This window comes from Pelodiscus sinensis, chromosome 11 (genome assembly GCF_049634645.1).
Source record: "Pelodiscus sinensis isolate JC-2024 chromosome 11, ASM4963464v1, whole genome shotgun sequence".
Lineage (NCBI taxonomy): Eukaryota > Metazoa > Chordata > Testudines > Trionychidae > Pelodiscus > Pelodiscus sinensis.
In genome coordinates, this window is record NC_134721.1 from 25,491,880 (window position 1) to 25,552,827 (window position 60,948).

Genomic DNA, 60,948 nt, shown 5'->3' on the forward strand with positions numbered 1-60,948 from the left:
GAGTAGTGAAGTGATACAGTAACTCAGTTGAAGAGCTGGAATCAAAGCCCTAGAGTCCTGTCCCCCAGCTCCTTGCACAGCCAGCTGCTATTCATAATCACTCCCCACTAAGTACTGTAAGCGAAGTAGAAGATAGGAAGTGGATGAAAGATGTAGGCAGCTGACAGTTGCCCATTCAGGCTCAGGGCTCGCCTCCCAAACTTCAAGCCACACAAAAAGACGAACCCAAACAACTGCAATGATATAAATGTTACCTGTCAAATCACTCCCCAACCGCATAACAAAACCTCTCTGCCCACGCCAAACACGAACATTTAAATCCACCCTAGAAGAGCAGGCAGGGTCCCGACTAGAAAAGGCATCGGGAAATTGCCGAGGAATGAGCCGGTGTGAGAAGCTGGACGGATCTCACGCAAGTGGCCGGCGGCGAGCATGCAGCACGCCTGCCGTAGGGGACAAACACCCAGGGCAGGTTTGTGCAGAGCCGCCTCTCGGATTTCTCCATTTCCCCCGCGGCGCGGTTAGTGGTTGCATTGCAGCGGCGGCCGAGGCCCTTATGCTTACGTGTCAGTCCCCGCCAGGAGGGAAGCGGCTGTCACTGGCCCCATCCGCTCAGTGCCACAGGCAGGAGAAGGGACAGCGGCCGGCCGGGGGAAGGGGCCGGCGCTGCCCTGCAAGACGGAGCTGCCCAGGCGATGCTCCAGCTGGGCAGGCCGGGCCGCTCGCACGCCGCGGAGGTTTCCACCCTGCAGCGAGGGGCGCGCTGTGCTCCCCAGCGCCTCGCCGCCCGCACCGGGGAAATGGGTCCGTGGCGGGGGCGCAGCCTACGGGAGCCGGGGGCTCTGGGCAGCGCCGGCGGGGGGAGGGGGCGCCACGCGCCCGAACGGGCCAGGCCGAGGGTCACGAGGGCAGGGGGGGGGGCCTGGACACTGGCGCGCGGGCCGGGGAGCGCACTCACCTGCACCCCCAGGTAGGCCAGGCGGCTGTCCAGGCCGGGGTCCAGCGCCAGCAGGAAGGAGCTGGCGGCCCCCGAGCCCCCCGCCGGGTTGGCCAGGCTCAGCTCGGCCGTCACCTTGGCCAGATGCGTGCTGAGATCCACCGTCCGCTTCACCTCCTCATTGAGCAGCTCCGGGGCCGCCAGGGCACAGCCCAGGCAGAGAAGCAGGCGGCAGGCGAGGCCCTCCATGGCCGCTCAGGCAGCGGATGAAACCGGATGGACTCCGCGGCGGGGGCCCTCAGACATCGGGGAGGGCACAAGATGGCAGCGCCCAGGACGAGGGAGGGACAAGATGGCGGCGCCCACTGGCGGACCAGGGCACAAGATGGCGGCGCGCGTAACAGCAAGGACCCCGTTAGACTCTGAGACGAAGGGGGGGCTACGCGGGTGCCTAATCAAAAATGCTCCTGCCAAGGGCTGTGTGGTGACTGCCCGTTCTGTAGGGTCAAGACTCCTGAGTTCCAGCAGTGAGAGCTCAGGCGGCAGAACTCGGAGATTGTCCATGTGCAGCAGGTGGATAGTGAGTTCTTCACAGCTCCCAGCTTCTCCTGGATCAATGTGGGCAGAGCCTGACCATGAGACTAGTCAGTGCGGCCAACTCTGAGTGCTCAGAAACCCCGGAAGACTCCCAAGTCCCAGGAGAGTTCATTAAAACAATATGGCTATGTCTACGCTGGCAGCTTCTTGCGCAAGAACATTGTGTGCAAGGGTTCTTGTGCAAGAAGTCTTGCACAAGAAAACGTCCACACTGCCATGTGCGAGCTGTGCTTTTGCGCAAGAGCATCCATGGCAGTGTGGACGCTCTCTTGCTCAAGAAAGCTCCAATGGCCATTTTAGCCATAGGGCTTTCTTGCACAAGAAATCCCTGCCAAGTGTCCACACTGCCCTCTTGCGCAAGAGCTCCTGCACAAGAGGGCTTACACCTGTTAGAAAAGAGCGTAGTTCTTGCGCAAGAAGCCCTCTCTTACCACGCCGTACTGTAAATCTTCTTGCGCAAGAGCCAGTGGGCAGTGTGGATGCTCTGTGGATTCTTGCACAAGAATGGGCATACTTGCGCAAGAAGCCGCGAGTGTAGACATAGCCTATATGTGCGTATTTTCTCCTTTACTGCCTAGTTTCTGAGCTGCCTTTAGGTTGCACTGCAATGTTCCCTCTATTTTTCCATCCAGAATAAATATTGTTATATGCACCAATGCATATGTGGATATGCACCACTAGTAGAAACACATACTGCCCCAGGTGGTATTTGGGTTTACAGGGAACACTGGTGCACTTGGGTCATGTTTTCAAACTTGTTAACTATGAGGGCTAGAGACTTTTTTTAAAGTTGAAAGACAAACTTTGACTCCAAGAGCTGGGGCTTTCAGAAAATCACCAAATCTCTTAAGAAACATGACAAAATCATGAGAACTGGCAACACTGCTACCAAATATTGCTAACTCTTAGCTTCAAATTAATTAGTTGGGCCTCAAAATAATAAGATTAGTTTACAAATAATGAGATTTTTAATAATTGGGAGGGAGGTTATATTTGTCTTCTGATTTCTGAGCTTTTTTGGAGGCAGCTGGGTCACATTTTCAAGCATTTTTTTTCTCTGTGATCATGGATGCTAGAAACTTTGGAAGAACAAGAAGAAAAAGAAAGTGGAGATTCTCATGTAATTACAGGGTTCCAGGAACTGAGCCTTTAAGAAAAAAAACCAAATAATGCAGGTCTTGTAATAATATTGTGAAGGCTAGCAACACTTGGATAAACACTAGAAGATGCCAAAAGAGAGAGAGAGCTGAGATAATTGAAGGGCCTTTACCAGGTTTTAGCAAGAAACCATCCATAGACATTTGACACTAAACCAGCCATCAGGGAAGCAGTAAGCATTGTATTTTGGGACTGAAGAAGGAAATGGGTGGTTATGTTTTCCAGAAATTAGAGAAGATGTTTGGGGCTGGTGCAAGAAACAAAGTGTTGTGTTCTGTGCCTGCTCTGCCCCAGGCGTCCCCAAGTCAGCCACTGCTGAAACTGACCAGCGGCTGACTACAGGAAGCCCGAGGCAGACTTGCTCTGCCCCGGGCTTCCTGGAATCAGCCGCTGATCAGTTTCAGCAGCAGCTGACTTGGGGACGCCTGGCGTTCTTAAGTTGAATCTGTATGTAAGTCGGAACTGTATGTATATAAGAGCAACTCTGCCTCGGGCTTCCTGTAGTCAGCGGCTGGTCAGTTTCAGCAGCGGCTGAATCTGGACGCCAGTTCCGATTTACATACAGATTCAACTTAAGAACAAACCTACAGTCCCTATCTTGTACGTACCCCGGGGACTGCCTGTAATATTGCAAATGGGAACATTCTCCGTAGTTTGGGAAAGAGAGAACAGAGCAAGCAGATCAGGTGATGCAGAAATGTGATGTATGGGATCCCAAACAAAGTTGCTGGGTTTAATTTTAGGCCTGTCAGACTTGCTGATGTTCTTGGGCGATGTAGCTGATTTATGGTGATAGTGTATGCTGGCAGTATATTTTCCTCAGAAAGTTAATCTGCTCAGGATTCTTATTTCATCTTTCTGCCTGAATCTCTGTTTTTGTCTCCATTTTAATTGATATAAATCAGTTCCTGACTTTGCACAGACACTCCAGACACTATCCCACCTGGCTTCCCAGGAACAATTCATCCTTCCACTACATGACCTTCACTACTACCAAAGTAAGTGAACATTTGTCTGTATATAAGGGATGGATGGGCCCACACAAAACCCCATTGGGTTTTTGATCATTGAATCCAGAGCCAAACTCCAGTTCTGCTCTACTGATTTTGGAGATACAACTAATAACTGCCCCAATGTCAGATTGTGATGTACCAGAGCTGTAATGTACAACTTAGATGTGACTCCATTGTTTAGGTCCAGGTCTTTGGCTCATCTCTAATTTAAATTACCAATTAATTATTTAATATTAGTGTGAATGCTCCCTCTGATACAAGTTAAAAAGATTTAAATCCTGCCATATGTTCCTCATTCATTCTTAATGTGACTATGTTGTTTTCAGGAATCTTGCATCAAGCATCAGTTTGGCCTTATAGTCCCAATTCACCATTGTCCTGAACTTTGCATAGTCATTTGCACCTGTGCAGAGTGGACTTAAAATGCCACCATTCTGGCTTTGCAACGGAATATTGTAAGGTGCAGGGCATCGAAGAAGAGGGCCCTCCATGTTTACTCACTGTGTCTGTGAGTAATGTACATGTTGTGCTTGTACAGGAAGGGAGAGGCTGATTTTTAAAAATGAAATATATTACAGGTCACTTGTCAGTGCATTAGATAACTCTTCCTTGCTCTAATACATTTGCATAGTTGCAGATTTCTTACTCTCAGTATCTCTGACCAGATGCTGTCCTGCATCTCCCTTTTCCTTTCTTTCTTTTACTGTGGGAATCACCTTAAAATAATCATCTTAATAATGAAATAATACCAAGGAGCAAAGAAAGGTGTATCAGCAGCTGTGCTGAGTGGGAAGTTAGTTGTTTGTTAAAAGTTGCTTTGAAAATCAGATGTCTGGTTACAAAGCATTACAAAAAGGCCAGGTGCAGGGCTGCCCTCTCTCTGACTGAAGTTAGATTAATAAGGGGTTTTTGGTTGTACTTCTGAATGGTCCTAGGACTCAAGTCTCCTGCCAAGGGACTTGAATGGAAGCAGAATTAATTCCTGAGAATACATCTACATGTTACCATAGTAAAAATTCCAATTTTATTCATGGACTAGGGACAGCAGCTGTACCCGGCTGTCATGAGGGAGCCTTTCAGAGGCCTGTGTGTAGTATGCTACATGTGGCCTGTGGCTAGAATTACAAACCCTATATACAACGTGAAGAGTGCCAGAGTTTAGTAGATGACTTCGGAGTCCACAAATCAGAATCAGGGAACAAGACACTACATTGTTGTTGTGGGTGTCACATCCTAATCCCCTTTGAACTCCTAACAGAACTCTCCTTTGCTAGACAAATGCCCAATGGTAAGGTACCATTACATTTTAAATGCTGAATATTGAGCACTATGTCCCTTTCACCTCCTCAGGTGTGTGCCTGGATTACTCTGTTTTTCCCACCTGTCTGGGAATGATGTTAGTTAATTGTTATTAAGCTCTTGTTTTATTAAAAATAAGAGCTGGATTTTGTAAAAGATAACACAGAACATAAAAAGCGTCTTATCCAAAAACCCCAATGCTGATGGCAACATAATATTCTGGCCTTTTCTGACACCTTTTAGCCAAGACACTCAAACTGCTTTGCAGTAACTGTACTTGACACCGCCACAGAAGATCCAGGTGCACATGCCATTGCAATGAACACAACCTTAGGGTGGAACATGGTGCTAGTTTAACAGCCTCACAAGAGTTCTACAGAAGTATCAAATAACAAATGGGAACTGAAAAACAATCATGTATCTTAGATGAAACTTCTGAGAGAACTTTGACCAGCCAATAGTAAATACCTGCAGCAGAATATTATTAGGGTGCATAAGAATACAGCTTCTTCTTAACACTCCTAGATCAGTAATGTTTTATAGCTGCATAAACAAATTCTCACAATGTTCTTCTTCGGTAGGTAGGATCCCTTATTTTACAAAATCTAGTTCAAGGCTGGGCAAGATGCAGCCCGGGGCCAGATCTGGCCCACCTAACACTTTGATCTGGCGTGTGGACTGCATCTTGCTGCTTTCTATTTATATCCTGCTGCCCGTGTCACCAAATTTCCAGGTGCTGGCTCAGGCAGCAGGGTCCTATTTAAATGGTTCACAGCTCCTGGGTGCGGCAGGGGCCGGAGCCACAAGCCATTTAATTAGCCACCACAACCCCAGGCGACTGCCAGGCAATGCAGTAGTGGTGGGGCTGGGAGTTGCGAGCCCTTTGCTGTGTATTTAATTCAAAGCATCTAGCCCCAGACAACTCTGGGGGCAGACTAGTCCCCTACCGCAGCCTTCTGCCTCAGGCCTACCCATTCTGTCCCAGGTCCTGCCCCTTTTGGGGGTGGAGCCAACCCCTGACTACCTACCAAAATTCATTAAGTGGCCCCCCCTATGAAAATTATTACCCACCCCAATCTAGTTTGTAGAGATGTGACCCAAGGTCACATGGGAAAAGCGTGACAGCCAGGATTAGACCCTTAGATATCCAGAGTTACAACAGTTAATGCTAACAAAGTAGCAGCAGGCAGATAAAACCTCCTGTTCCAGGACTTCAGTCAGATGATTAGGGATTAGGATGAGCCCTTGTGAGGGTCAGGAACCCCTCCTCTGCCTATAGTGGGCTTTTTGTAACTTCCTCTAATCTAAAGACTCTGATTGAGATAGGTTACTGGATTAGATGGGCTGTGGGTGTGATTGAGATAGCAGTTCCTGTATTCATGTAGTTTCTCTATAGTGAACATCCATATTTTGGTGCAATATGGTAGTAGAGCTTTAGTGACTGTCACAGGACTTGGCATTTTTTATCTTCAAAAGTCAGTACAAGCATTAGCTCATTAATCTTTCCAGCACCTCTGTGTGTGAACAAGGTTTAAAGAATAAATCACCAGGCTTCTCTTTCATATCATATCATAATAGGCGGCCAATCTAGCTACACAGCAGCCCCTCATACCAAGCTGGGGCATCAGCTCCTTACAGGGAGGGAAGAACACCATATACTATGTTATCCATACTTCACAATGCCCCTTGGCTATCCTTGAAAATCTCCCATCTAAGTGATAACAAATTCTTAGATTGCAGCATGTGATTAATAATCCTGGGTTCTGGGACACCGATGCTATCACACATGGAGGAAAAAATGAATGGATGGAGTTAGCACCATCATGGGTCTAATCTTTTTCCATTTGAGACAAATAATTTTGCTGGTGATGAAATTGGATTAAGCACTACTGCATCCAGAATATGAAAGCACCAAAATCTTCATAACTCTGCAAATCTGTGGATATCCACTTTATATCTGTGGATGTGGATGCAGATATCCACAGCACATTTTTGAGGATACAAATGTTTTAGCTGCGAAGGGCTCTAAAAATCTTACTGCACCTCCAGAGCAACTGTGTCTCTCTTAGAAGAAATGACTCTCAAAGTGGAGGACTGTGTGAAAGTCTGCAAATAGAGACATACAGGGCCAGATTTCTCCCTGGTGTAAACCTACTGAGTGCAGGGAAGTTACACCAGAAATACCTATGGCTTATTGCATACTATTTTATTCTTTGAAGAGTTTAGGTAAGGAGGACACACTAAATAGTAGCATGGTATACTGGATCAGTGATGATAAACATTTTAAAATAAGGCCCAATTATATCCCTTATAAGTCATTGGGAATGTTGCCATTGGTTTACTACTTGTGCATTTTAAAATATTCTTTACTCTGTGATGTTGGTATTTCCAGGAGGTATTTTGCTTTGAGGTAATAATGTAGTCAGCTTTACACTTTATAATAGTTTACATAGTATGTACAGTGTTCTATTGCAATAATCTAAGCAACCTTTGGGAGCTGTCAGTAGCAGTTAGCAATAAACACCTCTGTTCTTCTAGTCTATATTAAGGCTTTCTGAGGTTTTGAAATATCCACCAATGAGAATGTAGGTAAGACTTGATCAACCAATGGCAAAGTTTGTTTGATAAGTCACTGAAAATCAACAGGAAGACAAGGACCTTGAAAAGCTGCTGAAAACACCACTTTCTGAGTTTCACTGATTTCACAGTTCTTAACCTGTCAGCAAATCCTGTTGTTCAGCTTTAGCCCATGAAAACATCACAAAGCTTTTTGGTTTGGCTTAGTCACTGATTTTCATGAGAAATGCACAGGAATGGCAAGTTTGGAGTGTGATTGTTCAGGATTCCATACACAGTGCTTTCTTCTGAATGCTGACATTACAGAGGCTATTGCTAAAAGAATATAATCAACTTGAGATCTAGCCAGTGTCACAACAAAACAAAGTGAAGTTGATTCAGGTATCCGCTCCCTAAGTCTCCCTGGCAATTTTTGTAGTTTTGAAAGCACATTTTCTTGGAATGTTTAAAAATTTTCCCTGTTGCTAGGTGAAAAATCTAAACTGGGGAAAAAAATATTTTTCTTTCTCTTTTTTCAGTCACGGTACTAGGCATAAACAATATTTTACAGGGATTATAACAATGGTAGATTTAAAAACTCCAGCAAGAAGTGTGGGTTTTATGTTTACAGTATCCTTCTAACTCACCGTTTAGGCTAAACCACAGGAAACTGCCGTTTATGCCTTGGAGAGAGTGCTAGACTGACATGGCCTGGGATGCTGCTGTTGGAAGCAGCCTTATATATACATTACAGTTAAAACACTGGCCTCGGTCCTGCAATTTGATCTGCCTGGCATTGTGCGTGCAAGGAGCCCCACTTAAATTTAAAGCTCAGAGGAATCCAATTGTAGAATACGTTTATTTTTGCTGGGTAGAAAGGACTGAATAGAGTTCTGATTGTGTCAGGGGATTACAACAGGCTGCAGAGCTGGGGGATGAGGATGGAAGCATGGAGGGGACACTTTTTGGACAGACCAAACCAGAGTAGTGCAGTGACTCTGTGCACTCTGTGCACTAGGTTGCAATACCGCTTGCTCACATTTGGAGGGGATAGGGGTATGGGCTCTTGGGCTGTGTGTGTGTCAGATTGCTACTGCGTGTGTGTTAGGGGCTGCCTGAGTGAGGAAGAGAAAGGTCAGGTGTGTGAGGATCAAATTTGTGGCTGGTGTGAGTAGTGTGGATGCAGTAAGGAGGCTGTGGTGATTACTGGCACTTTCACACCTGAAAATATTCTGCAAACAATAACTGTCACATCACAGGTCCTATTTTACAGAAGAGGAAGCAAGCAGAGAGCGATACAGAGCAGGGCTGTAGCCACCCAAATCTCAGCCATGTCAGAGAGAGACTTGTGCTACTTGCTAATAGCCAGTATGTGGCCATCACAATGCCAGCACTGGGAGAGGCTAGCTACCCTGAGCACATGTCAATAGGGATGCTAAGTGCATATTCAGGGTGGCTTGTCTTTCCTGCTGCTTGAGCTACTGCAGCTACACGTCTGATTTTGAAAGACACCAGCTTGAGCAGAACTATCGTGGGTACATTTACACAAGCTGGGAATCACACCCTTGTAGCTCAGATATGAACATAGAACCCGAGTACTAGAAGGAACATTGAGAGGTCTCCAAGTCCAGTCCCCTGCACTCATGGCAGGACCAAGCATCATCTAGACCAGTGTTCCTCAAGCTTTTTTTTATAAAGTACCCCTTTAAAAAAAAAAAAGAAGTAGCACCAGCCCCCACCCCCGCTCTAACCCAGTGCCCTCCCCCTCCCGCAAAGCCAGACCCCTCAGCCTCCCCACTCTAACCCAATGTCCCCCCTCCCCCAGAGCCAGGCACTGGACGTATGGTAACCCTGCCTTTGAAGTGCCCGCTCCCACGCCCAACCCTGCTTTGGTGGCTTGTCTGCACAGAGCAAGTGGCCCACCAGCAACAGGCTCGTCGCCTGGGGCTGTGCGCTCCCACCCTAGCCAGGCGCCCCCCCCAGTGTGGCACCCAGGGGCACATGCCCCCACCACTCCACTCCTCGCTACGCCACTGATGGGGGGGGGTGTCCTTTGGAGCAAAGCTAATTGTGCCACTTCATCGCCTTTTAGCTCCTCTCTGCAGCACCACGGGGACGGGGCGATGGGGATGTGTTGTACTGAGCTGCTGGCAGGGGTGGGGGTAATGCACTTCTCCAGGTTCAGATGCCCTCTCTGCTGGAGCACCCCAGGGAGGCTGCCGGAGAGGAAACAAACTAGGAGAGGTGGCTGTGGAACTGGGTTTTTTTTCCTCCCCACCCAAACCTGCCCCCCAGCTTGAAACTGCCCTGGGTCTCACCGGAGCCACCGCAGCCATAGCCACGTGCTTTGCCCACCAGCACCGGGGCATGTGTGCAGAGCAGCTGTTAACGTCTGGGAGTGCGGTTCCGAACATTCAATTTGACAGGCGCGTGCTGCCGCCCCTTCCCCAATCCCCTTTGCAGGGCAAAATCCTGGACATTTTTTGCCAGATTTCACTTGTGTTGATGTACCCCCCAGACTTCTCTTGTGCACCCCTAAGGGTACATTTATATTTTCTGATTTATATTTTCTCAATCTGTTTCCTGAACAAAAAGCTCAAATACTGGACTGTCCGGTTCAAAACCAGACACCGGGCAACCCTATTCTCCGGTTTGTTTAAATCTTTCCAGAAATGGGCACCAACAACTGGACACAATACTCCAGTTGAAACAAAATCAGTGCAGAGTACAGCCAAAGAATTACCTCATGTCTTGCTTACAACACACCTGTTAGTACGTTCAGAAACACGTTTGCTTTTTTTGCAACAGAATCACACTGTTGACTCATATTTAGTCTGTGATCAACTGTGGCTCCGAGATCCTTCCTCCAATAATCCTTCCTAGACAGTCATTTCCCATTTTATTTGTGTGCAACTAATTGTTCCTTCCGAAGTGGAGTACTTTGCAGTTGTCCTTATTGGATTTCATTCTGTTTACTTCAGAACATTTCTCTTTATCCATATTATTTATCCTCCAAAACACTTGCAACTCCTCCCAACTTTGTAAGTGTACTCTCTATGCCGTTTCTAAATCACTGATGAATATATTGAACAGAAAGCTGGGCCCAGAACAGATCGCTGTGGGATGCCACTTGATATGCCCTTCCAGCTTGACTGTGAACTACTGAAAACTATTCTCTGAGAATGACTTTCTAACCAATTAGTACTCACCTTATAGTAGCTGCAACTAAGTTGTTTTTTCCTAGTTTGTTTATGGGCAACGCCCTTATACCACTGCCACATTGATGACAGATGTATTTTGTGAAGTTTGTGTTCTTCTTTTCAGAAGCATTTGGTATTGGTCAATGGACTGATCCAAGATAGCGGAAGGACTGTTAAAATAATCCTGCTGTTTGCAGCAGTGTGACAGAAGGCAGGACTCCAGAATAAGGATGTTAGATATTGGGCTGGACTGCGAGGTGTCCGGTTTTCACCCAGACAGTTCAGTATTTTGGCCTTCCGTCTGGTAAAAAAAGAGAGAATACCGGACATATAAAATGTTCGGTATTTTCTGTTTTCCTCAGCTGGTGGCATCTGTGAGGATGAAGGGAGTGAGGTAATTTAAAGGCACAGCGGCCTTTCTTTTCTCAAAAAGGTGGCTGGTGGCATCTGTGAGGGTGGGGAGAGCAAGGAGTGCAGTAATTTAAAGTAGCAGCAACCTCTTTTTTTTTTGCTTAACCAATTTTTCCCTGCCTGTTCGGGATTTTTTGTGAACGTATCTGGTAACCCTATGGGTAACTGAATAGTCAATTCAATTCGCATGAATTCTTATGGTTACTCGACTATTCCATAGTCCCCGGGGCGGGGCTGGCAGCCTGTGTGCTTCAGCCCCACTCCTGGGAGCTGGTATGTAATGGGAGCAAGTTTAAAAACCAGCTTCCCGCACAAACCAGCTGCCTGCCACCCTACGTTGCTGCCTCTGATACAGAGGTAGCAGCATGGGGTGGTAACAGTCCCCATCCACGAAAGGTCTGAGCTCCCCACAGACAGAAGCTGCTGCGGTAGGTGGGGAGGCTGCTGCAAAGCAGCCTCTGTCCGTGGTGAGCCTGGGCTTGCCATGGGCAGATGCTGCTTTGTGGTAGCCTCTCCTGTCCCGCTCCTGCCACTGGCTCTTGCTTCCCACCCTTGCTGTTTCTGATACAGAGGCAGCAAAGAGGGAGAATGCAAGTAGTCAACAAAATTACTTGATAAGCCTAGGTTTATCGGTTAATTGTATAGTCGACTATTCGTTTACATCCCTACTCCAGAACAGATGGTGTCATGTGATGTGTTCCCTATATTCTGCATTCTGAGCCCCTATGTCTGTCCTTTGGGCTAATGTGGGCTGGATGAGGCCCTTTCCAGAGTCTAAATGTTCTTGGATTGATGAAAGGGAAGGGAAGGGAATCCCATCCCATCCCATCCCATCCCATCCCATCCCATCCCAAGGGACATCTCTCCATCCAAACAAACAGGGAGAATAAAGAAGTATAATTTTCAATGTACACATTAATATTGTCAGCAATTTGGGAATCATAAACTACAGTTTTGACATGGAAGCGAGGATTTACAGATCACCTTTAGCAGATATTTTTAAAAGTCAGTAACTTTACAAAGAGCATCACTGCAAGTTGGTAGATCAGGGTTTCTGAAGCAGTGAGTCATGACCTCAAGACAGGGGGATAAAAAAGGCAATCAAGGAGGAATAAGGCACTGAAAAATGTATTACAAACTAAACCATAGAAAATCTCAACCCCCCATCCTTCAGAGTCCCCTCCCCGCACACTCTTGCCTTCAAAACTAAGTAATCTCTTTCAACCTTTCAAAATGCACACATAAATGACACAAGCTTTTCTATCATTATTATCCTTGACACATTATTTGCTTTTACTTTTATAGTAAATGAAAAGGGGTTGTGTGAACGTTTTGGACTTTGTATCAGTAGACACCAGCCTGGAAAGGTTGAGAAACATTGGAGTATAGCAGTGGCGGACACTCTTGCCATGGACGCTCTTGTGCAAAAGCACATCTCTTGAGCAAAAGCAGGTATATATCGCCAAATGGTATGTAATTGCAGCCTCTTTTTTTTTTTTTTTTTTTTGCTGAACCTATTGGAAAGGTATGGGAAGATAAATTGTATCTTCAGATATGCTAGCAATTCCCATTGACTTCAACAGGAATTGCATGAATGTACGAAGGACAAAATTTGTTTCTAAGTGTATAGATTTAAAAAGTGGGGCCAACAGATCTTGAAAAATGTTAGTTAGTCCTTCTTTACAGTTGGTCTCATATGCCCATACAGTCCACTGCTGGGAATCTCCACGGTACTTTTTTCAGCTAATTGTCTCTGAAAGGATGCCTTTAAGATCTAGGACTGATCTCACACGACTCCACAAAACCACTTCTGTTATTAAGGAATAGCAACATGACAAAGTCCACCTGCCCTATGAAAGATTCAGTTTACAGTGGTCACATGGCACAATGTACCCACCACATAAAATATTCTGGATACAATAGCAACGTGAAACAATGCACTCGTCCCATGAAACTTTCCAATTACAATGATCACACAACTTATTTGCCTGTCACTCAAAACATTTTGGGGACAATAACAACATGACACAGCCCACCTGATTCAGAAAACATTCCAGTTGAGTGGTGATGCGACTATTCCACCTGTCACTCAAAACATTTTGGGTGCAGTAGCAACATGACACAATCTACCCATCACACAACGCATTCCAGCAGTTACAGTTAGGGATGTAAAATCCCATTTAATTGGCTAATTGGTTATACAATATGTTTACCAATTAAAGGGGGAGAGTGGGGGGGGGGGGCACTCTGGCCTGGCTGGAGGGACCTTCCTGCCCAGCACTGGGCTGGAATACCCTCCTCTTGCAGGCAGCCTTGCAGTTCCAGCCTGGCCAGAGTAGTCCCTGCTTGCAGTCCCCCACACTGCAGGCAGGGGTGCACTGGCCGAGTTGGAGCAGCCCCTGCCTGCATAGCACCTGGGCCTAAAGCAGCCCCCTGCTAACTAATTAAACCTTCACATCCCTAGTTACAATGGCCACATACATTTCTGTTTTCTGGTATGCACTGTGTGTTTTGTACCCCCTTGAGCTGTTGGACTGTGAGTTCTTGCAAGGATTTGGCATATTATCTCTGTGTTATCTAGAATTTGAAAACTGTGTCGACTCCTACTAACCGTGCTATATGACAATAATAGGCAAAATCTCTCTCATAGGTTGCCTACTGCAATAGTAAATACCATACTGAAAAACTGCCCTTGTATTATGTTTATAAAAGCATCACCTACTTACATGTTTATTGCATACACATTTTGTTGTAATCTCTACAAATATACTATATCAAATATCTTCTTGTTTACTTATCTGGATGACTTCCTGTATTCATGCAGGCTACGTCTATACTGCAGACTTCTTGCGCAAGAACAACTGTTCTTGTGCAAAAACTTGCGGAGCTCTACACTGCACGCGTGTTCTTGTGCAAGTAAATTTACAGTAAAGCATCAGAACAGAGGGCTTCTTGCGCAAGAATTATTCCTCTCCCCATGAGGAATAAACCCTCTTGCACAAGAGCTCTTGCACATGAAGGCAGTATGGACGGGCAACAGGGATTTCTTGCGCAAGAAACCCCTATGGCTAAAATGGCCATCAGCGCTTTCTTGCGCAAGAGAGCGTCCACGCTGCCATGGATGCTCTTGTGCAAAAGCATATGGCAGTGTGGATGCTCTCTTGCACAAAACAGTTCTTGCCAAGAAGCCTGCAGTGTAGATTTAGAATTTTAGCCATAGAGTTTTTCAAAGTGTCTACATTTAGATAGATGTGGCCTAATTCAGACTGCCTCTGACTCACTGCATGACCTCAGGCAAGTTACTTCACCTCTCAGTCTCTCTGTTTCCCCATTTGTAAAATAGCTCCTAGGCAGCTGTAAAGATTAATTATCTAATATTCAGTATGAGGTGTAAGGGAAGGGTGTAATTCTTTCAGCCTAATTTGGTGTATTACTAAATCCTCTAGCACACAAGAGAGCACAAGACAGGAAATCATCACAGAATGTATTGCACTGGGAAATCTAAACCTCATCATTTCCACCATATGTCGATAGCAGACTTTTATATAGTAAATGCTTTCTTTTAGATACAACATGGACTCCTTAAAATCAGTTATTCCAGTTAGTGGTGATGCTTCTGTGTAAATGTGTCTCAAATACCTTTGGAGAGACTTCCACTGAGATGGATGTCAGATAAATATAAATATTTGGGTATTTTGTTTCTCAGATAAATTTAGAGTTGACAGGCAAGATCTTCAAAAGGAGGAGCATAAATTAAGGTTTCCAAGTCCATATTTAGGCTCCTGAATAAGTGGCCAGCAGCTCCCATTAGAAAAGTATATTCTTTCCCCCTTCTTTCAGCTAGTAATCTCTTCGGGTGTGTCTACACAGCAAAGTTATTTTGGAATAATGGCCATTGTTCCAAAATAACAATGCGAGCATCTACACACCAATAGCGTTATTTCAAAATAATGGGAGGCTTATTTCGACATCTGTAAACCTTATTCTATGAAGAATAACACCTATTCCGAAACAGTTATTGCTACTTCAAAATAGCCCCTCACCAGGACCATTCTACATTATTCCTCCCCAGTACCTCCTGGGGCTCTAAATCGAAATAGCATGTATACATTAGGGAAGCCTGCCTTGGACTAATTTTGAAGCTTCCCTGCAGTATAGATGTGCTATTTTGCAATAAGTTATTTCAGAATAACTATTCCGGAATACCTTATTCCGAAATAAATGTGCAGTGTAGATATAGCCTTACTCATCCTGTCACACTCCCTTCTGCAGTAACATAAATATGAATCAAAGATCTGACATGTAATAGGTGATTAGAACTGCTGCCAGTATTTGGTGTCAAGTGCTCATCACTATACATTATTAATCTCATAAAACCATACAGAAAAAAGACAGAATCACCAGGCAGGTGAAAGGGACCAGATGGGGGCACTCCCCCTCCCATCTGGGAATAAGGGATATAAGGGTGTGTCTATATAGCAGCGTCATTCCGAAATAACAATACGAGCATTTACACAATTCCGTTATTTTGAAATAAATTTGAAATAACAGAGGCTTATTCTGACTTCTGTAAACCTCATTCCATGAGGAATAACACCTCTTCCGAAATTATTATTTCAAAATAGCTGTAGTGAGGACACTCCACTGCTGCCATTTCAAAATAGCTCCTCCCCAGGACCATTCAGTGTAATCACTCCCTAGTGCTTCCTGGGACTAAATCAAGGTAGTGCATCCACATTAGGGGAGCCTGCCTTGGACTAATTTTGAGGCTTTCCTGTAGCGTAGATGCGCTATTTCAAAATAAGCTATTTCGGAGTATTTCTTCCGGAATAGCTTATTCCAAAATAAGTGTGCAGTGTAGACGTACCCTAAGTGAGTAGTTGATTAGTCGACTACCCAATAAGTCTAGGCTTATCAGGTAGTCGAGTCAAATATTTGTTCCCCCCCCCCCCCCCCCCCGCCTTACTGCCTCTGTATCAGATGCAGCAAGCAGGGAGGATGGCGGGGACAGGAGCCTGTGTTGGAAGGAGCCGGCTTAAAAGCCGCTCAGTCCCAACTCACACCAGGTCTGGGACCTACCACTGCTGCACCTCTGCATTTTGAATGTAGTAGAGCCAGGCAGCTCTTACTACATTTAAAATTCAGAGGCGCAGTGGTCCAGGACCTGGCACAAGCTGGGACTGCTCAGTCCTGGCTCGTGCTGGATCTGGGACCTACCCCCACTGTGGCTCTGCATTTTAAATGTACAGCTCTTACTACATTTAAAATGCAGAGCCACAGTGGTCCCGGTCCCAGCTTGCGCCTGGTCCAAGTCCTAGCCCTGCTGTGGCTCTGCAGTTTAAATGTAGCCAGGCTGCCTGTGTGCCTGGCTCCTACTGCATTTAAATTGCAGAGATGCGGTAGAGATAGCTCCTGGATCTGGTGCAAGCCGCAACAGAGCGCCTCCCCTCATCGATTAGCCAATTACCTACACAAATAGCCAATTACCCACTTCTTAACATCCTTACTGAGAATTTCTGATGCACCAGCTTTTTAATCCTTTGGAATAGATACAATCCAGAGTCACTGTCACCCAGACAGTAATTCATTCTGGTAGGGAAACATTTAGGGTTAGTATTAAAAAAAGTGAGTAATTGTAAGAATGGTATATACTTATGACAAGTGGTCAGATTACCTGTGGACAAGTCCAGAGACCTTCCATAAATAAAGGATAAGTGTAACATAACATATGACACAAGCAATAAAGACTGCAATGAGAAATGTAACATGCATCAGACCAGAATGCTTGGTACTTGAGGTTTCAGAAAGGATGTTATACTGTTATTCTTAGTATCCCTACAGCAGGATAGATGGTCCTGACTTTTACAGACAAATCGAGAAGACAAATGCTGACATGTACAGGTTGTAAGCAGCCCCTATAAAGTACTCAGAATTCTCACTGATACAGAAGTCAGTTGGAATTGAAGGCATTGGACACCTTGCAGTAAGTACTCAAAACCACACTTGTCCAGACCCTAAATCCTGTGTACACAGGCATCTCACTTAAATCTACCACTGTTGTTGTAGCACCAGTATGGATCCATTGATGGTAGCCACATGGAAGCACTAATGCTGACCAGTGTTTCCTCAATCTTTTCCATACATGTGTGGATTTTTTTTATATCCATGTGCAGAATAAATATTTGCTATGCACTGAAGCATGTACGAATATGCACCACCAGTAGAAACAAAAAACCCAGTTGTGGGTGCTCTGCTAATCAGCTGTGTGTCAATCTGTCCTGAGTGGCCAGGCAAGCAGGCAGCTTCCAGGGAACACTGGTGCTGACCAGTAGTTCAGTATTCATACTGCAAGCTGGCTTAGACAATGCAGGTGATCAGTGTACAGGAACTTCCACCCATGGTATTACAAAAGTGGTAATGCAACAATGGAAGATATTTAAGATGAGTGCTCATGAGGTCACAGCCTCAATTAGCCAAAATGAATCAAAGGATGACAAATAAAGGGCTGTGTCTGGACAAAACTAGACTACTCCAGAACTGCAACAGTAAGAGACCTTGTGTTCACATCTTTTTGGTTCCTTTTTTTGTTTTAGTAAGTTAAAATGTTATAATGTTAGTTTGAGGAAGTCAGTCCAAAGAGTAGAGGTGGTGGAATTGAGATAAGCTTTGGGAAGCTTGTCAAGAGAAGTGAGCCTGAAGGAGGAATTTGAAGAAAGCAAGTGAGGTGTCATTGAGAAATGTTAAATATTTTATATAGCCAGTGGTTAATATTTCAATATTCACAATCCACAAGTCTATCTCTTCCTTCTGTGTAGTCAGGCCAAACATCCAAGGACGTTCTCAAGGAGCTGTTCGGTGATGTACTGGAGCAATGGGGGGTGGATTATTGTACTCTGGAGAAAAAAATGAAAATGATCAGAATTAGTCAGAATCAATTTGATACATTATGTAGCATGTGTCCAGACATGGGATAACTGTAGATCAGCATCTTTGTAATCCTCTGAACTTTGACATTCAGACTGTGTTATAGAACTAAGTCCAGAATTGGACTCTTAACCATCATGCCCTGTTTAGGGCCAGATCTTGACTGTGGAAATCCTCTAACCGGTAGCTTCATGCTGTCTAGCACTGCCTGAATGTCTTAGAGATCTGTTTTAACGTTAATAGACAATTTAATCACAGAATAATAATTGAGTATTTGAAAAGAGAGAACACAGGTTGATTTGCCCATCACTTTTATAGTTCTGTCACTTCTTGAAATGCATTTTCCTGAGAATGACCTCTAGATAAAGTTATTTTCAGCTGAGAGTAAGGCGGTATAGAGGCTGGTGGGGAAAGAGATGTTATGCTGTTGTTGTTCACCTCTGTTTGCTAAGCTTCAGATTTGTTTATCTATTGCCTTACCCACCTTTCCATGCCAAAGAATGGCCACTGAATAGGTAACAGCCAATAAACTTTTGATGACACCAGGCTAGAGGCATCAACTTGTCATTCATCTTTGAGAAATAGGTTTATTTACTTCACAGACTTGTATGATAAATAACTTCAATTGTGATTTCATCTTATGCTCATAACTTTACATATATTACTGTTACATACATTTTGCCATGATGCTACTAACCAGCAAATTATCACTTTTCAAATGATACCTTCAAGGCATATTTTGTACAAAGATTAGTGTGCAGGGTGTAAATACCAGGGTGCATTCCGTCACATGCATTCATCCAAGAAACAACACATTGTCTACACTTTCTGGTTTACAAAAATTGTATTGATACATTTACTCTTATTTGCATTGATACAATTGAGGGAATGAACTGTCTAGTCCGGCACGCTTGGGACCTGTTCGGTGCCGATCCAGAGAATTTGCCAGACAATGGGAGGTCAATATTGTCTAACAGCATTACCAACACTTCCACTGCTTACCGAGCACTTGGAAGACATTTAAGGGTAAATTAGAGGTAAATAACAGCACAGAACACTGAGAGCCAGGACTGGTGGCTATAAACAAACTTTATGGGACCATGGGAAACTTGGCCACACCCATAGGTGGACATCCAGCTAACTAAAATAATGACGGACCTCAGATGTTGCTGGACTGGGAATACCAAACTAGAGCAGTTCAACCTGTAGCAGGAAAAAAGCAGGGCCATGTTGAAACAAGTCAGAGAAGGAACAATATAAGGGGACTCACATACCATTGTATTTAGTTGGAGTAAGCAGGTTTGATTGTTTGTCACACGAGGAAAAAAAGACAAATGTGAGGGAAATTATTTTTTCTAATTGTGAAGGGATGAACGCATGAAGTGTGTTGATGTATATTAACTTGGTGAAACTGACAGCCAGAAGTCAGTAAATTGTGAAAAGGGTCACAAATCCACTGACACATACGAGACCATTGATTTCCACAGTAATATATTTCCCTGTAAATAACTGATATTTGGTTTCATAATGATCCAGTTGTTCAGATTAGATTTTGTGTATTCTTAACCAGACTCGTCTGTCAGGAAACACTGACTTCTTAACAGGTTATGAAAACTATTTTGCTGGCCTCACATCTTATCAGGATTTTCACTGCATTACATTTTTTTCTTTTAGCCTATCCTTGTTTTCATTTTTGTTGACAGGTATGTCACTATGATGCAGATAGAAGAATCATGAGGCTTCAGTCCATATCTGCATCTGACATGATAGTTACATATTTTTTATTTTTCTGTCTTAGGGTTTAACAATGGTATTTTCAACAAGCTGTGGCCCTTACATATAAGCTGTATATCCTGCTCAATGACAAAATTCTCATTCACTTCAATAGGACCATGATCGGTCCGTATTAGTCTGATAACAGAAAGCGTTGCCTGCAGGAATTAGCAAGTCACAATAAAAAAGAATTGCATGGCACAGATGCTGGTTGTGCAAAGGAAGAAATCCCAGGCTTGTGTTAGGTTTTCACTAATGTGATGCATAAGAAAAAGATCCCATTTAAAATAAATGTGTTGCACTTTTGCCAGAATCTCTGTGATCAGAAGAAGGCAGAATTTTCAAACACAGAAACTGCCTCCTTTGAATATTGTACAGGAAAAAAAGGAACATTTAGGAGTGGACAGAGCAGCACTTTATGGCTGTTGGTAGTGTCTGTTCTTTGTCCACCTAGCATTTTATGGTCTTTTTTCCAGGAAACACACAGGTGGAGAAGTTGAATGTTGTGCCCCAGTTTGATGCTGTAGCCAATACACTTCTGGTAATTAGGCTGCACAGTGAGGATGGCATGAGCATCACAGTCAAAGCAGTGATGCACTTTCATGAGTTCTGTCTTTGAGGTTTTTCTTATGTCTTTCTTCTTTTGTTCAATGAAGCATCATAATCAACACCTTATGTAGAAATTTCCATCTCATAATCTCAAAGTACTTTATAGCCATTAATAAACAACACAACCCCTGTGAGATTGATCAGTATAATTAACACCATCCAACAGATGGGGAAATGGAGGCACAGAGAAAGTAAAGATTTGCCCAATCTCAAGAGGATTCCCTATCCTCTGCTCTAAAAAGCTGATCCAGCTCCTGTTGCAATCAACATTAAGATTTGTATTACCTGCAGTGAGCTAGATCAGCCTGCGACATCCCATTCTCACATACACCTTTGTTGTTTGGTTCTCTCTAATGTAGTATAACTTTAATATTGTGTAATATATTATCTGCAATGAAGAATATTCCAGATAGGAATATAATATATATATATATCAGATTCTAATAGATTATAGCACTTTTAATAGTAACTTCTATCTATAACTCTCCAAATCCTTTACAGACCTTAAGGAATTAAACGTTATGAAACCACACTGAAACTGGCATTATCCCCAAGTGACATACAGAGAAAATGAGTTACGGTACTGAGCAGGCAAGTACCTTGCCCAAAGTCCACAGAAAATCTGTATCAGAGATGGGGAAAGAATCCAGGTTTGTTTACTTCTAGTCCTAATCATAAACCATTCCCCTTCTTTTCCTGATCTGAAAATTCAATTTCTGTTAACATTGCTCGATAGGATTTTACTTTTTTAATATGTTTGTAAAGAACTTCATTAATACATAGGCACAGGTCACACTGTGTCCCGTGGCTACCCTGGGCTGCAGACGGCGAACCGCAGCCAGTGGGAGCCATGAGGCTCTGTGGCTGCAAAGTAAACAAACCAGAGTGGCCCGGTAGAATCTTTCTCAGAATGCTCGGAGGCGCCACAGCACGCAGCCTGGCATCCAAGATGGCCACCTAGATGACGCCAAGGCGGGCGTGCTTGGACGTGTGACGCGGCAACTGCACTCCCCCCCGCCTACCCTGTGCGTGCTGACGTTACAGCACCGAATGGTCCCGTGACCGGAAGCTGGCGCGGGATAGGCGGAAGTGAAAGCAGGGAGGCTGTTTGGCCCCATTAAAGCGGAGTCGAAGGCAGCAGTGGAGGTAGCGAGGCTTGGAGCTCGTGTCGCGGGGCTGCTGAGCGTGGTGAGTGGCCGGCTTGGCGATGTGGGGCTCTCTCCTTCCCTGGGCTGGGTTGTGGCCTGCTGCTCCCCTGGCGGCTCGGGACTTGGGCGGGGGCGAAAGGGGGGGAAGGGTCTGTGGCTTGGCGGAGGTAGCGGGCGCTTGGCGGGGTCTGCGTGGTGGGCAGCTGCTTGGTGGGGGCGGAGAACGTAGGCCCGGCGCTGCGAAGGAGGCTGCTCGCCGGGGCCGGCGGGCGGCAGCTGCTCTCGCAAGTGCCCTGAGGCTGGGGGAGGGAGGAAAAGGCAGCCGGCTCCACCCTAGTCCCCCTGAGGAGGGGGAGGTAGTAGATCCCGGTGTCTGGGACTAAAGCGAGAGGAGGGGCTCTAGGAGGAGGTGGCAGCGGGGCTCCTCCCTTGTTGGAGTAGGAGGGGGAGCGGCTCTGTGAGGAGGGGCCTTTTCTTTCCAGTTGCGGGGACTAAATGGGGTGGGGAGGAGGCGTTGATGGACCCGGAAAATTGTTCCTTTGTGTCTTATCCTGTGCCAGAGAATGGGGCTCTTCCTTGTTAGTGGGATTTGCATCGAGAGCTCACTGAGTTAGGGAGGCATTGTGTGTAAGGATTGGGATGGGTTTAAGATTTTTCTTTCCTCCTGCCCTCATCTATATGTAACAATGATGCTTTCATAATGCTTCAGAGTAGCTAGTAAAAGCTGATGTTTTGAATATAAAGCTTTCCTGGTCGATGTGGATGTTTTCTTCTAAGGAAGAGGCCATTCCTTCAGCCTCTCTAGTTGCCTGTAGTCAGGTGCATTGACCTGATATGAAAATCAGTAAGAGCTCAAGTAGAAATGATAAAGTTTCTGATGGAGATTTGTCACCCACCTTTTGTGCTTGGGTTTATGCAAACTCTGAAGAATGGGGGTGGGTGGGGGGGGGGGGGAGAACAGCTAGAGGCTAGGAATATCCCTAAGTTTTTTTTTTTTTCAGAAAAAACTACTATAATTTGAAATATTATTCAGTGTAATCAGTGGATATAATTAACTTACTAGCAGACTGCACTTAGTCCAGTTAATAACAGGATAACATAGGCAACTGAAAAGACTGGCAGTTATTGCGCAAGTAACTTCTTTGCATGCATAAGGACTGAGTCAGTGGGAAGAATTAAATTTGATGCTAAGATGCTGTAGGCTGTAATCAGCTCTTATGCCTTTAAAAAGGCTAACCATTGCTATCCTGATTAATTAAAAAGCTAAGTTAAGGAGGGATTTCAATATTTTTCTAACTGCTAGCAGAGGTGATGTATTGGTTTAGCTGTATTTTAAAATAGTTCTGATTATACTGACTTCTTACAACCTTGAGGTAAGACATAAACTTGAGTCATAGGCCAAGTTTAATTTTGTCTTTCATGATTCTTCAAAAACTTGTCCTGGTGGAACAGAGCTGCTAAACCTATGAAGGACTGCATGGGCAAACATGTAAATAAACACAAGGTTTTACAAATTCCTCCCAGACAAGCAGGAAGTTCAATGCTAAGATCTGTTTTGTTGCTAACAATTTGGAACATGGGTAACAAATAGTAGCAGTCCACTACTACACCACTCACTACTACACAACTCTTCTGTGCTATGCAAATTGCAAGTCAACATCTTACACCTGATAATATAGATGGGGATTATGAAGTACGTGACCCAGCTTGCTCTACTAGAGTTAGCTGACTTCATTTGTCTGGTTATGGCTTTAACTTGGAATGCCTGTTTGCCACTAAGACCACTAGCATTTAATAAAATAAAAAAAGTCCTGCAGCACCTGAGACTAACAGATGGTATTATGCACTTTTGTGGGCATATCCAAAGCTCATACCATCTGCAGCACCTTAGATAAATAAAAAAAAAACCAATAGTCCTACTTTTTTGTTAAACTTTCAGTTACAGACTGAAGTATTTGATAAAACAGTTTCTTGGCTAATATTCTCCAGGCAGCCATATTGAAGTGCAACTCTTTTATAATCTGGAATGAAGTTTGTTTAAAGTAGGTAGACTACTGTGTTCACTGTTTTTTAAATCTGTGGTTCTATGCCATGCCCTCAGTCAGGAAAAACTCTCATTCTGTCTTTCCCTTGTGACTTCAGCAGCTGACTAAACACATGACTTGCTATCCACAAACTAATAATACTTTGTCTAGATTTGGTGGATCAAGTTCAGAATTCAAAGGGTCTTCATTATGACTTATTTCCTAATGTAATAAATTCTTAGGCATTCAAAGTGTAATCTCAAACTTCTCTTCTACATGTGCTGTTATATTCTAGTACAGAAAGTACAAGATTGGGTTAAACTGTAATTACCAAAATAAGCAGAACTGCTTTCAAGAAGCCCTACAGCAGTACAGTTTTCTCCACTAATCTGCTGCAGAATCTAGTATCTAAAAACCTTCCTAAATTATCAGCTAGGTCAGGAAATGCTTCTCAGACTCAATATAACTGTTTTTGTTTCTAGAGAACTAATCTACAAAGATGCTTAAGGCGGGACAATAGATATTGTAAAGCATGGCTTAAAACACTTGAACTCTAATATAATTGGGCACATTGAGACTGCTCTGAAATACAATTCTAACTAGCTTCTCCATAGCTTTCTTTTTTGGTAAGTCAAAGTGGCTTCTGTTGCTTAAGCCTATTTGCTTTTGGACTGCACTCAAATGTCCAAGGAGAAGAGTGGTTTTGGACTCTGAACTTCAGTAGCAGAACTTATAAGAGTTTCATGCTGTTTGAGATTTACCTGTCAGCAGAATAAATTTATGGGCAAAACATGACTTTGGGGAAGTCCTTTCTTATTCGAAACTATAAGACTGTGCCTCTGTTTTGGGGAAGAGGGGAGTTTTCTAGGGAGAGCTGAACAGTGACTGCAGAATATTTGTAGATAGTTTCACTGCATGGCATTAAACATATTACCCCTGGAGTGGTATAAAAATCCCATTATATAGGGAGCATATAAGATTGCCCACTTCACTACTGTTAAGGCAGTTGATTTGACAATCCCAAATCATTTCAAAGTAGGTGGCCTACAGAGCCTGATCTAAAACAAAAGATTAAGGAACATGGCAAAGGATGCCACCATACTACATGAGAGAATTACTGATCCTCCAGAATGGTAGTGGATTGCTGTGTAGCAGGATGTCAAACTTCAGCCTGTAGTCAAAAGCCCAATCTCTGTAAAATATACACTATTTTAAGAAGGCTGTTCTGGAATCCACTTTGTTAAACTGCACATCTTTAACAAACATACCTTAAGAAAACAGGCCTGGTCAAGATCTTAAAAGTCCAGCATAGCCGTGGCCAACATAGCTGGGTAGGAGGTGGAGAATATGCTGACGTTACATACAGAGTAGCCATAGGTCAGTGGAGACATTTTAGCTAACTGCTTCTGTTGGGGGGAGACTGTCATTTTTTTTCAATGATAGGGTAAACTGAAGGGGTTTTTCCAAACTAGATGGACTATTCTGTAGTAAAAGCAGTCTTTATACTGTAATGTACAATATAGACTTTATCCTAAATAAGGCTGTCTACTTCAGGCTTTATTGGCAAAATTTGGCATCTTATCAATGGGTCACATTACCAGTGGCAGAATTGTTTAAAAAAAAATCTCAGGGCTGTGACTTGCAGAAAGTAACTCTTCCCACCTCTCCCTAAAACACTTGCTTTCATTATGCAGCCAAAGTAGGAAACGTCAAGAGACAAGAGAGGAGGAAGAGTGGTGCAATCACTGGTATAGTGGTAGCTTAGGTACAAGATTTTGAACTTGCATGATTGACAGAAGCCATAGTGCATAAATGGCAGTGCACAATAGACAACATAGTATGTGTTTCAGTGGTAGTACTAATTTTCAGGCATTGACTTCAGTTAAACTATGCCCTAATCTGGCTGTCTGGAGGAAAATCTTTGAGGAACAGGCCCTTTACATGTGAATATGCTACATGTAAAACATTCTGATTTCTAGTCTAAACACAACACTGTATTCTTAATCACTGGCTACTAGCTTTGGTCTTCTAAAACAATGGTCTGTCTTATCTGCCTCTCATCAGACTAAATTTAATTTTCCACTTTTTAAGAACAGGGCTCATGAAGTGTTAAATTAGTCCTGTTGATAAGCTACTACTAGCATGTAGCAAAATGCTGCCATATGACATCTTTAAAACAGTTGGAAGCATGACTTATTAGTAGGGCTGTTAACTGTTTACACAGATATACCTGTAACCACAAAGTCCACTGTTGCATGTCCATACATGGGGGCAGGCTTTTAAGCTGGCTCTCCTTGGGCACTGATTCCTGCCTGCTGCCCCAGTGTGGGGCGGGGGGGGAGGGGGAAATGGCAGCTCCAGTACACACAGGGAGCTGGCTTGCATGTACCAGTCCCTGTCTGCACCCCCCACACTGCTGTCTCTATCAGAGGCAGAAGCATGGGGGTGGTGGCTCTACTGGAGCCAGTGCTCAAGCCACCAGCACTGGCTCCTCCACCTTCTCTCTCTCCCCGCCCCCCCCCCCCCCCCCCCCCCCGCCGCCGCCTCTGATACAGAGGCAGCAAGAGGGAGTGCATAGTCATAGGATTAACAGACAAGCCCAGGCTTATCAATTAGCCTGTGATCAGTTACACAATTAACATCTCTATTTATTAGACCTGCAAACAAGTGCATTTCAAAACCTAGTCAAGACAGCATGCTTGTACATTAATGCAATATGCTGCTTAGAAAATAGAGTGTAGGGATATCGTTCATCATGGTAGGTTTTTTCCTTTCCTGATCTCTAATTCAGACACCTGGTTTTTTTGTGCTTTCTTGAGCAAGCAGCTCTTAAGGTTCAATTTGTTGCTGCATTTTCTGCTCAGTAAAGATCTGACTTGGTGATGTCATTGTTGCTGTTAGCTTGGTGTTCCTGTGAGACTGCTCCATCGCTTTGACCGCCTGGAATGAAGTTCCATGCATGAGGCAAGGTGTTTCTCAAATAGTGCTTGTGTGTGTGTGTGTGTGTGTGTATATATATATACACACACACACACACACTCTCTCTCTCTCTCTCACAGTGATGGTAAGGAAAGGCTTGTCAAGGTAAGAGAAGTACTAGTTTATAGCTAATGTCATGACCTTGGGTTTTGTCCCTGGAGAACCTATTCTTAGGGAGCACTAGCTATTAGTATAACGAACTTCATCAATGCAGCTTTCAAGTGAGACAAGTACAGTAAATCTAGTACAAAACTGCAACATATATCCCTCCTATGAGCTGTTGGGCTTGGTAAAAGCATGAATATTTTTTGCTTGTGCATTTACATCAAGGGCTTTTTCATGTTGATTACCTAACTCTTTATGGCAACAAATTGTCTCGGACAGTTGTCGTCATAGCAGTTGAGTTTCTGTGTCTTACTGCAACATTGCCAGTAGCTAAAGACCAATTTTTTGAGTAACAGGGCCTCACCACAGATAATGGAGGCATAAGACACAGGTCCAGAAGATGAAACTGGTACATATCTCACTTCACACTTTCAGCTGCCTGTCTTCAGCCTCTTGCACTGCAACAGGGAGTCAGCTCTGCTAGCGGCATGTCCCCACATTATGGCATTGATATTTGAAAGTTTTCAGGTTCTTGCAAATGTTTGACCCAGGCTTAGTCATCTGAGTCCTAGGAGAATCCATAACTCTCTGCTCAGGGGATCCTCGGAGTGACTAATTCAACATTTTTTGTAGCTATACTTGTAGCTTTCTCTAGGATTTGATGCATGCACACTATTTCATTCCCTATTAATAGTAATAGCTGAAATTCCTCTTGATTTGAGGAGCATACGTATTTTTGCATTGCTGACAAATAGTGGCTGTGTTTCTCCCAGAAAAATCAGCAGCTCAACAAACCGGGAGTGTAGATTTCAGCCGGTCGCTCAGTGCACCCCATTCACTGGTGCATGTGTGGTGTAGGATGGCGAGTAGCTCTCGCCACAGTTTGTTGAGCCCTGATTATCAGTATCTGTTGTACAGGTTCTTAGATATAGTTAATAACATGTCTTTGTACTGTTTAAAGAAGAAAACCAAATATGAAGAGAAGTGGCTAGCTATTTGTTCTTAGATAAGAACAAGATGCCTTCTGTTATGGCTGGGTCTCAATCAAGTCCCATTTAACTAAATATTATGCCTCCCCTAGCTCTGGCTTAATACTACAGTAATTCCCCTTGTTCAAGTGACTAAGAGCAGGACTTCTGTAGAACACACATGAAATACAGCAAGGGTAGACAAAATTTAATGTGCTGTCTACATCCGATGCTATCAGTTTGTGAAGTAAGACTCCAAAGTAGAGGAAACTAAAGGAAAATACTCACTAGTAAATTATACACTTGTTTCTAGACAGACTCCTCTCCTGTAATTTTTTTTGGAGGGGGGGGGGGGCAATATGGTGAGTGACTTAAAGGTAACATGAGGAGTCAGTGCCCAGACCTGTCAGTGTTCATCGCTGGTGGGTCTGAGCACTTTATTTGCTTTGGGAACAATGATCAGATCTTCGTAATGTCTGCCTTGTAATGTCTTTGAGGCTTTCTTGGAAAGCCTTTGGAGACTTCTCTGCCCTTGAACAGTCCAAATATATAAACTCATGGGCCTGAGTCAAACTGGGCGTGAGGGGGAATAACTCTTCTTCCTCCCTGCCACCACCTTGTGCAGTCAGGTTTCACTACTCTAGTTCTCCAGTCATCTATGGTTGAATGCTACTCTTAAGATAGACAACTCATGTGTGTCATGAGGAGGCCCAAATGGGTGTTACTGTGCTTGCTATTTGTAGCCTAGAGGTTAAATAGAACTTTCCTCTGTAATACTTCCACTGTTAAAGTACTATGAAGTGAAGCAATCAAGAGGCTACACTTTGCAACACGTTGAACACTGAACTCCCAATTCTCTCTGGAGTCAGCCCTCAACTCAAACTTTCCTACAGTTAACCTCTTCTAGCGGAAACTCATTTTGACATGAATAAAATGTCAGGTGGTGAGTAGGGACGTTAAATTGTGATTAATCAGGTAATCAAATAGTTGATGGAATTTCTACAATGACTCAACTAATTTAAAAGGTGGGGTGCCTGCTACCCCTGCTGTGGCTATGTAGTTTAAATGTAGTAGGAGCTGGGTGCACAGCAGCCAGGTTCTTACTACACTTAAGTCAGAACTGCAGCAGTCAGGGATCCAGTGTGCGTGGGGACTGCTTCAGTCACTGCTCGTGCCAGGTCTCATGCTGCACTTCTGCCTTTCAAGTATAAGCCACCAGACTCTTACTACCTTTAAGCGGCAGAGGTACAGTGCCTCTGCACCACCCCACCCCCCCACAACCATGGAGGTGGCACTGAGGGGAAACCAGCTTTTAAGATGGCTTTCCCAGCTCCTGCTCTCTCCTCCCCTGCTGCCTTGATATAAAGGCAGCAGGGGGAGATATGCAAGCAGAGTGCCCAATAAGCCTAGGCTTATCGTGTAGTCTACTTTGACTACTTTTACATCCCTAGTGGTGAGTACTAATGTCTTGTGTAGGGTAAGCAAGAGGGTTAAAATAGGTATGGTTCTGCAGCCTTACCTAATCTAGAAAGGAATGGGGGATTATCCTATTTTATATGGTAGTAATAAATAGTAGTGTAAGCAAGACCCAGTGGTTCTCCAGTTCTCAGGGTACATCTCAGATCCATCCTTGAATAGATAAGGGCTCAATTCTGAAGTTAATTTAGTGTTTGGTCTTGATTCAGTCACCTTTGGGGCTTGTCCATCTGAGGAAGTAATACTACTAGATCAAGCTAAAGTATGTAGTTAAACAGTTTAACCTTCATAATTCCCACATAGGTGCTTATTCCAGTATGAGTGACTGTTTTGTCTGTGGGGAAGAAGCTAAACCCAAGAAGGCCACCCTTGTATTGCAATAAGTGACCACATGGGATTTATACTGGTAAATCTTCCTGCGTAGAGAACACCATTTACAGTAACCCTGCCTCAGAGCCTTGTCTCCTGGGATCCAGAAATGCCATCTTGTAGGAAGCTGTTCCCTCAAGTACTAGGGAGAAGAGTTTTGTACAATACCCATTGAAGCAAAGAAGGTATTGGGGGGAGGGGGGGAGAAATGGAAGATTTCACTGGTATTTGATCTCATTCAGTATTCTGGGGGAGGACTAAGGAGCAGGAGGAAAATGTCGCCAGCATGGCAGTATACTGTGAAAGGACACTGCTGGTGAGGAAGCTGATGTTAGGAAATTTAGGTTTAAACGGGTCCTTTTGGGGATCAAGGATAGGGATGGGGATAAAATAGGGGAAGTTCATGACTCTTCAGAAGGAGCAATTTCATAGGCTTGGTTTTTAATACCAAAGGATCACAGTCAAGAACTTTGTGGGTATCAGGCAAGGCTGACTTAATAGCACTTGCTTCCACAAGGAGAGAGTTTCAGGTGATTAAACCTGCTGAGCCCACACATGATGCTGTAATCTCAGGCTGTGCAACAGCCTGAGCCAAGCACTGTTCCTATGGACACCAAAGGGAGGGAGCGATGGGAGTAGGGGAAAACACTGCCAGGAGGAAACAAATGTAGTCAGCAGTCTGACTCGACATATAGAAACAAATCTCCTGACCAATGGACACCTGCCTACATTAGCCTGTAAATGGGAGTTTTACCTTTTTAGCAAGACATCAGATTACATATTTAGTTTCTTGGGTGGACAAATCACTAGTCAATTTCACTTCTCATTTCAGTATTGCAGTTTTTATAGAATCTCCAGATTTCTCCTGTTTGCAAACACTTCTATTGAACTTGAACCTCAAGATCTGATTTTTAGATTAATGTCCCTCAGACTGCCAGATGCGCATACGCTTTCACTTGTCCACAATCCATATGGTTAAGATTTTTGTCTTGGTTATTTTAATAGGTCACAGGCTATAAGCTTGTTTATTGCCTGACTTATCAACAAATTTTATTAAAAACTGGGGAGGGGGGGCTGATGGGGATGATGGATAAAGCCCAGGCAGAAGGAGGATTAGAACATGAGTCCCACAGTGTATAGGGAAGGGGATCCAGCATCTTCCATTCAGTGGCTAGGCATAAAAATTCATTTTCTGAATTGCACAATCTCTGGCCTCTGACACTTATTCTTAATCCTCAATTTTTAAACATTTGTTACTCAGTAGTACAGCATTGTTTGACTCTGAAATAACTTTAACTGAGCACAAATATGTTAATGTTAACCCAGCCAAGCTATACTTGAAGGGTAGCAGAAGATAAAATTGAGGCATTGTATAACTTTGGTTCTAAATCTTTCACAACTTTGGAAACTCGACTAAGCATCTCAGAAGTTGAGAGGCCCCCCTCAGACACAAATTTTGCCCAGGCAAGTGGCAGTGTGAACCTTTTGACTGTAAAGGAAGACATGTGCTTCTTCCAACAACACACCCACTGCTTGTAGGGGGTGGAAATATTTGTCATATTTGACAGTGGAACTGTCTTCATACTGCCAAACTTCTAGTGACATGGCCATGTCACTAAAAGCTGTGCAGTGTAGATAAAGCTTAACTAATCTCAGGCTCTGTCCTCCAAATCTGTAAACTTCAAATCCTAGGTGTCACTTACAGGGCTCTGATCTCCTAGCTGATTAATCCATAGGCTTCACCTTGAGGCCTCTTAGGCCACAGCTTTAGTCCCCCCATGCAGCTCTTTTAATCTTTGCATGTCTTGACCTTCTTAAACTGTAGTTTCTCCAAAATGTTTTGCTTCTGAAGTGGATCTTAAAGTCAGTGTATATGCAGGGCTACTTTATCTACTTAACATCTCAGTTAATCTGATAGACCTGACTAGTAGACTGTCAGGCTGAAGAAGTGGGCTGTGCCCACACAAGCTCATGATACCATCTACATGTTTTTAGTCTATAAAGTGCTGCCAGATCTTTTGTTTAAGTTTATCCTGTAGAGTAACTCAGCTACTCCCTGAGGCTATTTATGGACAGTGGATGACAACTGACACTCTTCTCCCAAGGTGGCTTTTTGATTGCTTTGTCCTCTTGCTCTCTAGTCTTCCAGCCCAGCAAAGCAGTCTTGCAACTCCTGGCACCTGGAAGTAAGCCATTGTACTGTTCTCCTGGGGGTGTACAGTGAACCCTCGCTACTTCGCGGTTCGACTATCGCGGATTCACGACTTCGCGGACTTTTTTCATTACATTATGTATATACGTGAATCCGCGATGGTCGAACCGCGAAGTAGCGGTTACCAAAACTTTAAAAAGCCTCCGGGGAAGCCGGCGGGGGGGCATCCCAGGCGCGCCTGGGCTGCTCCCCCGCCGGAGCCCCTCCGCGGCTTTCAAAGCCTCCTTTGAAAGCCTCCGGGGAAGCCGGCGGAGCTTCCCCGGAGCTTCCCCGGAGGCTTTGAAAGCCGCGGAGGGGCTCCGGCGGGGGAGCAGCCCAGGCGCGCCTGGGATGCCCCCCCGCCGGCTTCCCCGGAGGCTTTGAAAGCCGCGGAGGGGCTCCGGCGGGGGAGCAGCCCAGGCGCGCCTGGGATGCCCCCCCGCCGGCTTCCCCCGAGGCTTTGAAAGCCGCGGAGGGGCTCCGGCGGGGGAGCAGCCCAGGCGCGCCTGGGATGCCCCCCCGCCGGCTTCCCCGGAGGCTTTGAAAGCCGCGGAGGGGCTCCGGCGGGGGAGCAGCCCAGGCGCGCCTGGGATGCCCCCCCGCCGGCTTCTCCCGAGGCTTTGAAAGCCGCGGAGGGGCTCCGGCGGGGGAGCAGCCCAGGCGCGCCTGGGATGCCCCCCCGCCGGCTTCCCCGGAGGCTTTGAAAGCCGCGGAGGGGCTCCGGCGGGGGAGCAGCCCAGGCGCGCCTGAGATGCCCCCCCGCCGGCTTCCCCCGAGGCTTTGAGGATCCTACTTCTACTTCGCGGATTTTCATCTATCGCGGTCGGGTTTGGAACCTATCTACCGCGATAAACGAGGGTTCACTGTAAGTTGCTTTCCTGCTTGCTTTCTCCTGTGTTCCCTGTCCTCCCTCCCCAATTAAGCTAGCTTAATGTGTTTGTACAGGAAAGTCTCAATATGTAACTTTAATATTTGTATATTGGTTTTGTATATTGGTATTGTATAGCAGTTCCATTTATGATTTTGCAAGTACCAATGTTTGTATACAATTATTTACCATCTCTCAACTATCGAAACAGTATAGTGAATCAAGCCCCTTCCTGGTAAAGCAGGAACATTTTAAAGTAAATGTGAATACTCCATGCCCCCCTCTTCCCAAGGAACTTGCTAGCTACTTGCAAGTAATCCCCCTGGGACCCTTGAAAAAGCTAAGATTTAGCATGTTGCATTGCATCTTTTCTGGCTATTGAGTCAACATAGCACCCTCTAGTTAATAAATAAACCCTCCCACTAACATGTCTTGCTTACCAGCATTTCAAGATGTCTGGAAACTGATTCTAAACCACCTGAAGATTGCAGAGTAGTTTTTAATCATCTCTCCCCAAAAAAGTACACTGATCACATTGATCAGTCAGTTTCTCACAGGTCAACTAGTGCTAGCTGCTCATTTGCATCCCTGAGTGTCTAATCCTGAGGAGTCTAATCTGAACAAGATGTTGGCTGCTCTCTATTTTCAGTCTTCTCCTTAGGCTGACTATTTCTTCTTTTGGGACTGGTTCTCCCACTCATTGGGATCTGGAAGCGCACTAAAGGGAACAAGATGGATGGGTAGCAGTGTTGATGATCTCTGAAATACTCAGTTAAAATGTGGCCCATAGGTTTAAGTTAAGGTTCTTTAACTTTTGGTGACACTTCATCAATCTCCTGCAAATATGCTTGATATCTTTTTCTACTTCTCATCAAGGGGTCTATTCAAGTCCTAATTGGTTTCAATAGGACTTAGTGTCCTTGTCACAGTTCACTTAAAATGCTATTAATATGCCTATAATTTGGGAGAATTTATCATGCATCTGATCGTAGCACTAACAGATCTGATGGGAAGATACCATCTATTTGCCTAGTAGAGGCTAGGGGTGTAATCTATTAACCAGTGGCCCAGTCTGGAGCAGCTCTCTGCCCATGAGATCTTGTTACATGCTGTTAAACAACATAAACAGTTTAACTGACTAAACTGGATTTTTCACCTCTAGTGGAGGCATCCTCTGAGGTGCAGAGGAAGGTAGTGAGCTCATCCAGGATGGAACTAGGTTCTTGTTTGTCTTAAAGTAGTATATTTCAAAGACACTGGAGGCTATTTTCTCATCTCTTGGCTGTTCCCAGCAAGGTAGTTTTTGTCTAAAACAACTGTTTGGATGGTGAAGTGTTCCTTAAATTATAGGGAAACAGTACTTGATTTTTAAGGAGCACTTCACCATCCAAACAGATATTAACTAACTTCAATGTGAACAACTCAAACCTCCTAAAGAAATGTTCATCTTTACAGTACTTATGCAATTCTAATGGCGCACTTGATCTCCCTTATGGGACAGGTAACTTCTAATGATGATGCCTGAAAGGTACTTACAGATCTATGGAAGGTATTTCCTTAACATGCTAGCAAGAAGTATTTTGATTTGTGGACCTCTAGACCATGTTCTCAAGGTAGCCTATAATCCACTTAATAGGACTGCATGCACAGGTGACTCAGATCTCTGGCCAAGCAAACATTCCTTGACCCTAATGTCTGAGTTACAGCCTTGCTTATTCTGTTGACTAATATTTAACTGAGATGCCAATCAGCTGCATCAATCATATCACCACAATCTGCTCATTCACTTAGATTTCTTGTGTTAAACTCTACTTATGGCATAAACTAGATTGGTCATAAAGGATCGTGTTCATCCCAAAAGCATGGGTCAGGTTAGCTGTTAATGTTTAACAAGCAACTAGTTAATTCAGCCACTAAATTGCTTCATCTCAAACTCCTCTGGTTCACACAAACCACCTAACATGATTGAATCCTGCCACAATGTGTGGAGGTCAAGATTGTTCATTTCACACTGGATATCAGAACTAGATTTGATGGTAGCTGTTTTTTGAACAGCTGAACTTCAGATGTAATGTTGTTCACCAAAGGCCTCAATTTGCAATGAGTGGCATGTGTTGAACCTACATTGGACTTGACTTCTGACAGCACACCTCAGAATAGAAAAGGGCGCTTCAGTTAACCCATCAACTTGAAATATTAAATTCATGAGCAGCTGCAGTCTCAGCTACCTGCTTACACAGATTTCTTGCTAAAAATGTCTGTTTACAATATTTCATGGAAGGTGACCAGGCCTCTGGATAACTTGTCTCTTCTAGAACGCAGTAGTAGGAAACTGCATCATGTAATGTGACTGAACACTGCTTCAGTACCATGGGTGTCCAGTTAACTTAAACACTGATACAGAATAAAAGATACTAATGACAATTTTTTTGTGCAAAATGTCTAACACATTTCTTGAAGTGATACTCAAGCTAAACAAAACCACCTGAAGATTGTAATGTGACATGATGGGGCTGAGGGGGTAGGCTAAGGTGTTTTCCATACCATTACTCCTGGAATGGAGGAGTTGCAACACAACCTCACATGTATCGCTTACTGAAATGCTAACTTCTAATAACATGGCATGATTCTCAGTTACTCTGCTACTGGGAATCTGTTTGGTCAAAGATACCATAGTATTCCCCTACATGAGCAGAGGTGTTTGCCCTGTTAGCCTTGCTGATATGGCCAAGATTAGGGATGTGAATGACTAGTCAATTACCCATAAGCATTGGCTTATTGGATAGTAGTCAACCAGGGTGTCAACTGTGTTCTAGCATATAACCCACAGGTTATGCAAAGTTTGACCAAACCCCTCCTCCCTCCCTCCCTGCCTCTTCTCTTTCCCACTCCTCTCTTCTTTCCCCCCCCCCCCCCCCCCCCACCCCACCCCCAGCTCTACTTGTCTGCATGTTATACATGGTTTGTTTGGCGCTTTTTTTACTGAAAGTACAGGAAGACCTGACTGACCTGATAAAAGCAGCATATTTTAATTGGAGGCAGTGATGTTAAAATTAAGTTAGAATTTTACTGTGCAACTAGTAAAATATATGGTAAAACCATCCTCACATTGTCATAAAATACATGAGTTAATTCATTCTGATTGCTGCTGGCGCTGATTCTAGTATTCTCCTCAGCTTCTGAGTTTTCAAGACTTTCATCATAGTTGCTGTCTCGAAACACCTCCATTAAATCCATAACCAAGGCTAGATGAGCTTCAGTGACAGTTGACATCTGGTACCAAATCAGACTGTCGTAGTTGGATTCAGAGCTAGAAGAGTCAGTCGGGAAGAATTTCACATTTATGGAACCCAATGTGAATAGTAGCTGGTTTTATTTTGTCCCAAGCAGCCAAAACCTATTTGCATGTAAGTTGCACAGTGCTGTCGACCTGCCAGAGTGAGTGTTCCCCATTTGTCCTCCAATTGTCCCATTCCTCTCAGATGAAGCATTTGAATGGGTGGCTGACAGTCACATCAAATAGCTGCAACTTGCAGGTCAGTCCACCTGGAATTGAGGATATGTGCACCCACGGCATTTGTTTCTGAACTGAAACTTCTTTGTGGGTGGCCAAGAAATCTAAAACCAGTAAGATCTAGGATTAAAACCACCTTTTTGGTACACAAACAGCTGTCTGGCCATGTCTTTGTAACATCTGTGTTCATCCAGCCCTTTCTGTTGAAAGCCTCTTCCCTAGAATGACATTAGTAACTTTTCCAGAAACTACCTCTTTCAGGAGTCTGATTTTTATCTTGTGTACCCCAGGCTTCATCTCACTTCAATAATTCACTTCTAGAATTAGACACAACCAATTGAATTAAACATTGTGCTTTTCAGTCCTAATCTAGAGCTGTATAAAGAAGTCTGTATGAATTTCTACTTGTACTGACTTCTAGTGCTCATTATGTAGCATGTAGTAAAACCAGGCAAATGCCTAGATGAGTTAATGTATTACTCTGGAAGACCTCTGCATACCCATACCCTTGGTTGAGAATCCCTGGTCTGGGGAGATATAGCCTCTTCCCAGTAGTACAAGGCAGAATCATCACAGTGTACATTACACCTTAGACTACTATAAGGATTATTGATGGTTTTGAGGGACTGGCCTGTCTTTCTGCATGTGTCCATCCAATTGATGATCAAATAACTTGGCCTCTCAAAATAACTTTCACTTATGGGGTGTCTTTAAACAAAGTTAAAACAGCTGTTGGATAGTTCCATAGCAGTCAAACTCATCCTATGAGTTCTGATTTTTTTTTTCAAGAGATGCCAATGATACAACTTCACGTGAATTGGCTAGCCAGGCAAGGAACAGTGGCGTTCTGGTTTGAGGGAGCACTAGAAAACACTACAGAAATCAGTATGGCTTTTAGTAGTCTGGGAGGAGGGGGAACTTCCTGAGGCTTTTCCAGCATTCAAGACTTTTTGTTTAGACTACCACTAGGTAGATTTGAGCAGAAATGAATGTTGCTGTCTGTCTTGGGCTTAGTCTACACCATTTCCCAGTTATTTGGCCATGGAACCCTTTTCAACTTTTCAGAATGTCAAGGAACCCCCTAGGTTTGTAAAGCAAAAAAGGGAACCCACCAATGGATGAAAATCATTCCTCCCCCTTTGAGGGCCCCCCTCCTCTCCATCACTTGCTATAACCACCCCTTATACACTCTCACTGGGTTGAGACAGGAGGTGCAGGCTCTGGGGTGGGAATGAGGGATTTGGGTGTGGAAAGGAGTTAAGTGCAAGCTCTGGGAGGGAATTTGGATGCAGGAGAAGGGGATGTTGGCTCAGAGGTGGCTCTAGGCTGCGGAGTGTTGGGCTCAGGTGGATGGTTGGGGTGCTGAACAAGTCACAGGCTTGTGGATGTGAGGGTGTGGGAGTTCAGGTTGAATAGGAGAGGGGCAAGGAGGCTGTGAGTATGATGGGCTCAGGACACTTATGATGTGTGGATGATGCAGGAATGTTGTGGCAGAAGACTGAGGATGTGGGGATGCAGGAGTTTAGGGATGTAAGAGGCTCAGGACAGGGTTCCAATGTATGATCGGCTCAGACTTGGGGTCAGGTGGTGCAGGAGTGTTATGATGCTGCAGTGAGATGGGGATTTGGCCCCAATTGGGAGCATGTTGGCCAGGCTTCATTTTTAAATGCTAAAAACCTTTTGAGTCGACACTGTCTTTGAGAGGGGCGGGGAACCTGTTTTGAGCCAAGGGTCATGGGGCCACACAAGTGAGATACAAAAAAACCTCCAAATCCCCCAAGCCTCACTAATGTGGTCCCAACTGTGCTGGTGGGGGGGCAGGGTGCTAGTTGGGCTGGGGAGAGGGTGCTGCTGGGTGGCAGGATGCTGGCACGGGGCAGGATGCTGAGGTCAGGGACATGGTCTAGCAGGGTCTGGGGACAGGGTCCTGCAGTGGATGGTAGGGTGAGTGGCAGGAGTGGTGGGGACCAGGTCCTGGGGTGGGTGGCAGGCTGCTGGGGCCAGGGACAGCATGCTGCTGGGTGCTGGGGACAGTGCTGGTGGGGGCAGAGGACAGGGTACTCATGGGGGGGGAGGAAGGAGGGAGGGTCTAGACAGGGGCAGCTGGGACCAGTACTGGCCAATCTTGCAGCACCTCTGGGTTCCAGGAAGTGGGCTATAGAATAGTAAAGAAACCAATAAGAATTTATGAGGTTAATTGACTATTCAATTAACCAATATTTAACATCCCTACTCTAGAACAAACATGAATTGTGGTCTAAGCAAGGGGGGGAGAGACTAAGGAGAAGCAGGCACAGTTGGGAGTGGATGTCAAGCTCAAGCTGTACAATCTCCTGTTTGTATACCAAAGCAGCTCCTCCAGTCACTGTAGAAATTACAAAGCAGATCTGTAACCCAATAAATAACAGCTCTACCTGCTCTGAACAATAAATGAAGCACAGGAATTTTGATCAGTGCAATTGTCACTACTCTTCCTTTCCTGCTCCCCTGAGCTGCTTTAGTGGTGTCAGTAATGCACTGATCAACACCAAACTTGGCCCAAAAGGCTTCAGTGCACAGGTCACTGACCACATGTGAACTTGGATGGGTTCCCTATGGCTTAGCAATAGGCTGTTAAAAGCTGTCTATTCATGTTTACAAATAAATGGCCCAGCTGCTCAGGCACATGCAGCAATGAGTGCAGTCTTTAAAGAATGGACACTGGCTTAATGCCCAGGTCAGAATATAGCAGGACTATATCCCTTCACAGTGTGCTCAGTGATAAGTTTTCTGCATGTAAACAAATTAAGATGTGCCGCCTCTGACAGATCCCTCTTGCAAAGCTGCAAAATTTGGTTGTTGCTGATCTGTAATACTCAGTCCTGAAAATCCACAGATTCTATGCTTTATATCCACATTCCTGGATGTAGATGCAGATATAAAGCTTGTCTATGCAGAGCTGTATTCAGCGCACACTTCAGGCTGCTGTAGATAGTGTTTAAATGGGAACACTGTAGAATTTGCTACTAAAATAGTATCCCTGTTTAGGCTATGCTGGAAGGCTCAGTCCCTTAAAGTGCCCAAATAACTGTAGTTAGACATTTAACAGTTTTTTTTGCAAAGCAGTCAGCCACTTTTTCTAGTCTGCTGCACCTATTGATTTCCATTGCTTAGTGCCCTGGCATGTACCATAGTGATTTCTATTCCAGTCGAAAACATGTGACACACCCTTCCAGGAAATGGTATTGGTAAAGCTCTCTATCCTGGTTCTCTTTCTGTTCGATGTCATCCTCTCCCTTACTCTAGACCATGTAACACTTCTCTAAATCCTGCTTACTGTTTGCTTTCACAATGAGACATGGCAGAGACAAGTAGCCCAATGACACCAGTTAGAGGAGGGCTTCATTAGCTAAGCTCTGCACTATCCCTTCCTGTCTGCTCGCTCACAGCCATTGCTAGATATGGATGCTCTAACTTCCAGTTTATGGGAATGCTGCAACTTTACTGTGGCTCCAAAAGGCAACTATTGCAGAACTTGCTCTGGGGTATGATCTGTCACTGCCTAGATGGACAAAGTAAACAAGCTTAGCTAAATGCCTCTGAAGTCAGGGGAGTCATTTTGTGCTAGTGTCTAGAACAGCCTTATAAAATGTAGCAAGCTGTTGCTCAGTCTACAATCTGCTTGCCCCTGTATGTCAAACTTGGTATACAGGGCAAGCAAAGTATTAAACCAATGCATAACTTGGTCAGCCAAGTACTAATTGTACTCTAAAACTTCAATGCAGAAGTCTGATTGCATTAAAACTTTCAAGCACACAGGATGGATTCCCTCTAATGCAGGGATGGGCAATTTTCACGAATTTTCAGGGGGGAGGAAGGGCATTTCATGAGTCTCAGTACATGGTCACAGAATGGCTCCAGGCCCCTCCCCAGAAAGGGCAAGGCTGGAGAATTAGTGTGAATGTGCCACAGACTGTTCTCACAAACATGGGAGGTTGCCTGTGTGTGCTGGCTACTAGATTTGAGAAGCCACACACGGTCTCTAAGATGGGGAAAGCTATCCTGAACTGCAGAGATGGGGTATATTGGGGGGGGGGGGGGAAGAGTGTGAATACTGAAATCTTAAACAGGGGGGGGGCACTGTCTCAAGACAGGCTGTTCCCTCTGAGTTACAATCTGAAGCATGGTTGGTAAGTAGCAGCTCCATTGCCTCCCTGCTCTTGAACCCTTGATCTGGAGAGATGGTGTACAGAGGTTGGACATTCTGACTTCAGCATGCAGTCCTTCTCTCCCCACTCTGCACAGCTAGCAGGAGTGTTCTGGAAGTAGCTGGGCTGCAGGACTGAGCAAGGCAGGGGAAAGGGGAGGAGGAAGCAGCTGAACACAGGCTGCTGTCTCTATTCATGCTCTGTTAATCAGCTGGGTGGGCCTGAGACATGCTTGGCAGGCCAGATTTTTTGTGTTTAAACCCACCCTGCTCTAATACTTAAACTAAGGATGTTAAGTATCAAGTAACTCACTAATCGAATAGTCAATGCATTTTTGCATCCCCTGTTCAATAGGGCAGCATTTCAAAGGGGCAGTTCCCCATGAAGCCCAGGATCAGCTGGGGATTGACTCTGTGTAGTGCTGCCCCTTTGAAGTCTTCCCCTCCACATGCACACCCCCCCTGATAGAGGTGGCAGGGGAGGGGAAAGGAGAGAAGTGACTAGTGGACTAGGCCTTAACACTTCTAATTTAAACAGCTGCAGGACTTCTGAGCTGTTAACCTGGAATGGTAACTGACTTCATTATAGGTGTATGCAATCACTTCATCAATGTGAGAAACTAATCTTTCTTTTCAGTTTGAAAGATGACTTCTAGGAAGAAAGTGTTGCTGAAAGTCATCATCCTTGGAGACTCTGGGTAAGTGGAGGAGCCTTTTATTAACTTCATGTAAACAATTTGTGTCCAATTGAAGTCCTATAATGTGGCTCGCAAATGCTTATGTGAGACTCTCAGTGGTAGTGTCCATCTTACTCCAATACTTCTGATGTTTAGGTTGTAGAAAGCAGCTGACTACTATGCTGCCTTTGACTTTACAAACACTTGACTGCCCCTTGTTCTGAGGTCCCTGTTTGTTTCCCTCCTCCCCCCCCCCCCCCCCCCCCCCCCCCCCCCAGAGGCTCAAGTCTCATGCCGCACTGAAGCTTGACGAGAGATGAGGAGTTCTCTCGATTATGGCACGGCAGACAAGAGGTGCCCCCCCCCCTGCAATTCAGTATCTACCAATACTTCCAGTCCTTACTGCAGAAGCTTTGGCAATATTGTAACTAAACTTGGTAAACTCCAGGGCAAAAATGCAGATCTTCTAAATCTGCATTCTGAAGTCTGATTCCCAGGAAGTCACCTAAAGCATTTATCTTTTAAAAATAACTATTAAATATTCCATGCTAGGTACTCAGTTTGGCTTAAGAGTTGTGATTTGGTAGCTACATTCAAGTGATATCTTGAGCAAGGCTGTGAAACTTTTTAGATTGCTGTTAATGAAGCAAACACTTGCTTTTTGTTCCTGGATATACTGCACAAACAGTAACTTGATCCCAACTCATCAGAGAAACAAATTAGTTATACTACAGCATCCAACAAGCTGCTGATCAGAGGGCAGCCTTGAGGCCGTGCATATGACATCTAAACTGGTATCTCTTGGAGAATCTCCACTTCCTTATACGAAGTATAAGGTCTTATGTCTCCACTGGACATGAAAGAGTTGTCTGGCTACTCTAGAAATACCACTGAAACTGCCTCATTCATAGATGTTGGATTCCATTAGCTATCTTCACTAGTTGAGGCACAAGTCCCTTCATAGCCTGCAAAAACTTTAGGTGTTAGAGCAGTACAGCTAACTTCTGTGGCAAGCCAGCCCCTTGTCTGAAGATCTAAATTGTGTTTGGAGTCCCTTGGGTGCCATCTCAGCACCCAGTGTGCTTCCCTCTGAGGACTAGAATCTTCAAACTGGTACAAGCTCCTGGGAGGAGAGGGGGGCCAAAACATGCAACAAGCCTTATTTGGGGAGTGGCTTGGGACTGCCTGGGCCAACGCTGCTGATAGAGAACCCTCCCAGTCCTCTGGGATGAGGGAAAGCTGCCTTGCCCTAGCTGCAGTCTGCTAGACTTCCTGTAGCTCTCTCTGCTGCTGGTCTGGCCTGGACACCTGACTGGCCACAACCCTGTATTTCCCTCCTAAGATGCCCTTGTGCAGAGATGGGGGGAGGGTAAGGTGTTCCAGCAAGGAGCCCTGGTCTAAATCAAGAAGTTCTCTGGGGATGGGAGCCAATGAAGCCCTGCTGCTTTTCTAAGCACTAGCTGCTACTCACCCTAATGCATTTTTGTCCCTATTAGTCTTCCTCACTGGGGAGGAAATATGCAAACTTCTCAAAGCAACACTTCCAAAAGTATTACCCTCCTTTCCTACTCAGAATCCAAGGGTCTAGCTGAGCTTACATAGCTCCCAGACTATCTTGCAACCTGAGTACCCCTCTGGTCCAGGAGCTTCATAGTCACTTCTCCCATCCTGAATAATACAAGTGTCTTCTAAAATAACCAAATGCCTGATCAGTGAGCTGGACAACACTTTAGAGTGAAGGCCTTGGTGCCTTAATCATATTGGAGGGGAAACACTTGGACTGAATCTGCCAGGGTCTCAATGCTGTCTGCAGACAGTACTGCTTGATTACCCTTTTTTCCTTACAGGGTGGGGAAGACATCACTCATGAACCAGTATGTGAACAAGAAATTCAGTAACCAGTATAAAGCTACAATAGGAGCAGACTTCCTGACAAAGGAGGTGATGGTGGATGACAGACTAGTCACAATGCAGGTAAGGGTAGCAACTGAGCTGCCTTTTAAAATATTTTTCTGCCTTGAGAGGCTTTCACTCAGATCAAGTGCTTAGGACTGCAGAAGTACACACACTCATGCTAAATGTAAGCAGCTAAGGTAACCCCTCTGTGCTCCTCTTCATAGCAATGCGATGTCCTGTATGTGGGCTCAGGACTGAATTAACTGCAGGTGACCCATAGCCATAATAATCATACAAATCTCTACTGGCTCCTTAGCTAAATGAGGCATTTGCCACCTCTTGGCCATCCACTTTTAACCACCAGAGTCTCATTTAGGGTGAAGTGTGTTTTTTTTTTTTTTTATTTAAAAAAAAAAGGCAAAAGTAGAGCCTCAAGCTGTGGCCATGGCTCTGGAGAGTTCTGAAGGCAGACGGTAGCCCAGGGGTGGCCAACCAGTTAGACACACAGAGCTAAAGTGCACTACTATCCATAAAAGCCCCCCCAGCCAGGCACCCCCAGGTCCCTCCCATTCTAACCCAATGCCTGGATCTCACTCGAGTTGCAACTGGCACAGCCGCACATTTCTTCCTCGGAGCTGAGGCATGCGCACAAAGCAGGTATGCGGCTCTGAATGACCCATAACCCTGAGCCGCATTTCTGTGATCAGAGCCACATGTGGCTCAAGCCACAGGTTGGCCACCCCTGCTGTAGCCAGTCAAAATAGGACTTATTTATTCTTCTTCCTCCCCCCCCCCCCCCCCCCCCCCAACGCACTCTGCCTAGCTTAAGGAAGACAATATCCTTGGTGATCTAAGAACTCTAGTGCAGGCTACTATTACCACTTTATTCAAATGAGGAGTGTCCTACTGAATGAATCCTCCTTTTGTGGGAGGAGGAGGAAGAAGGCAGAGTGCGTGATGGAGCCAGGCATGGAGGAATTGCTGCTTTGTTTAGACTGCAGAGTAGTCATGTACCAAAGTCTAACCATCAGCTAGTAAGGCCCTAAAGTAAGTTAGGGAGACTTGTTCAACAGTTCCAGACAAAATGGTTTTCCATCCTGTCGGCCTAATATTAGTGCTTAGTTGCTAAGCTAGAACACTGCCATGATCAGTGGTTGGTCATGGCATGTTTTGTTTAGGAATTGTTCGTTCGTTTCTTTCTTAACCTAGAACCAATGGTGCACAAGCTCTTCCATTCACTCTCCTGTGTACCATTAACAGAATCGCTCTGCACCTCCTCCAGTACCTCAGTTGGCTTGGAGGGTCCCACAGGATTGGGGACAGTCAGATTGGAAGTAGTCTTTCCCTCCCCTGGTCAAGGCTGATTCCCCACTATGGCACGATGAATGCAGAAGTGGGGGCTTGCAAAAGTACCTCAAACCTTCTCTCCAGGCTCTGGTGTAAAGCTTCCCCCAAAATCCTAAACCTAGATTTTTGGAGATAAAAATCCACTGCCACCAAGTGGTTTTAAACCCACAAACAGGGATGGACACTTGAAACCAACCACAGGGCACCCCAAGCTCTTTTCACCAAAGAGCTTAAATATAAATTGCAGTCTGGGGCTGCTATCCCCTAGTAAGAGGCATGCAGATCCCACAAATTTTTTTATTAACCTTGTATTGGTTCAGTTCCATGTCCTGGAAAAAAATCTCTCCACCATACTCCTGTTACAGGCATAATGACTAGATGGAAAAGTCACCAATTAATATACTCATGGGCATGGCTCGCCAAGCGGCAGCGAGCCCCGCTTGCCAGCCACGCAGTTTCGTGCCATTCTGCACCAGCACAGATCATTCTGTGCCAGCTCTTCCGGGTCATAATCTACTCTCCCCGGGCAAGTAGATTACATTACTTGTCAAGCCCTGCTCATGGGGGGGGACTTCCATGGGCTAAACTTAGTTACAAAGGAGTGGAAAACCCACTTCTAAAGGCACAGACCTCAGATTCCCATTCCCAAACCATAAAACAAAACCTAATGGATTTATCTAGACTTTGCCCTACTTACAGATGGTGAGTTTTCTTGGAGAGGGACATGTCTGTTCCCTGCAGTATTTGGAGAGTCAACAGCCCCCAGAGACAAGGGGGGGATGACCTCAAATTCCTTTGTCTGTTTGAAATCCTGATCTGCATTTCTTTTGGCTGAGCAGATAGTTAACCCCTTAGTCCCCAGGCTGCTGCCCAACCCTCAGGGTTATGACACCCCTGCTTCCCTATGGATCTGTCTTCATCTAGAGGCAGAGCAGGGGCTGAGGAAGGAGCCTGGCTGTAGGCAAAGCAGACTCTTCCCATTCCCTGAAGAACCTGGCCTTGGCTCTGCTCTGCCTCCTGTACCCCCCCCGTGGGTCCTGCCCCACATTTGTGGGGACCACTGACTTGTGCCCCCTCCCCAGGGAACTTCAGGAGTCAGTATGGTTCAAAAAAATCCACAGGGAAGTGGGTGAATAGAATACAGTTGGCTTAACTCTTACTGTCTGTCAGTATTCCTGATCACTGGGTACAGGAACAGAACTCCTAGGTCACTAGTGAAATCTCTGGTCCTGGCAACTAACCTGGATCATCAGTAGGATGAGGCAGTAACCCTTCCATCCTTGAGGCTACAAAATAAGCTGCTGAGGGAAACCCTTTCCAAGCATAGTCAACTAGGGCTTGGCTTGCCCTCTGAAGTATTAAGACCTATATCCCTCCATTTTCTTTTCTGATGCTCTTGTTATCCAGTCTGCTCAAATTCTAAAGAGCTCTAGTAGGGAAGTATCCATTGAAACTCTTATGTTCCACTGAGACACTCCAGGGTGTAGCCCTCTGGTATGAATGCTTGGCTGTGGCCAGCCTGTCCACCTAAACATCAAATGGGTTAAAGCACAGAACTGCCATCATGCTTGACGTCTCTTCTCCCTCCCCACGGGCACGGCCCCTCCTTTGCTGTTTATGGAGTAGAGCAAAACCTACAAAAGAGATTGAGACAAGACAGGGAGCAGACTTCCCAGAATTCATCTTAACAGAGCCTGCTACAAAACTGCAAGCTGGAAATTCAGCTCAGCTCAGAATACTCTCCTGTTTCCAGAAGAGCTAGAAGTTCTGATACTCAGATTTCTAGTCAGGCTCAATCTATTTCTAGTAAGGGGAAGGAATTGCATGGTGGAATATTGGTGCACAGAATTCCTGAGCAATTAGACTGTAGGGCAACAGCTCACTTCTAGAGTTCTCTGTTTGCTTTTGCTGATAGTCTATCTGATGCTTGCTCTACATGGTGACTCTTACAAAAGAGATACACGACCATTTTTAAAGAGCTGCTAGTCTCCATCTACTACCAAGTCTTCCTGAAAAGCTCTAGGGGACACTTTATGAATGACTCAATAATGGTCAGATCTAGCCTTAGTGTGGCTGCCAACTCCTGTACCTTAGAACAGTGTGGTGTAGAATGCTTTTGAAAACCAGCATATGTATAATCTCTATTAGATCCCAAAAATCACTCAACATTTTTCTTAATATGTTGTAAATTGAGACAGGATTCTGAAATTTGGTACAACTCAAACTGTAGTCTCTCCTCCTACAAGGAACCAGAGGCCTTTAGAAAAGTCCCTCTTGGCACAGAAGCTTATAGTAAGTTCTTAGTGTCTGAGGGGCGGGGAGGAGAGAGATGGGAGGGAGTATCCCTGATAACCAGTTCATGGCAGTGTTGAGAGAAACTGAGGACTGCATAATTCCAAGGAGCTTTGAATGATTAAATGTTCTGGGTACTACCATTTTTGAACAGTGACATATAATGTCTCAAAACCTGTCTGGGCTAGGCAACAACTTCTGAGCTAACCTGTCTCTCTGCTTTCTCTGCAGATATGGGATACAGCAGGACAGGAACGGTTTCAATCTCTTGGTGTGGCCTTCTACAGAGGAGCAGATTGCTGTGTGCTGGTTTTTGATGTGACTGCTCCAAATACATTTAAAACCCTAGACAGCTGGAGGGATGAGTTTCTTATTCAGGCCAGTCCAAGAGATCCTGAGAATTTCCCTTTTGTTGTGCTGGGAAACAAGATTGACCTAGAAAACAGACAAGTAAGTTGCACTGACCTCTCTAGAAAACTACTGAATCAAAGCTTATCAGGGAATTTTAAGAGGCTGCTCAATCCTGCCTAAAGAATCAGGGCAGTCTAAAAAAAGTTGCAGCTAACACCTTTAACCTGGGTCCTTGTGACAGGGAGCTACCCAACTGGCCTCTACAGAGGTGGACATTATGCCCCTTCTGAGGAAATGTGGGGTAGGGATATGAAGGACTAGTTGATTAGTCACTTCTCCTCCCCCTACCTCTATCAGAGGCAGCAAGGTGGGAGAATAGGGGGTACTTCAAAGCAGCGGCACAGAGCCTGGGATCAGTGGGGGAGTCCTGAGCTTTAGTGCTTTTGCCTTTGGAGTATAGCAAAAGCCCTATTATCTAATTGTTGATGCATTTTTTTTGTATCAACTATTTGATTAGTCAGTTACCTGATACTTAACATCCTTAATGTGAGGTAGTGATTCAGGACATGCAGCACAGGTGCTAGTCAGTCTCTTGGCTGCTGTAAACCATCTAAGACTGCCTTGCTCCATGCAGTTCCTGGTCACCTCTAGCTTGGAGGAAACTTTGCTGCTCTGTCTTGTAATCTGGGTGGGGGAGACTGGTGTCCATTGTGACAGTGTTTGCAGCCTACTTCAAGGGGAGGATTGCTCTCCTTTCAGGATTGAAAGGGTGTGAGCATCCCCTTCTATTTACCCTCAAACAAAGGGTTAATCTCTGTACTAAAACATCTGCATCAAACAGGTTTCCTAGAGTAGTTCTCATGCATGTTGCCCATGTAGTGAGAACATACACCTGATACTCTACTTCTGGAGGGGGGAAGACCGGGTTCATAGTTCTTGGTGAACTGATACTGAAGTACTGGGCAGTGGAGTTAAACTGCATTCTAGGCAGAGACTCTGATGCTTGCTACAGCTGTAACAAGTTTACTGTAGTTTGGGTTAAAGCCTACCATATAGGCCTTCAACCCAAGGCAGCAGCTTTGGCTGATCAAACTGAATGCTAGCTTTTTGTCTCAAGAGTGTTCTTACTCTTAAAACTTAAACCTACTTATCAACCAACACAGCACAGAGGGCCCTCTTCACAGAAAGGTGGTGATTCTTTTCTGTTCCCTGTACAGGTTACCACAAAACGAGCACAGGCTTGGTGCTACAGCAAAAACAACATCCCTTACTTCGAAACCAGTGCCAAGGAGGCCATTAACGTGGAACAAGCTTTCCAGACAATTGCACGAAATGCACTTAAACAGGTATGATGTGGTGACATGTCTAGTGCCTGTCCAGTCACAATTCTGCATGCAGAAGCCAAGCACTTCATGGGGCATTTAATTTATGCCATTTTCAAGATGTGCTGAATTTGACTTCAGTGCATCTGTATCTGCCCCTTCCAAAGATGGTGGCTAATGCTGACTCGGCACACTCAGGCTACGTCTAGACTGCAGGTTTATTTTGCAAGAAGCTTTTATCAGATCTTCCGCCAAAACTTCTTGCACAAGAGCGTGTCCAAGCTGCAAAAGCGCATCAAAGTGATGCGCTTTCGCAAAAGAGCGTCCAGACTGCATGGACGTGCTCTTGAAAGTAAGCTGTGATTGCTAGGCACAGAATGACCACTAGGGCACCTGTGCTTTTTCTTTCCACACACAACCTCTTCCCTGTCCATACCTTTTTGCAGAAGAGCTCTTTTGCAAAAAGGCATTCTTTCTCTGAAAATGAGGAAGACCTATGCCAAACACCCATGTAGTGTTTTTTGGGGGGGTGGTGCAAAAAAGCACTTGAGGAGGTATGGATGCTCAAGTTTTTTTTCAGAAACAACTTTCTGAAAACTATATATTGTAGACAGCCTGAGTGTAGAAGACATCAGAGATGATGTTCCCTCTTCAGGCAACTTCTCCCAAGAACAGTTGTCTTTCCAGAAACTCCCCCTGCAACTACCATATGTAATGCTCCACACTAAGCCCTTGCCTTCAGTCAGATGCATCTGAACATGGAGTAAAATCTATAACTAGTGACTTCTCTCCTTTTAGGAAACGGAGGTGGAGCTTTACAATGAATTCCCTGAACCCATCAAATTAGACAAGAATGACCGAGCAAAGGCCACTGCGGAGACCTGCAGCTGCTGAGATGGAGATGGAGGGGTTGAGCACAGTCCTTCACAAACCGATCACACTTAAGCCTTCAAACACACAGCCCCTCTTCTGTTTAAAAAAAACACAAAATAAACTCCCATCTCCAGCTGCCAAAATCCTCCCCGTCTACCATGAGCGACTGTAAGACCATTCCTCTACACAGAACTCATCCATGTCCCTACATCCTTTCTCATCACACCACTTCATGGTAACAGGCCTTTCTATTAGTTAAAATGGAAATTCTTATGTATGTTTGGAACTTAAGCTAATTTCAGGTGTCCAATGGAAAAACAGTTTACAGGTAATCTGTGTACAATTGATATACACTTTTAACTGTCTTGTGTTTCCCTTGTGAAGGCTGCAACTGGAAAGGCTGATTACCTGTAGTTCATTGCAAGCTCAGCACTCAGTCCAATTAGGTTGAGTTTTGTATGTATCTGTTAATGCTTGTTACTTTTAACTAATCAAATCTTTTTACAGTATCCATGTATTATGTAATGCTTCTTTAGGGAAAAATCTTATAGTACATGTTAATATATGCAACCAATTAAAATGTATAAATTAGTGTAAAATTCTTGAATTACATGTTTAAGTACTGAAACACAGATTCACTAAAAGTGAGGAGGACACTGAAATGCAGTGTGCTAGCAATGAAGGCCAGATATAGGCAGTATTCTGTACAGTAGAAGGAAGAAATTATGTAAGCCTTTTTATTGACTTTGAGCCAAAAATTCATCTCCTGGAAAATCTGTCTGGCTTCCTTTGTATCTAAATTTTCAGAGGATGATATGCATACTGGATTATTGGATTCAAAATTAAATACAGCTGTCAAACTCATCTTGTTTGTTCACCTTCCCTACCCACTTAACTTCTTAATGTCCTGCAAAGAATGCAAGAGGATTGTGTGAGGTGTTCCAGTGACTCCCACCTTTTGTAGAAGGAGCTCCTTTCCCTTTTTTCTGGGTTGTGGCTGTCATTCCTTGACAAGTGACTTGGACTAGAAATCTTTCCTCCTCCTTCTTCTCCCCCCCCCCCCCCCCCACCGACCACTAATCTGGAATTTTTGGTATGGAAAATGTGGTATTCCCCTTCCCTGTCGTCCTCTTTTCCTTAGTCCTTGCTCTTGCAGTTGTAGCTTGCTTAAATGGAACACTTCTACCTGTTTTCCAGAGGTCTACATTCTAGTACGTAGGCTGAGTGGTTCTGTAAAGAGACAAACATGATGCCAATAAACTTAATGAACAAAACCACTTGTTTTTCTTTCTCCCTGTTTCTGATTATCTTCTGCTGCTAAACTGTCCTCTACCCTCTAATGGTAACTCTTAGAACTAAAATGAGCCCCTTCTCAATGAAGGGCCTTGTCTGTCACTCTTATACTATAGTCTCTTTAGAAGACAGCAATAGTCTTGTGTAGCATTACACTCATATAGTGGAAATGAGCAGGTCCTCTTTAACTGCTTGATAACTAGAAGCCTATTCTAGGCTTCAGGAACTGTCCTTCTAAAGACTCTAGCAGAAAGAGCAGGTTATGTCAGTGATAATGACCCTAAGTCTCCATGTGCTGTGTGATTGTGAGTTGTGGGCAAGCTAGTGCCTGTACACCCACCTCATGCACTGGTGCTCTGGACTTCCTTCTCCCAGAGCTTGAACAGCTGACTGGTGGTCAAGTTGAGAGAGGGAGGAGTGGGGAATGGAGCATACATTTGCAGATACACTCTTGCACTTCAGTGCTATGAATGGGGTGCACAGGCTGTAGGTGAAACCCTAGTGGACCACATGCAGGTTGCCCAGCACAGGGTTATGGGGGAAGCTAGAGCTTTAATTGCAGTCAGCTTCACTTTACCCTGGTGTCTGAGTCTCTTGAGAACCCTAGGCAGTTCCTGTAGGATCCCTGTTTGCATTAACATAATGTGGTGGTGGCTGCTATGCAATTGCTAGTGCTCTGCAGAACCTGTGTCTAACCTATATACCCAGGCATTCACCCATCTGTCTTCAAGTAGTATTGCACCAGCCCTTCAGTGCTGTGGAATCTCCTTCATTCTCCCCTCACTTGCCATCTTTGCTAAACGCAGTCCATGTAATCGGCTACTACTGTGGTTAGGACCCCTGGCAAAAAGGCAGTCTCTCTGCTTCAGAGCAGTGTGTGGACATGCCAAGCTCCATTTGTGTTGGGGGAGGGAGGCCAATCCCAAGGCACAATCTTGGTCTAGCAAACAGAGCAGGCCCTGTGGCCATCTGCAGTTTAAGGCGCAACTCCCAGCTTGAGCTCTCCTAGTGTAGAAAGCCTCTTGCCCCTAGGACAAATTCACCTCTTCCAGTGAGAGCATGACCCTTCCACAACCCTTTCCCTCAGGTGTAATGTTTCATTAGAAAACCAAGATTCTTCTTCAGAACTCTAACCATCTTCTTTATGTAATGGTTCCACAGTGCAACTGGTCACAGTTCCTTGGAATCCATTAAAGTAATACTTACATTCCAAATGGCTATGCTGGTGCCCCTCCTCCCCTGCTGCCTCTTCCTTGTAGTGTGTGCTGCCACTGCAGCACAGGGTCTCCTTACTTAGTAGCGTATGCTGTTCTGGCTACTTACAAAGGCCATATACCTTTAGTGCACATGGGAAAGAACATAACACAAAATGCAAGCTGGCTTGTAGAGAGGTCATGTGGCTATAGACCAAAGTGGCTTTGGGTTCAGGATACAACTTCTTGCTCAGAGTCAAAAGGCATAAGAATGAAGTTTGAATGTCTTGACTCAGCATCTTTTATGGCCTGGCTAATAATGATATTCCAGAGGCGCACAACAAACATGTGAAGGGCTTTAGTCTGGTCTGATTTGCTTTCAAAAATATATGCCTCTCCTGGGGGCGGGGAGAAAAATCTGCAGTGGCTACTTAAAGTCAAAGTAGCTATTGAGTAATCCTTGTTCTTATCTGCCATACAGCCCTTTTTAAAATCTCCCCTGCTCAGGCATATTCCAGGGCTAGGCCCGGCCTTCTTGCATCTCTACAAATCCCACTTCAAAACATGTCTCCATGTTTTAATTTCTTTCCTTTCAGCACTACCTTTGCTTTCAACTTGCACTCAAATCTTTACACTGTTTTACATCATCTAAACTCTCATTGGGTACTAGGGAAATCAATCTGCACTGGAGCTAACTTTTCTGCTAAAAGCAGGACATCTACTGTGTAAAGAGTCCTTTTGCCCACTGAGTGGGGGTGTAACAATGCACTAACTAGGTGTCTCAGCCTAGTAAATGTGGTGTTGAATACTCATGGCGCCTGCAACAGTTAGACTTAACTAGTCCATTGCCATGCAATGGTTGCTCAGCAAAGGAAAGATCACTAGGTGCTGTTCATGTCCACCAGCAGAACTGCTGTTCAGCTTTGGCTTCTAACCCTTGGCTGGGCCTGAAGAAAGGGGCTTCTTTGAATCAGCAAAGCAGCTAAGGGACACAAGTGGTAGGGCTTGCTCAGGAGGAGCAACATGTCCTTTCAGTCATCTAATAGGTAACATAGGTTAAAAGTACCTTGATTATGTTTTTCAAATAACTCAGGAGGCCCCTTTACATGGGTCTTTTGTTATCTCAAATTAAATTCTCATGTAAATGCCAAGGGAATTTCAATCTCCTTGTGCCTCACTGTATCCTGTGGTTGGTCATAGAATTTTTTTTGTTAAAGTACAGATTGGAATTTAGTTTTTCAGTATTTGTACTGTAACATCACCTGTCAGCCTGTAAAGGGTTTCATGGTGCTAGCTGCTGTATAAGTATAGGAAGACTTAATCCCTGCCCCAAGCAGCATGAGCAAGCTCCTTCAGTCCCTCGTGCACTTGAGTAGTATTAGATGTTTTTTTCTTAAAGAAACAAGCCTCTTCTGCAGTTCATCTCGGATAGTGAAAAGGGGCAGCAATTGGGACAGGTAAAACTCTACCATCTTCCTCTGTTCTGTATCTGACATCTCATACCTTAGTAAAGTAAAACCAGATCTGCATACACGGACACTGATTTTTTTTCCGTGAGTAGTTTGAGGCTTGATTTGGTGTCCTATTGTTTAGCTGGAGATGCATTCTTAAATTTGGATAGTGGGCAGAGTGGATCAGTGGCCAGATCTCCCAGAGCTGCTTCATTTGTGAGCAGCCTGCACAACAATGACATTCATTGGGTGAAGATACTAATAGAGGTGTTTTTTTTTTTCTCCAGATCTCTACAGTTGCCCAATTAGGCTGTAATTTGTCATAGGCTTTGGTTACATACTAAGGTGATTCATATACTGTGAAGAAAGCTCTAATGTCCAACAACTAAACAAGAAAATGCTGAGGGATCATCACTTGTGTATCAGCCTAGAAGGAAGTGATGACTCTAAGCCAGGGGGGAGGTTCTAGTACAGTTGCATGTACTTAGGTTTTCTGAAGAGGATTGGTAAGGAGGAAAAGGAGTCTGATCCCAGTTCTAATGGGGGTGGAGGGAAGATGGACAAAGTTACTAACTCTCCGTTAACCGCTATCCACATATGGTTGTCTGTGCTAGACACCAGTGTTTTGTAAGAACAGCTGTTAGCAGACATCAAGCACAGTTTTTGGTAGTATAGCTATACATGCTTTAAACCCCACTCATGATCACAAAGGTCAGTGAAGCTGTGCCTGGTAATTAAGATTTTTTTTCAGCTGTAGTGTGAATCCTAAAGTGCCAATCTGCTAATGGCCCACAAAATAGGATGTGGAACTGACTAGCAATATAGTTTTAATCCAATTTGGCTGGCTGGTAAAGACAAGATCCGTAAGGATATGTCTACACTGCAACTGGAAGTGAGCACCCCAGCCCATGTAGACAGAAATGCACTCATTTGGCTTGAGCTAGCACACTAAAAATAGCAGTATGGACATGGTCACTCAAGCAGAGACTTGGTTTTAGCCACCTGGTCATAAACCTATGGGGTCAGATGTGCCAGAAAGCTCCCCAAACCACAACATCTATGCTGCTATTTACAGTATTTTAGCTTGAGCTGTGTTAGTGCAAGTGTGTGTACCTGGGCTAGGCGGCTTACTTCCTACTGCAATGTAGACTTAGCCTGAGGGTTTGTGTACACCAGACTGCCCATGAGTATACCACCTGGAGAATGTTTGAGACCAGCCGATGGGTTGAATGGGTTGCATTTGGTCCCTAAGTGAGCATCCTTTGCTTATAAAAGAGCAACTCAGTAAAACTTACTATGTTGGTGTTTGCTGCCAGGGTTCCCATTTCTTGTGGTTTTCATGAAAGTCTTGCAATAGAGTTTTTCTGAAAGCCTGAGTGATTCAGTTAATGTAAGATTTTCTTACATTTAAGTACTACCTGTTTCTAACCCTCATGGCTGTGGGAACAGGTCTGGAAATGCGACTCAAGTGTATCCCAGTGACTGGGTGTGCTGGTGAGAATGTCATGGGTGGTATCATTCCTGTCCTTTATGCACCCTCAACCCACTGTGGTGGGCATTGTGCCAGGGAATGCACCAACATGTTGCCACACTGGTGTTAAGAGGTTGTCAGTCGAGTTGAGCTAACTAATGGAGAAAACAAACACAAAAACAACTTTTTCATTAGGACTTGAGAATGTGGTTTGTGAAATTGAGCTGGTGTCAAAACTGTTCCCCATTCTGGCACTTCGAGTGCAGAAAGTGAGGACCTACAAGAGACATTAAAAATGCCTTGCCTCTAGGCTTCTGCTTAAAACTCCCCAAGGTCACAGATTTCCTGAGCTTGGGTGATACTCTTCCATCATGCAAAAAAGCCCTTTGAGAACTCAGGAAAGGGGCACTTGGGAATTTCTTCCTGTGGCATACATTTAGCTTTCTAACCCTTCCTCGGGAGGGAGCTGGAAAGCTAACTGCAATTTCTTATATCAGAGGGGTAGCCGTGTTAGTCTGAATCTGCAATAGCTGCGAGGAGTCCTGTGGCACCTTATAGACTAACTGAAGTGTAGGAGCATAAGCTTTTGTGGGCAAAGACCCACTTCATCAGATGCATGTCATGCATCTGATGAAGTGGGTCTTTGCCCACGAAAGCTTATGCTCCTACACTTCAGTTAGTCTATAAGGTGCCGCAGGACTCCTCGCCGCTTTTGCAATTTCTTAATAGCTGACCTTCCATCTCAGGCACATGCACACGCAACCTCCTGCCTTCTAGTACACAGGAATCAGATAATCGTCTGTGATGGCACATTGGGGACCCCCCAACATTGCACCCTCATCTGCAGCCAGATATGATTCTCCACCAGGCAGTAGAATAGAAGATTTTATTACTTCTCAGTGATACAGCACAGCATAGGCTTCATATAGACATAGGAGGATGGGCAAACAGCCTTAGTTCCCTTGGGGGTGGGGAGGAAGGGTTCACAGGCCCCTGAACCCTCTATACTGTTCAAGGTCTGCTTTCTTCATCTTCACCATGCTAAAAAAACACCCACTTCTCCCAGCCACAAATCACTCACTCCCCTCCAGGAAGCCACCCCCCCTTCCTTTGTTCAAACTCCTTCCCTTGGCCAGGTGAGAAGTTGCTAGACCATGGTCTACATGCCTGCCCTCAGGGACCACCCCCCGCTGAGCTGTGCACACAGTCTCTGCAGAGCAGCAAAGGCTAGTAGGGGTCACCCACAGCACAACACAGCAACCAGTGACTGCCAAACCAGCGTGGACCCAGGGCCACGAGTGTACAGCATACCCCACTCACTACGTCACATCATCTTAAAAAGGTAATTTTATTAACAAAACAAGAAGATATATTTGGTAAAGCATAGTTGGTTGCTAGATGTTACAGAGTAACTGAAAAAGGCAGATTAAAGTGCAGAGAATTGCTTAGCTGGAATTTAGTGTGGAGGGGTACATAAATCAGCACAGAGGAGTTCAACAAAGAAAATAACCTGTTTGCCTCTAATTAAACATTCCCTGTTCACTTTTATCTATTGTTCCAAGATTCAGTCCTTTTCTTAGGTATGAATATCTCTGGAAAATCCACGTCTTGTTCCTTGTTAACTCATCTCTCCCACCTCTTGCTCTGCTCACATAAAAGACTGAAGCAGACAGAACTCTTTCAGTTCAAATATCATACACTCTGTCCGTTGACTCTCCTTGGCTCCCTGTCAACACTTCCTGGAGATTCTCAGGGATCCACTGTCTCCCTTTACAGGTAAATTTAGTTAACTGAATGGCTGGGATGTCTAGAAAAGGGTAGTACCCCTCCCATCACAGCTGGACAATAGGATCTAACTACACATTTAAATGCTGGCATGTGATGGCCTTTCACTATTATTGTGGTCCCCCATCCTGGCACTCAAGACACAAACAGTCAGTAGATTAGCCAAATGCAGCTAGAGCCTGGCAATTTGGATATTAGAAGTGACTCAGGTCCTGGTTCCACAATTGTTGAGGCACAGGAAGCAGGGCTAACACTGCTTGGTGTGACTTGCCCTGGCCTGGCAGCCAGGCTGAGAAGGCATGGATAATAGCAGCTATGCCCACCCACTTTTTCTAGTTGTTTACCAGTTTCTAGCTGGTAAATAAAAAGGGCTCTAGAGGCGATCCTGGCAATTACAGACGGGTAAGCCTAACTTCAGTACTGGGCAAATTAGTGGAAACAATAGTGAATAAAACTGAGGCATGTAGAAGAACATAATTTGTTGGACAAAAGTCAACATGGTTTCTGTAAAGGGAAATCCTGTCTTACTAATCTATTAGAGTTCTTTGAAGGGGTTAACAAACATGCAGACAAGGGGGATCCAGTAGATATAGTATACTTAGATTTTCAGAAAGCCTTTGACAAGGTCCCTCACCAAAGGCTCTTGTGTAAATTACATGGCCATGGGATAAGAGGGCAGGTCCTTTCTTGGATAGAGAACTGGTTAAAAGACAGGAAACAAAGGGTAGGAATAAATGGTAAATTTTCAGAATGGAGAGGGGTAACTAGTGGTGTCCCCCAAGGGTCAGTCCTGGAACCAATCCTTTTCAACTTATTCATAAATGATCTGGAGAAAGGGGTAAGCCGTGAGGTGGTAACGTTTGCGGATTATACTAAACTGTTTAGGATAGTCAAGGCAGAAGCAGACTGTGAAGGTCTCCAAAAAGATCTCACCAAACTGAGTGATTGGGCAACAAAATGGCGAATGAAATTTAATGTGGATAAGTGTAAAGTAATGCACATCGGGAAAAATAACCCCAACTATAGGTACAGTATGATGGGGGCTAATTTGGCTACAACAAATCAGGAAAGAGATCTTGGAGTTATCGTGGATAGTTCTCTGAAAACTTCCACACAGAGTGCAGCGGCGGTCAAAAAGGCAAATAGAATGTTAGGAATTATTAAGAAAGGGATAGAAAATAAGACACAGAATATCTTACTGCCCCTGTATAAAACTATGGTACGCTCACATCTTGAATACTGTGTACAGATGTGGTCTCCTCACCTCAAAAAAGATATTTTGGCCTTGGAAAGGGTTCAGAAAAGGGCAACTAAAATGATTAGGGGTTTGGAATGGGTCCCATATGAGGAGAGGTTAAAGCGACTGGGACTCTTCAGTTTAGAAAAGAGGAGACTGAGGGGGGATATGAGAGGTCTATAAAATCATGAGTGGTGTGGAGAGGGCTGATAAAGAAAAGTTATTTATTAGTTCCCATAATAGAAGAACTAGAGGACACCAAATGAAATTAATGGGTAGCAGGTTTAAAACTAATAAAAGAAAGTTCTTCTTCACACAGCGTGTAGTCAACCTGTGGAACTCCTTGCCAGAGGAGGCTGTGAAGGCTAGGACTGTAACAGAGTTTAAAGAGAATCTAGATAATTTCATGGAGGTTAGGTCCATAAAAGACTATTAGCCAGGGGATAGAAATGGTGTCCCTGGCCTCTGTTTGTCAGAGGCTGGAGAGGGATGGCAGGAGACAAATCGCTTGATCATTGTCTTTGGTCCACCCTCTCTGGGGCACCTGGTGCTGGCCACTGTTGACAGACAGGATACTGGGCTAGATGGACCTTTGGTCTGGCCCAGTTAGGCCGTTCTTATGTTCTTATATAGCTGATGCAAAAGCAGATAAAGGAAAAGGTGCAGTCCTTGGGAAAGGGCAGACAAGACTCCCTCACTTATCTGCTCTCAGATGCACCATGGAGTCTGTACAGTAGACTGGGAATCAGAACACAGGGATGCTCTTCCTAGTGCAATAAGTCTCTGTGCTTGTGTCCTCTGTGACAGCACTACTGTGTGGCTGAATTCATTCATGGCAGCTTAGTGCTTTGAAGATTATGCTAACCTTTGCTAGGAATCCTCCTTCCCACTCACCCCCATGAGCAAGGTCTGAGTTCATCAGCAGGCTGCGATCCCAGGGATCTCAAGCCAAGCCAAACTGCAGGGCCAGCATCCTGCTGTGTGGACAGGCAATGCGAGTGGAAGGCTCAGGCAATCCACAAGCCTGTCTCGCTGCCTGCCCCATTCAGGTGCGGCTAAAGGGCAGGGCAGAGAAACAGCAACAGCTTGGCTTGTGCAAAGAGGCTTTGGAGACGCTGTGAGGGAAGTCCAAGCACAGCTGCAGGAAGCCCTGATGGGGAGTAGGTAACATGGGCGGGGGGAGCAGGACGGAGCGAAGGGGGCAGGGTTCTGGGAGAAAGGAAAACAGCCCCTGTGCCCCAGAAAGCTCCATGCAGCTGGGCAGGAGAGAACTGCTAGGCGCTGCAGGGGAGGGGTAGGCGCTGCAGGGGAGGGGTAGGCGCTGCAGGGGAGGGGAGCGGAATTTCTGCTGTTGGATCGGGGGCAGGGGTGGGCGAACTCGCTCCTCTGCGGGGATGAGGACAAGGCTCCGGCCAGGGCTGGGGGCGATGCTGCGCTGGAGATAGACACGAGCCCCCATACCGGATCGCAGCCCTGGCATGGGCCCTGTCCGCCCTCTTCCAGGAAAGAATCTCTCCAGCTTCCCGCTGCTCCCTGAGCCAGCTGGTCCCGGCGTGGCGGAGGCGCGCGGTGCTGGGAGGCCTGGGTTACACTACTGCCCTTTACGCACCCTCAGCCCGCTGGGCTCCCAGCCTGGCTGCTGCCGCTCCCCTCACTCCTCTGCACGGAGGCTTCCCAGCTCCCGCGCCGCCCAGCTGCCAGCCTCATGCATATTCACCAGTAAGTGCTCTACCGCCATGGAGACGGTGACGTCACAATGCCCGGGGACCCAGGTGGCCAATGCAAATAACTTGCCAGCCTGCTCTGTGGTTTCAGTGTCAGCGGAGGGGCACAGGAACACCCAGCGGGGGCTGGGCAGAGCCGCAGGGCTATTCCCGAGCTCCGCGCGGTATCTGGGGAACCGGGGCTGAATAGCTTTTCGCGGCTTGTGTTAATCTATAGGGAGCTCGCTTTATATCCGGTCAAGGGGCTTTTCAAGCGGCTTTGGGCGACTCTTGGGAGGTGGAGCCAAGGCCGGGGGGTCTTGAGGCAGCAGCAGAGCGCGGAAATGTAACTGAGCAATCCTGAGTCTCAGGCCCCGCTAGACCATCGGCATCGCATGGTGGCTGCACCACTTTCTCAGAGCTGCTGTTTAATACTGTGGGTGGGTGAATCCCCATAAGTGCCCAGTAAATTCAACCCTCAGCCTACATAGCAACATCTGTGGTGCAGGGGGTTGGAAAGTAGTGCTCCTGGACGCCACCACCTGCGTAACAGTCACAGGAAAGGGTCAGCCACTTGGCGAAGTAGCTGGCTCAAAAAAAGCCCTGTGCTCCAGAACTGTGGACTTTTCTTGCAGGCAGCATCCTATTGCCATGTCTATGGGATTCAGACTCTATGTCTGGGTTCTGTCTGATGGACTCGTGTGTGACTAGCTTTATTAGGCTGCAGCTTTTTGCAGTTCTTCCAGCTAACCCTTCCCAATTAGCTATTCTTGCTCCTTTTCTTTGGCATGACGCCTGTGCTTCAGCTGACTCCATTTTTTAAGCTACTTCCCCCCCAGCCAGCCAAGATGCCCTAGCTGAGATCAGAGCCTTGTTGTGTTAGGCACTGCTCTCACACACTTGATAGATAAAGACAGTCCCTGCCCCAAAGACCTACCAATTTCACTAGACAAGCAGGCTGTGATGGGGATAAACCGAAGCATAGAGAGGTGTTAAGGTTCAGATCCACCAAATGACATAGTTAAATACTGTTAAGTATGGCCATGCCTAACTTTTAGGCACTTAGCAAATCATTGGAACAATAATGGAATCCACAAACCCTAAGTTATAGACACCGGGGTTCTTTAAACAACGTGTGGGAGGAAACAAGCATCTTAAAATGTGAGCCAGACAACCAGCATGCTAAACAAGGCAGCCTGTTAGCCATAAGGAGCTGCTGAAAAGAAGGGTGTGTCCTCAACTCTGTGGGTCTCAGTCTTCTGCCCTTAAATCAAATCGGGGGGGGGGGGGAAGGGGGACAGGGAGTGCCTGATTTTGTTTGTGAATCACAGCTGGGAACTGCTCTTTTGGCATCAGAAGATTTAGGTAGCTTAGTATGTGTTGCAAGAATGAGTGAGCCCTCCCCCACGCACACACTCTGGTTCATAGCTGCTGGCAATAGAGGTGCTGGGGATGCTGCTGCACCTCTGGCTTGAAGTGGTTTCCATAGTTTACAGTTCAGTTCAATAGCTCTCAGCAGGCCGCACTGTACAGTGTTCCAGCCCCTCCCCCCCCCCACTCCACACAAAATGGCAGGGGGAGTAGGCTGGGCTTAGACCTTCTGTCGCTGTGATTAGGCTACTCGCATGCAATGTGGGCCATGCACACACGTTCAAATTCCCCCGCTACCTGATAAAAATGGCTCTCCCCCTCTCTCCAGTGAGTGGGCTGAACTATGGAGGAAATCTCACTCTTCCTCTGGCCCAATTACTA

At 45.1% G+C, this 60,948-nt stretch overlaps 2 protein-coding genes across 2 annotated transcripts in view; one reads left to right on the forward strand and one right to left on the reverse strand.

Moving 5' to 3' along the window:
- RPN1 (ribophorin I) overlaps nt 1–1,258 on the reverse strand; it is a 12,115-nt gene extending 10,857 nt beyond the window's left edge. The window contains exon 1 of the mRNA XM_075938825.1: nt 959–1,258. Coding sequence (XP_075794940.1) covers nt 959–1,186 — 228 coding nt within the window. The 5' untranslated portion in view covers nt 1,187–1,258. The remainder of the gene's footprint in view (nt 1–958) is intronic.
- A 20,261-nt stretch (nt 1,259–21,519) lies between these two features.
- On the forward strand, nt 21,520–49,927 carry RAB7A (RAB7A, member RAS oncogene family). The gene is made up of 6 exons (XM_006130878.3): nt 21,520–21,665; nt 40,943–41,003; nt 42,830–42,956; nt 46,749–46,967; nt 48,086–48,214; nt 48,989–49,927. Exons 2-6 carry the CDS (start codon nt 40,951–40,953, stop codon nt 49,082–49,084), a joined length of 624 nt encoding a protein of 207 aa, XP_006130940.1. The 5' UTR covers nt 21,520–21,665; nt 40,943–40,950; the 3' UTR covers nt 49,085–49,927.
- Nucleotides 49,928–60,948: the final 11,021 nt, after the last annotated feature.

What these genes read in the sequence shown, in the direction of transcription:
- RAB7A (XM_006130878.3), top strand. Translation starts at nt 40,951, where the DNA reads ATGACTTCTAGGAAGAAAGTGTTGCTGAAAGTCATCATCCTTGGAGAC. An exon ending in ATCATCCTTGGAGACTCTGG is followed by an intron (nt 41,004 to 42,829) that starts GTAAGTGGAGGA and finishes TTTTCCTTACAG; the next exon opens with GGTGGGGAAGACATCACTCA. An exon ending in TTGACCTAGAAAACAGACAA is followed by an intron (nt 46,968 to 48,085) that starts GTAAGTTGCACT and finishes TTCCCTGTACAG; the next exon opens with GTTACCACAAAACGAGCACA.